Below are 72,089 nucleotides of genomic sequence, written 5' to 3'. Positions count from 1 at the left end.
ATGTTGATATAATTGATGATCATTTATAATCCCAATTATCATTCTTTTATCTCAGCCCATGTACATATGCATCCATATTTTTTTCTTTTTATTTTCCATATAGGAAATAAATTTATTTGCATTTATTTTCCATGTTTCAAATGAAAAACTGTGGATTTTATTAAGATCTGTAATCTATTGACAGTATTGGCAATATGGAGAGGATGCTGAGTGCGAGGGGAAGACTGTTGTGAAGAGTCATTGCCTGAGTAGGTAAAGGTAACATCAAAGAGATCGACACAAAGACTCTGCTCTTGGTTGCTTCCAGTAAGAAGGAAGCAGGAAGTAAGCATTTTAGGGAACAGAGTCACTGAAGGACAGGGGATCAAGAGTATTTCTGAGCAGCAATTACATTTGCTTACTATGTAAAAGATGATAAAATATGCTTAAAGTCCCTTATCAGAATTTGGTACTCCCATCACATCTTGCTGATCAGCTCTCTTTTATATTGTCACTCTATCACATTATCTCTAAAAGTGCTTCTCCCTTTTCTTGGACTTTTCCAATAATAAAGAGTTTGATCATCATTATATTAATAATAAAATCATGAGAACAAAGGGCTGTTCCAGGAATTATGCAGATACATTACATGGAAATTGCTTCTGATTCTTAAAACAACACAATAACTTTGGCAATATTATCACCTTTGTGCAGATGCAGGATCTAAGAATAGGACCCACAACTACTCAGAGTAGATCCAAGTTTTTAATCCACTTCTGTGCTGCTGAAATTGTGTACTCTTGTCCCCACTCTGCACTATTGACATTAACATCGCACAATAGAATAGAACCTTCTCATGGACTTCTTCATAGTTTTTGGGCAGGGGAGACATGAGAGCAATTGGCCATTCGTTCTGAATGAGGACAGATAGGCAATGTCTGGGCACTGGCCAGAGTGCATAGGGCAGAAGGTGAACTTCTCAGTGGTAGACTGGTGCCACCATACATGCATCTCAAAAACTGTAGTCCTCTGTATTATACTACATACTCTCATAGTTTTCTTTTCTTTTTTTCCCCCCAAAAGTGCATCTGTAGGACACTCCACATCTGTACTATCCACACCTGCTTTCTAGTAAGTTTTGATGTTAAACATGAACATTATTTTAAAGCTTTCTGTGAATTGTGCTTCTAATTTCCCTCTTTCCCTGAATTGCTATGGGTTGTCATAATACTATTAGTAATTCTAGCTTTGTTTAGCAAAGCTCACTTCCCCATTTTAATAATTGTATGTGTGGTTTTCAAGTACTCGATCTGCATTGTGTTTTACATATCTGATATTTTGCTTAGTGCCAGGCCCACAATGTCATGAAGATTGTTCTCTGATAGGATTTATTATTCACTTACAAATAATTGAGCAGCAGTGGTGTCTGTCTGCCTTCATTTAAACATCGACTCCATTATTGCTCCTGTGTTATTTCAGGCAAGATATTAAGCCTTACGAGTATCAGTTTTTTTCATATAATTTTAAGAAGGGCCATAGTAGCCCTGGCTGGTGTGGCTCCGTGGATTGAATGCCCGCCTGCAAAACAAAAGGTCTCTGGTTGATTCCCAGTCATAACACATGCCTGGGCTGTGGGCCAGGTCCCCAGTAGGGGGCGCACAAGAGGCAGCCACACATTGATGTTTCCCTCTCTCCCTCCTTTCCCCTCTCTCTAAAAATGAATAAATGAAACCTTAAAAAAAAGGAAGTGCCATAGTAAAAATAGTATGCTCCTCACCAGATTTTTGGAGGATTAAAACAAATACTGTGAGGAAAATATCTACCATTTAACAAATCAGAGGCAGAAGACCTCGTAGTATTTGTATTATTATCAACAACAATGGCACAATGACCATTATGTTTAAAGTTTCACTCATTTATTTTTCCATGTATATTTTTCAGTAAAAATCATAGTTTTAAAAACTATGTTTTGAATGTATTTAGAATTATGCTATACCAATATATTTATTACATCTATATAGTATCTGCTATTTGGAATTATGTAGCAATTAGTCTATAGTATTTAGAGTCTACATATAGTTGTTAGCTTTTGGAATTTTATTAGCCTGTTTATTTACCACTTTTGTATGTATTAATTGGAGGATCCAGGTCCATTTTATGTATGTCAACATATTTACATCTTCTAAATCTCAATAAAGTGTTATCAGTAGCCTCTTTTTTGTTTCTGTGTGAGAACTTTGTTGCTGCTAATGTGAGGTGTGGCTAAGATTTTGCCATCAAATTTGCTCCTGTGATACTTTCTGTTATCATTTGTCTTTTCTTAACGCTCTTTGCTGAAGTACATAGATGTTGGATTGTCTATCATTTACCAGGATTAATTATTAAGTTTTTTTCATTATTACTAGTAGGAATTTATCTGATTCTTTCCCATGGTTTCAGGGTTATCTATAAACAACAGCACTCATCTCTATGACAAGTAGCTCTATTCACTCTTCTACCTGACTTAACAAGAGCCTCTCTAACATTGAACAGCATTGATAGCAGCAGGTAGCCATGTTTGTTACTGAACTGGAAGAAGTTATCACCATCACTTTGCCATTATTATGGTTTTGGGGTATGTGGTTATTACTTAAAGGAATTCTCTTCTTTAAAAGTATTTATTGGGTGATATATTAATTTTTTTCATTCAATAAAAAATACAGCTTAAATTTAATGACCAACAATTTAAATTTTTTATATATTCACATGTTAACATTGTTACCCTGAAGTGTGCTTTAATTTCTATGGTAAATGACACCATTAATTTGTTGTTACATTTTTAATATTCAGTCAACTAATAAGGTTAATCTTTGATTTTATTGGATTTTGGATATGGAATCATAACTAATTCACAAGGAATATTTCTTTTGGTAGGGAGCACATGTCTTTCTGTGTGGTTTTTCCCCTCACGGCATTTATAATGATCAAAAATATTTTCCTACTTCTAATGCTTAAACTGTATATATTTATAACTATACATCTAGTTCATGACAACAAATACTTACCTTTTATTTTTTAACAAAGAGTCATTTCCCAATCTTTATGTAATCAACTTCCAGGTCCAGAGTTCTCTCACTTACTTATTATTTTATGTTATTTTTAACCTCTGCAGAATAAAAGAGGTATCTTTGTGGTAAATTTAATGAGAGTTCACAGGTCTGAAGGTGTGTTCATCTCATCTTCATATGTGAACGACAGCCAGCTTGGGTAGAGCAGAGTTCTTGAATGACAGTTTTTTGTAACTCTGAAGTCATCTATTACCTTCTGATGTTGCTTGTTACTTCAGCGAACCCTGTGAAATAGTGCTTTGCCTTCTTTGAAGTATATTTGCTTTTATTCTTTTAGAGACATAGGGGAAAATTTCCCCTTTCCTTGAAATTTGACAATTTTCTTGGTAATTTTATTGAGGTCATGGTGAATTCAATCTCAATGCTTTTGTAAAGTTCTGGAAAGTTTTCTTTAATTTTGTACTTCCACCTTAAGTTCTCTTGTGAAGAGATATAAACAAAATGAATTGCAATAAGCAACTTATTCTTGAACATTAATTCAATTCTACCTTTTCTGTGTTCTGTACTCTGTCATCTCATGTATTTTTGTCTTGCTATGAAATTGGATTTTATTTTATATGCATTTTCAGCTCAGCATCTGATTTACTAATACATATTTGTCTAACATAAATTCTAATATATGCTCCTCTGAATGACTTTTCAAGTAAATGTATTTTTAAATTACAACAAAAACCTGTAAAACCAGCATTCCAAAACTATTAATGAATATACAACATTCGTAAGTATAAAAGTACATGAAGATGTAACATCTACATTATAATGTCATAGAGTTCTGTATTTATTCATTTTTGACTCAGCATTATGTCACAGACGTTACTTGCAGCATCACAAAAACTGTTGAAATTTTACAAAAGCAAGACGAAAATGTCATATATGATGACATTAAACAAAGACAAAGACTACTATTCAGTTGATAATCACCAATGAGAATATACACACAATTTATATAGTATTCCTATAGTCTGTTGATTTCATTGATCCAACATACTTTATTTTTTATAGTTTTTTACTTTAATCATTTCCATGGCTTTAATAAAACATTGTATTGATCTGAGTGGCTCTGTTAATATAGTGTTTGGTGTGTTAGTATCTCTTTTTACCTATTTCTATATGCATATATAAATGTAGGAATGTATGTGGATGTGGATGAATTTCTGTGTGTGTATAAAATGAATAATGCTGTGAAGGACCTTACTAAACAGAAATCTATGCATGCATTTCTACCCATTCTCTTAGGAAAGCTATTTGGAAATGACAAGTTGTATCTATCCCTTGTATATTTTTTCATAGCTACAGTGTTTCTCTCTCTCTCTCTCTCTCTCTCCCCCTCTCTCTCTGAATCTAGGAGTGGATAATTGTATTTTCTAATAAATTCTACTTCATTTGATTGCTAACAGAGTGAACTATGTGAGTTTATTGTCACATGATAATGGGCAAGCCTATTGCTATACAGCTAACCCAAACTACCTTGCACACTGACCATAGGGGAGAATGAGAACCTACCCTCCTGTGCCTCTGAAAGTCCCAAGCCTGTACTGCTCAGGGATTTGGATGGTGGCAGTATCTTTTGCACGGGGCAAGCAGGCTGGGGTGGTGCCTTTACCCTTTTGTTTCTAAGATCATGACGTCGTTGGTCATTCCATTAACTAGGTCTACAACATGACTTCTAAATGTAACTTGCCCTGAGCCGGTATCGAGGCATGTATTTGTTGTTAACTTCCCATTTCACACCGGAATGGTATTTTATATCAATGCTTATAAGAATCTGGATTTTTGTTTGAAGGACTTTAATCTATTTCAGCGTAGGCTGCATATGTCTGTGTGCATGCTAGTGTATGTGAATTTACTTATATCTCATAGATTTCCGCTGTGTATCAGGGAAGAGGGATGATCAAAAGGAAAAAGAGATGCTATTTTCCATGGCATGCTAGTTTTCACAAACTCTTAATATGTGCTCCTTGGAAAAGTATTCTCTTATTGAATAATTTAGAAATGATGGATTACACAAATTTAAGAAGAATCTATAGAGGCTTTAATACACCCAAATGCATTTTGAACTTCTAGAATTCATTTTAACAGCATTCATTACTTTTCCCAAAACAGCAAAAAAATATTTCCTGTAACTAGTGTTCCTTGAGGCACCGTTTACCCGTATTAACTTTTTCCCCTAGAACCTTGCCCCATCTCCACAAACTACTTACAGATAGCCCACTGCCACTGTTCTGAGGGGGGACTGGCAGAAATAAGGACATCTTATACACATTTTCTAGAGAGACATGTTTCTGATGTCTCATTCCCCCACAGTTTGTCACATACCCTGCTTATATCATATTATGCACTGAGCAGTGTAAGATGCACTGAAGATGAGAGGCTTTCTCGTGAGGCAGACCTAACCCTGTGTCTCTTCTGCCACCCACTAGATGTGTGAGATTTGGTGAATTATTTTGTCTCTCGGGTTCTCATTTTAATCGTTATTAAAGTGGAGATCATAGTGTTTTTTTCAAAAGTCACTAGGATAGAGAAGACTCATTTCTAGATCACACAAAGTAGCCCTACAAACATTTAAAAGAAAGGCTATCTAAATGCCTAATGTTTACATAAAACCTTTTCCAACATCAGTTCTTCAACAGGGAAGTGCAAATTTAAACTATAATGAGATGCCACGACAACATACCCAATAGCATGACTATTTACTGACAATATTAAATTTTGGCAAGATTATACAGAAATTGGAATTTTGATGTTTTTTCTAGTGGGAATGAAAATTGCCCCGACCATTTTGGGAACCTCTCTGGCAGTGTTCACCAAAAGTAACGCGATGCTAACTCGTACTCTAGGAGAACAACCCAGCAATTGTACTCCGAGGGTATTAAGCTTTCATAGAAGTTTTAGCTCTGGATAAAATCAGCAAGAGATGGGTTAACTATGGCACATTTCTAAAGTGGAAAACTACGCTACTGATACATGCAGGAACTTTCAAGGATCTTTCAGAAAGAACCCAGACTTGATAGACTACATGATGTATAACTATATTGATATGAGGTTCATGAGCAAGACCAGCTAATCTGTGGCCGTGGAAGTACAAATAATGGTTCCTTCCTGAAACTGGGTCTACATGGGCATTGAGTGAAAGGCAAAAGGGAACTTTCTGAGGTAACAGAAATATTCAGTATATGAATCCAAGTGACCATTATACTGATGTATATACACATAAAAATGTATTCAGCTATAAATTTAAGATGAGCATGCTTTAATATTTTTCTGACTATGCATTGGTTTAATTAAAAACCAAAACAATGATTAGGTTAACAATGAGATACAATATGTGTAATATACAGTGCTGGTATTTAGTAGATTCTCAGTTAATCAAGCTTTTTGGCTTGTTCAATTAGTCTGAGATGAATATAATATATGCAAAGTCATTCTGAAGAGACAATGTACTTCATATTCCTAGCTACTAATTCAGTTTTGGACTATTAGTTGGAATCCATATATATATATATATATATATATATATATATATATATACTGATACACCTCATGTCCCCCTCACAGTTTCCCATATACCCTGGTTATATTATATTGTACTTAGCAGTGTAAAATGCTCTGAAACCAACAGGCTTTTGAGCGAGAGTCCTAGAGACAGAAATGGGTTATATTCTGTTTCACCTGTAGGCTGTTTGATAAAAATTAAGGTAGAATACAATAGGAAGGCTATAAATTTGTTTTTATGGCCTTGCTTGCCAAAGCTGAGTAGAAGGGAAAGGTGGCAAACAGGCCTCTCTGAAGCTGGGACACATCTGGTGTGTCTGAGTCTGCGTCAAGTCCCATTTCACTACTATGTCAGAATTTATGTCTTTTTTCACAGAAAAGTGCTGACTACTTGCTGACTGTACCATAATAAGTGTTCATGAAAACAACCAAACAAGTAAGAAAAAAGTAAGAATCGATACTTTGTTAAGATATAGCTTGAATCTCTGGATATAATGTATCTAACAAAGATTTCTACCCCTGATCTTACAAGTGTTAATATAAATGAATTTAAGTGCTTCCACACCTGGTAGTGCCAATCCGAGCCGCCAGGCTCGGTGGTTGTATGGTGAGTGCGGCACACATTATGCAGAGGCTTTGATTCACTGTTTTATGGGGCTTTAAAAATGGCTATCAGGTTTTTAAAAATGGCGGCTATGAAATAGTATTTGAAAACAGCACTTCAAAACTACAACCCTCTAGTTTGTTCTATTTTTCTGTTATGTTTTTATAGGTTTCCATTTGTCCTGATGCTGAAGTTGATTAGCTTTATCAAGTTTTATGAATGGAGAAGCAATCTCCAGTAGCTTATTTAATGAGTCCAGCCTATCTGTGCATTTCATCTTTATGTAATAGACAAAATCTACAAGCTATTCATTCTCTCACACGGTTCTAGTGAGCCTGAGGCATAAACAAATTTTAGTGGGCTTATAACAAACAAAGCTACATAATAAGAGTATTCAAAGAAAACGTAGACAGGATCAGAGATTAGAAACAAAATTCTATACATTTTTTATAACTCTGCATTAAATATTCTGTGATTTCCTAGCAGTCCAAGCCAAACACACACACGCGTGCACACACACACAATTAGTATATATTTTTATAATCTATGTTAAATAATCATATTTAATCATATTCATTAGGAATAATAGGTATTTTTTCTTATAAATGAATGCTAGAGAAGAATTCATACCATGGCAATGCTGAACAAAACAGTGAACAAAGCTTTATGGACCCTCAACAAAGATGAATGCTTCCCATGAAGTATCTATTTAAAATGGGTGCTGAAGGGTAGTCAAAAGAAAAGGAGAGAGGGGAGGGAGGGGAGGGGGGAGGGGAGGGGGGAGGGAGGCTGGGTTCACAGGGGGAAGGAAAACTACAGCAAGGTAAAAACATCGCCTAGGTGATTGCAGGGTTACATTGTTGACGTTAATCCTAAGGCATGACGGGGCACTGTGTGAGTATATGAATATATCCAAAGTCCCAGATCTTTGAACAGGCGAGCATGATTTTAAAAGCAAGCTCAGGACATGAAATGTAGAAATAGACGTTTCTGCTTAAGGGGGCAGTTGAGTGTATTAGATTTATAAAGGGGGAATAATAAAAAAAAAATAGAAGTAAACACTGAAGTTAATGATTAAAAAAAAGGTTTCAAGAGTCAAAAGAAAGAGAAAGACTAGTAAACCTGAAGTAGAGAAATAGAAGAATCACAAGAGTTACTTAACCCAAGCTACAGGAGAGAGTTTTAATAAAGCTGTGGTCAGCTATGCTACATTTGTTCTGAGGGAGACTGAAAAAATTAGATTGTCAAGGAGAACATTGGTTAGCTTTGAGTGAGGAGTTTTCTTTCAATGTAGGGAGACTAAACCAATGACAAGGTGATAAAGGTTAGTTGGACAATGAGAAGGCATAGAAAATTTTAAAACAATTTAATAACCTCAGATATACTCTTTTGCCTCTCTGAAAAAAAATGCTTTAAAACAATTTCTGTCTTCCTTTTGACCTCTGTTTTTTACATCGCTGAGTTTTGTTTTATTTAATCCTCTCAACAGCTCTCTCTCTTTCCACATATATATATGGAAGAAAATAAGATCAACATGAAGATTTTTAGAATTAAAAAGCAAACAACCCGCATGCATGCTTTGATCATAGGGAGACAAGTAAATAAACTAAGGCTCCAAAGGAGAAAGTAATAAATTGAGGCAAATTCTGAATGAAGCTAGAAATCAAAACAAAAGACAAAGTCTCATGATGAAGAAATATGCTGAGATAGGAACCTTGGGAGAGAAGAAATTAAGAACAAGGAATATAGTTCGGTGGAGGAAGGAGAGGGTGCTCTATAACAGTTGTATCTTTTCAGCAAAGTAGGCAGCACGGTCTACTGTAACAGTGGTGGGGTGGTAGAAAGGAGTATTGAGAATAATTTCTCTTGGCATAGCTAATTTTTACAATGAAAAAATAAGAAATCAATTTTAGATTAAAAAAAAGTATTTTAGGAGTGTCTAGACCCATGGATCTTTGAGAATATGCATGTTCATGATCAGAATATAAAGTTCTGTGATATTTTCTCCAAAGTCATCCACAGCTAAGGATATGAGGAAGGAACAAAGAGGGGCAGTTATATGTGGCTTGGGAACATGTGGCGGGTAGTCAGGAAAGGGGGGAAATATGTGGCTTTTGTTACTAAATAACTGAAATGATAAAACAGAAATCCAGGTAACTAGATCCTGGATATTGAGGAATGGAATTTTGTTTGATAGATATAGTTTGCTAATTTTTCATAAAAGAAGACTTAAATGACTTTGTGATTTTCAGTATTATAAGGCACTAAAGACTGGTGGGTAAGATCCTGCCTCATGCTACTTTTTGGAAAATACTCATGAGTGGTACTTTAGGGACAAGCGTTCTTTCGGAAAGCATACCTCCTGGAGTGGCTAAATAACTACATATGCAAGTCTAGGGAACTTTCTTAACCATTTTGACTTTGGCTTTCAGAAAACTTATTTCCAAAACCACAACAAGGCCCTGGCTGGTGTGGCTCAGTGGATTGAGTCCTGGCCTGAGAACCAGAAGACATTTCCTTAGGCATCTGCAGCAAACCAATAGAAAGAATGCAAGTTGAGTCAGGAAAGTATGAACAACAAGACAGAAGGGAGGGCTTGAAGATCTGGAAAGTGAACAGAGGACAGAGTTCATTGGGGAATTTGTGATAAATTAGGTTATGCTTACTTATTTCTTCACCACCTTCTCATACTTTTAAATTCAAATCGGTTTTTCCCCAATGCTACAATAAAACTGCTCTTTTGAAGTTCACTAATGACCTTGTTTTCATTTTGTTAATTGAACTTTTAATAATCTTTTGCACTCATTTCTATTTTCCCTTCCCTTTTTGAAACACTACCATCACTGATGTAAACTCGTGCTTTCCTTGAAGTCTTCTTATGTTTGTGAATATTTGAATATTCCCTCTAGATTCTGTGGGGACCTATTCATGTCCTTCTTTGTAAATGTCCTCACTGCAAAAAGCTTTTTTACCAAACTTATGCACTTTCATCCTCTTTTAGTGTTTAAATACCTCTTGGTTGTGGTAAATATATCTGTAAGCAAAAAAGAGAATTTACATTATAGTTTTTGTAGTAGGTATTGCACCTTACCTAATTCTAATATATGAAAACTTCATGTTATTAATAATTTGTAGCATAGAATTTTTAGAGGCATCATACTTGGCAACTTAAATGCAAAGATACCCAACTATTATAAGGTTCAAAGATTGGACAATCAATGAGTAGATGTTAACTAATGGAAAATTTACACCCTATGGATTACAGAGGCTTTTTAGAAATGTGTTCTATTTGAAAATAATAATTTAATAATAAGGGCTTTTCAAATGACTTTAAAAATGCTCTTGAGCTGGTAGTTCCTTGCACTAATCTCACTGATGAAATCTAAATTGTAAATTAGAAAATACATAAAAAGAGATATAAGAAATTTTGAATTCAAAAGCTTATAGGAAAGGACAACTTTACTCTTTGGTATGCTTTTATTTCTGTTTCTCTTTATTCTCAGAGAAGAAATAATTAAGTGTTAATTGTAAAATAATACCTTTAAATGTTACTGTGAAATTCCTATTCTATTCAACACAAAACTAGGGTCAAGTTCAGTTTTGTTTTATTTTAATCAGATGAATGTTCTAATTGCCATTCAAGAGGAGTCTAGAAAGATAATCCTTAAACCTCAAAATAAGTATTAAGAAAGAATTGATACTAAGAATAAGTGATTAAAATGGGCCTAAATTTCAATGGGAAAACACACATAAATCCTTTAAAAGCCATCGTGTTAATGAAAAACTTTTGTGGACTTTAACAATAATAGCGACACACCCGTAATATCACCTACTTTGTGCCACGCACTGATCTGGGTGCTGAACCTGTCAGATTAACTCAGTCCTTTAAACGACACTATGAGGTAGCAGCTGTTTTAGTCACCAGTTCGTAGATGATGCGCTGTGGCAGGGACGAGCTCAAACTCACACAAGTGGGAGCTGGAAAAGCCAAGACTCAGACCCTGGAGATCTGCTGAAAGCTCTCATCATGCTGCTAAACTCTCTTTCAGTTTTTAAAAAGGAAAATCATGGGATTGACTTTATCATGTATTAAAGAATGGTGATGTGTTATAGACCAAGCCACTTCATAAACTAACTATCTAGTAAAGTAGGGAAATAAAAAAATGGAATTAAGCAAACAATGACTTATTTTTCTCCTTGACCCCAGAGCACCTTAAAACAGGTTTTTTTTTTTTTTTTATCAGTAACAGAATCCCAAATTGATATTTATTGAATTAATGCATATTTTGCTCTTTGAGATGTTTAAAGTGTGCAATGAGTCAAATTGACCAGAAAAAATATAAATATGCTTAAATACTTTCAAAACCTATTAAATGTGGTGGATTAAAAACATTAAAAAGCCCTACTTAAATAAAGTGTCAAAATTATTTATTAGGCATTGTTAAGTGGCGTTTATAAAACCCTTTAGGGCAAGAGTATCAAACTCATTGTCACCAGGGGCCACATCGGCCTCACAGTTGCCTGCAAGGGGCTGAGTGTAATTTTAGGTCTGTATAAATGTAACTACTCCTTAACAGTAAAGCAAGAGAGCTCAGCGCTGCCACCGGGTAGAAATAAGGTGCCGGGCCAGATGAAAGAAGGTGGAAGGCCGGAATCAGCCTGGGGGACTTGTGTTTGCACCTGCACTTTGGGGAATTAAATGTGTGTCAAGAATGTGCATCTTAACCTCTCAAACTACTGACAGATTTTTATAAATTAAATGTGTTAACCCATGCAAAAATTTTGGAAACCTAAATAAATAACCACTATTTTCCTATCAAAGAATGTTAAATACTCCCCAAACAATATTAGCCACAATTGAGTAAGACTTAATGGTAAGGCAACTGTCAACATTTAGTGAGATCTTTTAAAACATTCTGAATCAAACATTTTCGTACCAAGTAATGCCAATAAAATGGTTTTAAATACTGATTACAAACTGATCAGTACATGGGCTGAGAAAAGTACAGTAGCCAAAAGACCTGACAGCAAAATATATGATCATCCGTTAATAATACAATTCTTTCCAAGGGCAATAGCTTGATTTGAAATAGAATTGGGTTCCTCTCTTACTTTATGCATACTTAAGAATTCATAAAATATACACTATAGATTAGGGACTATTAATTCTGGAAGGCTTTGAATAAAGCAATAAATATTATGGCGCATATTCTTAAAACCTCTCTGAATTATGGACAAATTGCATGACTCCAAGAATACAGATTGCTCCAGCTCTGAACAGCAAGCCAAGGGGACAATTAGCCGAAGGAGTTAAGCCTGTAGTCTATCATGTGAAAGACATATGAGGCATTTGAAAGTCCTGTTGGTTTTCTTTTAAGTTTAATAAGAGATGAGCGAACAGTTTTTTCATTAAGTAGGAAGATTGCTAAGTTAATGAAACTTTTAGCAAAGATTCTAAATTTAGGAAACCATGCAATATTAGCAAGAGACAGTAATGTGCTTAGAGGATCCCCTCTCCCTTTACTCGGAGAGAATGATCTTCCTTCTGCATGCAGGGTGCCCATGGGTGTGATTTGGTGCCTTGAGCAGAGCATAGGATTGGGAGAGGGGGCAGATATTGGCTCTGCCAGTTATTAGGCTGCTTCCTTGGCCAAGTTAATTAAACTTTCTCAGCTCTAACTTCCTCATATGTGAAACAGAAATAGAAGTAATTCTCATTTTAATAGTTATGAAGAAGAAATCAAAACTGTACACATAAAGCGTGTACTACAATGTGAGGTAGATTTAAGGTGTCCATTAACTTCCTATCTTACTCCCTTCCTTTCATTTATATTATCGATGTTTCCGATAGACCACCATTTACCAAATATTATACTTTTTGCCTACGTGATTTATATGATATCAAGAGAGAACATGACAACACAAGAGTCCTTAGGACCCTTGTGGTATTCGCTGTCACTTTTGTCTGTGCAGAGAAAAGTGAACGGTGCCAAGCTTTCTGTACCCACAGCAACACACATCTGGGTTGTTCTCTAGCTGGCCAGTATCCCAAGGTCCAGGGTATCCCCGATTCTCTAGTTATAGATTATTTGTCATGCAAGCCCAACAATTTCCAGGATTTTGAGACATTAAGGCAGGAATATCTTTACAGTGCTTTGTTAAAATAGAGTATGCAGTATAAGCAATGTGGTTATAGGAGTCAAAAAGACTTGAATTTGTAGCTCCAACTCTGTGCATAATGCCCAGATGAGTTAAAATAGTTCAGCCTCTGTTTATTCACACATACATACATGACTATATATACACACATTATGCGTAATATAAAGTTATGCATGTGTATATTTACAGACTTCCTTATTTCTTTATAAGCTGACATGAAAACTATGAGTGCCACTCTCTGAAATTGCTATGCAGCGTGAACATTCTCGCCATTCTCAGAACCCAGCTTGTGCTTGATCTTAATTTTCCTTGTTAATGTGTCATCTGAATTGCCTAACTGGCCTTTTCCATTGTCTGATGTATGACCAAGCGTGCCACTTAGACTGCTTCACTTAAAGTAATAGAGCAGAAAAGGGTAGTCAGAGAGCAGCACGTCCAACCTTCTCACTGGAGTGCAAAGGCAACTTCTGTCAGGTAGGTCACAAGCTCATGTTACATACTTCTGGTATGAAGCTCTCCTGCTTTCTAGTCCTGTACCTCTGCTTGTACATTCTGTATTCCTCTCTGTCCTTATAAGATAAAACAAGTTAATATTTGTATGTAGTGCGATGTTGTATTGCTGCTTCTCGATGCTCCAAAACATAAAAAGTGAAAAACTATGGAATGAAGCTGGGAATGATGGAAGATCATTTGGAAGATCATTTATAAAGGATTAGATTTCAAAAACCATACTTGATGGCAGAGATACGTGTTTCCCCCAAACCGCACAGAAGTCGAATGTTCAGAGAGAAGTGTAGGTATGTGGAAAATGGAGATTTACAGTGACATATGAGTGCCTACAGTTACCTCCAACCAAAGTTGATAATGGCTCAGGACCTGATAGAGAACACAGTTGGCCTAACTTAGAATTTTCTCATTAATTCCCCTGTAGTTGTTTCTCAGCATACCATGTGCTCATGAAGAGGCAGCTAGATTAGCTAATAAGAGCACTAAATTGTATAGCCACACAAGCTCAGATGGCCCTCTTCTCTTTATCTGCCAGTGAACAGCAAGTACCTTGTTGAGTGGCAGGAAATCTGGAACGGAGACTCTCATTCCTCAAAGCTGCTACCACTACAGGAATCACCCTGCTGGGACCCATGGGATTGAAGTTGTAAAGAATTTTCTCTCTGAACCTCTATTTCTCTACTCCTTTGTAAGCAGATTGTTACTATGTTGTTCTGAAGTGCTTAGATTTAACAAAAAATATATTTAGACAAATGATCTTACTTTGTAATTATGTGAAGAGTTCTTCAAATGAGTCTTTGCTTGTGCATGTACAAATTTCTCCCAATATTCAGTAGAAATGAAAGCATGAAAGTGTGGCCAATGTGTTATGGCATAAACATAGGTCTCATCGTTTCTAAACATTTTTGCCATTATTTTCAAAGTAATCACTCACTTCATGGATTCACAGGATTTCTTTCTAAACACACATAATATGGAAACAATTTGTCTCCTTGATACGCTAGTCTCCTGAGGCTAATGGGCAATTAGGCCAGCAGGTCTTTTTGCAAATAAATCAAACATCAAGTGCAATGGCTTCCTGCCACGTACATGAACTGTCTGAGAACTTCACATAGGCACACTTAGGTCACATTCTATTTAATGATGTCTTGATCCTCAGTTTGAAAGGAAAACTTTTTTTGTGATTTTTTAAAAAATCTGGAGTATAGTACTTTTACTACACTATTTGATTTTCTTGAAGTCTTTGGAAAGAATATTGGGTCCCACAAAAAGAGGACAATTTCAAAATACTTCATCTTTTAGCTTGGTAATGGTTGTCACAGCAAAGGAATTGTTTTAATAAAAAGTTCACCCACACCAGTACCACTGCTCAATAGCACTTACATTAATCTCTTCTTGATGCCCTGGAACATTCCACAAAGCTGCAATGCCAGACCCTTTATAGTTTCTTGAAAACACCATCTCCTCCTGCACCTTGTTACCCTCAACATATGTATTTTTATTGTCGTTCAGCTACAGTGGTCCCCATTTCCCCCCACTGCTCTCCCGCACCCGACCCACCCATATATTAAAAAGATGACATGATGGGCCACACTATCTGGTCAAAGCTGTCAAATGTGACTCTTGGCTCCCTGTATTTCCTTCCTACACATCCTTGCATCTTCACCTCATTCCTCCTCTTTTTATTCCAAAACAAGAAAAAAAAGGACTTTTGTGATTCTAAAGGCTTACCTGGTTGGCTTGGGGTTGGATACCTCACCCTCTAGACATTGTGTCATTAATAATCCTTATTACATCCTTGATATTACTCTCTCTATTTGGCCCTTTTTACGTCTGAGTAAATCCATTTTGAGGTTCCTGCTCCTAACTCAAAAAAATAAACAAGCTGATTCAGACCCTGCACCCAGTTCAAGGATATATTTTATAAAGGATTCAAAATACCTTATTTTTGTTCTTTTCTTTCACACTAAAATTGTGAAAAGTAGACCTCACTTTTACCTCACATTTTTTTTAGCCTTCTCTCACTTCTCATCTTGTCTTGACTATTCCTCTGGGACCTGCACTCATCCTTAGGTGTGATGTTCTTGTTTGTTGTATTAGTACTTTCCAAATCATGTCCCCTGTGCTCAACCCCTGCTCTCAAGCAATCCCTTGCCCCTGATTTACTCTATTTTAATTGCACCATTGTATTTCCAATCACACAAACAAAATCCTAATATATGTCAACTTTTCTCTCCCATCCCATTTCTGTTTACTAAGTTCAGTGTAGATAGATAGTGTATATATTTTTCAAAGGTGTTTCTTTCTTTTTATTTCTGTTGCCACAGCAGTAGTGTAGTCTTCCTTTAATTCGTTGCTCCTCCTGCAGATATCTCTTCATTAGTTTCCTTGTTTCTAGCTCCTCTCCACACCTGCCTCAAAAAAGTAACTCTAAGCATTCCTCTTCCATTCAAGTTCTTCAAAGTGAACAATTGCAACTCGGGTATTGACTCTTCCTCAATGAACACAGCTTTCTGTGATATGGTGTAATTTCTCTTTGTGGGTCTAGCTAATACTGCTTCCATGTAATTAATTCCTGCTTCAACCATAAGAATTTCTTGTGTTCTGATGGTTTTTTTTTCCCTCTATCTTGTTCTCTCTCTCTCTTTTGTTTCTTTTCTTAACAAGAAATGCCTTTCACCAAGACACCTAACGTCTATAACTGGAAATCCGGATGTCTTTTACCCTTTCCTGATATCAACTGAGCTCTACTTTTTACTGCTCCAGGCAAGTAGCAGCTGCTTTGCACTCCTCTTAAGAACATGTTTGCCTTGTATTTTATTCATCTATCTACCATTGCAATTTCTTTTACTCTATTATATTTTCTGTGACAGAAATGGCATTAGAGTTGATGTTTAATATAGGGGAAATATTTATTTAAGGAAAAATCTGTTAATTTGAAACAAACGAAAGTATTTTACTCAGAAAGACTGCCTCAACATTGCACTTCAAAAATCACCAGATAACTTCATTTTACTTAACGGTATTGGATTGAGAAGTTTCTTTTAGTTCATTCTTGTGTTTATCTTTGTTCTTATTTTTCATCATATCATCATCTACTTCACTGCTTTCTCAAACAAACGTTAGCATCAGTCTTTCTTTACATTCCTTGCATTGACCATAGTTGACATGTATCTTGTCTCTAGTAAAATAATCATTTTATACATGCTACCACATGTCCTTGAATGCTGGATATAAAAAAATGATAATATCATGTCCTAAAATATTGATGTAAAGATAATTAACAAAAATCAATTATCTGTTAATATGACCTCAGAAGAGTTGAATAATTCTGACTATATATTTTAAATATTTATACCTATAAAGATTTTTTTAATCTACTAACCATTATGCAACTATGTATTATTCATTTGGCCATATTCCCTTTGGTAAGTTGTTAGATATCTTTATTTTATTATTTAAAATTATCATCTTGTCTATTTTGAAAACATTTAAATTGCATATGAATTCAATCTCACAGAAAATAACATATTTTGGAATAAAATAGAATAGAGGTAAATAAATTATAGATTTACAGTAGATAATACCAGGTACCTACATGAACCGATGACTTTCATTGATTCTTATTTATTTTCTAAGTATACTGGCAAGGGAAGAAAAATATATCAGCATGTTGGGTTAAATGCTCACTGGACAATTGTTGACCCTTGACTTCAATTTATACGATCTAAACTTGGAAGGAATGTGAGTTTCGATTAACTGGTTTAAAGAAAGCCACAATCAGGATGCAATATTGCCGATTAATATAAACAGAGTAAAGCAATGCGTAGGGTATAGCAACACATGAACTGATGAAAAAAGCAGACTCTAGGATTTCTTATAAGAGGCCGAGGAAATATGACTGGTGGGGCTTGTAGTAAACAGTACTGTGTAGTTCTAAGTGTTCTTTAATCTTCTGAAGTCAGGCACTCTATAACATAGCATTGCGTTTAGCAGTAATGCACACATATTGAATAGAAATCTGAAGTGAAAGGCAGGTACACCTCACCGAAAGGCTCTTTAGCAATTAATCTTCTTTGATTTGGAAATATTTATCTGTATTCCAAGTAAAGAAAAATGCATGGATCATCAAGTAATGCAACTTAAAGGTGTAAATAGATACATACTGAAGTAAGGGAATGTGTTTGAAAGAGAATCTCAATAACCTTACTCAGAATATTTGTTTTTCACTATTATTGTGAACTCTTTGTGACCTCATATAAAAGAAAATTTTACAGGGAGTACTAGAATGTCAAATTGAGTTTGATTCAAGAGATAGTTGATGAACACTGCACTGAGTATGGCTTGCAGGCTAAGGAAAGTTAGTTTAGAAGATTTACTACCATAGATTGAATCTTGCATCTCACCATAAACCCAATTTGTCATTATACATCGCTTTATCAGATTGCCCCATGAGGTCGAAGAATTATGCTTCAGGTTTCATTAAGTTTTTGGCACATGCGACTGGATTCTAAGAATATATAGCCTCAACGTGGACATTTTATTGTAAACTGACTTCATTTCCATGAATTCACATAAACACTGGACTATATCACATAAACTCTGGACTATATCTCTAATAAAAAACACAAATATCATCCTGTACAGGATATTATTCTCCTTCTTAAGTTGCTCATATTGGAAGGCAGACTTCAATTACTCTGTCCCTTTTCCTAGTTATCTTAAAGTGTATAATTATGTGCCAAAGGAGGAAATTTTACCTGATGTTTATGTTTTTTTATTTTTAACTTGTATCCCCATAAATTTAATTAGAGGTAACATACCATTTCTCATAAAGACAGAATACTTACTCTGACTTCACTCTTTAGCAAACATGAATGTATTTGAATAGTGGAACTATTATCACAAAATTTCAGACCTGAATTCATAAGTTTTATCCTCCTCTTTCCAAGTAAGACTTTTCTTGACAACAGGGTCAAATTTACTAAGTGCATACTGTTAAACATTATTTTAAGTACCTAACATATATTAAATCACTTAACCCTCAAAAATAAGCCTATGGTGAACGTACCATTATTATTCTCAATTTAAGCAGTTTTCATTTGATTTCTGTTTCTGTGATTCTGTTTCCATTCTAGTTGTTTGCTTTGTTTTTGTTATTATCACATAGAGGGTTACCAGCAGGGATGGGGTGGAAAAGGATCCAGGAAAAGATACAGGGAATAAGAAGAATAATTGGTAGGTACAAAATAGATAGGGAGAGGTAAAGAATAGTATAGAAAATGGAGAAGCCCAAGAACTTATATGTACGACCCATGGACATGAAATAAGGGGCAGGGGGAATGCTGGAGGGAAGGTGGTACAGGGCAGAGGAGAATAAATGGGAGAAAAAAATTGGACAACTGTAATAGTATAATTAATGAAATATACTTAAAAAAAGTTTTCAAAGCATATCCATTACCTCACATAGTTATTTTTTTTTTAACCTGATGCTTGTTATAAATACATCAACACAGATCTGTTGTATCCATTCATTTCTAGCACATACAGCAATTGCATAATATATATCAAGATAGGCTAATTATCAGTTCAACAAAAAGTGTAGGGGAAATGTAGGTGTCTCTCTATGTACTATATACTGATAATTACTATGTAAAATCAAGGTCATAATGCTATTAATTTTACCTCTTATTTAACAATTGTTTTTAGCAGAACTAATGTCTTATTTACATTCACCTTTATTTTTCCCTTTTAAATTTACTTTTACTGCCTTTCGATCCAACAATTCCACTGCTGGGATTATACTCTAATAACCCTGAAACCTATTCAAAACAATTCAAACCCTGAAACAATTCAAAAGAACCTGTGCTCCTCAATGTTCACAGCAGCACAATTTACGATAGCCAAGTGCTGGAAGCAACATAAGTGCCCATCAATAAATGAATGGATTAGAAAACTATAGTACATTTACACAATAGAATACTATGCAGCAGAAGGAAAATAAGAACTACTACCCTTTGCAACAGCATGGATGGGTCTGGAGAGTATTATGCTAAGTAAAATAAGTCAGGTGTTGAAAGACAAATACCATATGATCTCGCCTATAAGTGGGACCTAATCAACAAAACAAACAAGCAGGCAAAATATAACCAGAGACAGTGAAATTAAGAAAAAAAAAATGATAGTAACCAGAGGGTAGGTGGGAGGGGATAAAAGGGGGAAATGGGGGAGGGCTTTTCAGGAACATGTATAAAGGACACATGGGCAACACCAAAGGGGGGTAGGATGGAGGGTGGGAGGTGGGGATGGCTGGGATGGAGGGGAGTGGTGGTGGGGGGAAATGGAGGCAACTGTACTTGAACAACAATTTAAAAAATGTAAAAAGAATAAATTTTTAAAAAGAAAAAAGATGAAAAAGGGTATAAATTTTAAAGTAAATTGATACTTTTTATGAGAATCTTGAAGTGCTACTAATCTCATTTCTCTATTAGCTTCCAACTTCCTTTCTCTATTAATGTTTATTATGCTATATTACCTGTTTGGAAGAAAAACATGAGCCAATTTGAAATGCCTTGCTAAACTTTCTATGTCTTTACAATCATTTTTCAAAACATATTGAATTACCCCTTCCCTATGCTTTCTTGAAAACTGAGACCAGACTAAATTTATCTTTATTGGTCAAACCAATAGTAACAGTCACTTACACATTACATATATATATATAATCCTGTAGTTTAGAACTAATCATATTAAATTAGAAAGCACAGCTCAAATGTACATAACTAGGGCAATCTTTTTGACTCTGTTTAATATCCTTTCTCCTTAGTCCCATTAATAAAAGAATGGTGATTTTGCCAAAGAATAACTAAATTTGATAGAAAAGTAGTTTGAATAAACATTTTTCTTTTTTAAATTTTTGTTCCAATGCAGTTGTCTCCATTTTCTCCCCATTATTCTCCCCTGCCCTACCCACACCCCACATTCTAACCTTCCCCAGTTGTCTTTGTCCATGGGGCCTTTATACATGTTCCTTTTCTTGACCCTTCCCTTTCTTTCCCCAATTATCTCCCTCCTTCCTCCCTTCTAGTCACTGTCAGTTGGTTCTTTATTCCCTGCCTCTGGATCTATTTTGCTTAGTTGTTTGTTTTGTTGATTAGGTTCCACTGATAGGTGAGATCATATGGTATTTGTCTTTCACAGCCTGACTTATTTCACTGAGTGTAATGCTCTCCAGTTGCATCCATGCTGTTGTGAAGGGTAGAAGTCCCTTCTTTCTTTCTGTTGTGTAGTATTCCATTGTGTAAATGTACCACAATTTTTTTTATGGTTTTATTTATTTATTTTTATAGAGAGGGGAAGGGAAAGAGAAAGAGAGGGAGGGAAACATCAACATGTGGTTCCTTCTTGTGTGCTCCCTACTGGGGACATGGCCTGCAACCCAGGCATGTGCCCTGACTGGGAATCGAACTGATGACCCTTTGGTTCACAGGCCAACACTCAATCTACTGACCACACCAACCAGAACTGCACCACATTTTTTTGATCCACTTATTAACATTTCTGATTATATTTACCCCATAATCAATAAATGACTATACATTCAAGGTATTTCAGCTAAGGACACTAACTCAAATCAATTGGATTTCACCAAGCTCAAGAACTGTATATTTTAGAATTCTATTGGAGAATCAGCTAGTGTTAGTGATTTCATTAGTTCCTTGAACATTAATATTTAGCCTATACAAAATAAAGAAAAAAATAACTTTTTTCAATTTTCCTAATTTTTTTCTCAATCAGCAAAACAATTTGTCTTGTGTAAACAGATGGATTCAGCCTTGCCAACTGGAAACCAATGATTGTAATTGGCTAATATATATGGCACTGCATAGGCAAACATTAACAGATAAACTAGAGAATGCATCTTTTTATAATAAATACTCGTTACTAATGTGCTTATTTGCCTATTTGTTTTATGTTTATTCAACTCATACTACTCATATATTTATACATTCTGATTTATTAACTTTCTTTTAAGTGTGGTGGATATGGCCTGGTATTGTAAAGATTTTTAGAATATTATCAGTGCCATTCATTGGCAGTTAACTGGAAATATGAACTCATGAACAGATGATTATGAAGAGTGATAAATATGATAATAAGGATAAATGAAGGCATGATGGGAACACAAAGTAACAAATGCTTTCTTAGAAAGGATGGAAAGTTTCCTGAGAAATGGTGACATTTAAACTGGGACTGGAAATATAATTGCAGTAAGTCTGTTCAATGGCAAATAAAAAAGTTTTCTGAGTAGAAAAAAAAATTCATTTGAAAAGTAGAGTAACCATAGAACCTGGAACTCCTAAGAAAATTCAAAATAATCAGGAAGCCTAGACTGCCTGATGCATAGGAGAGAAAAGAGGGGAGCATTCTGGTCTCATAGTACTTGTACAGAGGTAATCAGAGATCAAATCAAGGTCTTTCACCCTGCACTTGTATGTGTGAAAAACAATGGAATGATTGTAAGGTAACTGATATAAAAGACTTTCATTTAAATGCATTGCTCTAGTAGCATTATGGATGCTGAACTAGTGGAAAGCAAATTTAGAATGCAGAGAAACAAAAACATGGATTGGAAATGCGGACGTCCTGAACTAGATTAATTAGAAAGATGTGGACATGTGCATATTTTTGATTCCTTGAAATATTTTTGGTCTTTCTTTGAATTTAACCCTAAAAATGATTTTCTTAAAATAGAGGTAATAAATGCGTGAACAAAGTGACTCAGAACTCAGGGGTTTCATCTCTCTGAGTCTATATTTTGTGCCTCTGGACCCTTGTAGTTCTAAATTATACTTAGAACCACTCATGGTCCTGGTGATTGAGGATAAAGTAAATAGACCCAGAGAGACTTTCTGTTTTCTGCAACCTTAATATTTGCTTTAGTTTAAGAAATTATCCCCTTTCTCAGAAAGATAATCTATTAAATTTGGTTATTTTTTATATATTATTGGTCTTTTTGGTGAAAAAGCCTACCTGACCTTGATTTCTCATTGTCTATCGCTTTGGAGTTTGTTCTACAATTCTGCAACATCATTGATGAATTTACTACTCTACTCTTTGAATTTTAGCTCTATTCTCACTAATTCATTTGCTACTATCTTGCCCTACCTTTCTTTTTATATTCTCTCCAGGTTTTTTTTTCCCTTTTCATTCAGTTGTACACTCCACTCCGTTTTTACACAAAAATTACCAGCAAGTTTCCAGCCGTTGCTTAAAGTAATTTCTCCTGAGTTTTCATTTCTATACTGACAAAATTTATATGGCAGAACTATATATTTTATAAGAAATTATATTGTGAAGAAATTCTCTTTAAAAATTTATAGCAGTAACTTTAAGACCTAACTCAATTGACAACAAAAGTAAAGCTTATACTGTCTTGGGAAATATCGTTTGAACTTACTGAGTATTTGAGGCAACCTCTGATGCTACAAACCAAAGATATTTGTTTTTTTGTAGTTTTCTATGTTACCCTCAATATTAGTTATTTTAGTAAAAATATATCTATTATATCGCCAAAGTGTAATTGTTGCATTATTGAGAATAATAGCCATAGATTTTCCACCATGTGAGTAAAACCTTGATTATGACATTTTATTTAGTAGAACCAAAATTTATATTTGAAACTATTACATTATCTTTTTAACTTTTTTGCTGAACCTATTCAAACACAAAGTTACACAAACACAGACACACAAAGAGAGGAATACTTTGAAGTTTGCAACCAAATTAATATGGTAAGATAGTTTAAAAATAAACAGTACAGTGTAAGTACACGTGCCAAGCAAGAAACATTATTTGTGACAAAATGTTCATGTCCACCACCACTCCCTTCCCCTGCCCTCTTCTTCACTCCCACAACATCACAGAGTTTGTAAAAGGGGATGAGAGAATAGAAGAGAATAAAGGTAAGAGAAAATAATAGTTGAATTTTTTTCTGAAGTCTGTGGCTTTCGTATTTTTCTTTTTTGTTTGTTTTGTTGTTATTTTGTTCTTTTTCTTTTAATTTTTAAAAGATTTTACTTATTTATTTATTTTTAGAGAGGGAGAAAGACAGGGAAAGAAACATCAATTGGACTGCAACCTGAGCATGTCCCCTGACTGGGAATCAAACTGGCAACCCTTTGGTTCACAGACCAGCATTCAATTTACTGAGCCACACAGCCAGGGCTTGTTCTCCTTTTTCAAACTCAGTTTATAGTTTGCACAAAATACCCCTACCTGGTGGTAGTAAGTTTCTGCAGCTGAAGTAGACATTGAAGTGGCTTTTTGCATTGAAAGTGACAGCATTGAAGTGGCTATTTCGCATCCTATTCTTTACATTTAAATATGCCCAAGTCCACTGCATAGTGAACTAATATTTCATTGAGACTTTCGTGTTAACAGTCCTGTTTTTGTCTTTTTATGATAGCACTTTTTTCTTGAATAAATTATAATTTACTAAGAGTAATCTAGATGTAGGGTTTTGTTTGTTTGTTCACAGCTTATTATAACCAAAACAACAATTGCTCAGTCTTAGTAGTGACAATGCTTGGGACATACTATTTCTCCCTAGTTGGGCCATGAAATCTTCATAGGGAAAGCACTCAAAAATATTACTGTCACAAAACATGCTGAGCCAGGCCAAAGCCTCTATATCAGCTGTTTATTGCTGTGAAATAAATGAAATGGTTTAAAGTGTACTGTGAGCTGAAAACTTGAGTTGGGTGGCAGTCTCCAGCAGCAAGAGGCAGTGAATTACAATAAGCAAGCTCTTTTTAAATCTGTGATTGTGTCATATTTGTTAATGTCCTGTTAAGCGAGCAAGTTACTTGGTCTATGTTGTTGAACCAGAGTCTATGATGGGAGAGACTACAGAATTCACAGATACAGAGAAATAGATCTCATGGGGCCATTCTACCACGGTCTCTCTCCTCCCATCTGTTCTAGCTCAGTTAGGGAGAATGGGGCCATGAAGTAGTGACAACTCTCCAGCAAACACTGAGATGGGAGATAAACCTTTCATACATGTGATGACAATCTGTGTTCTCTATTATATGTAGACTCTGAGTCAATGAGCTTTATAGTGGAAAGATTCTAAAAGCATTTATTTTGGAATCTTTATGCCAACTGCTGTACAAAACTGTGACTATGGAGATCTTCAAAGAGATCCATCCCTGGCTGGTGTGGGCTCAGTGGATTGAGTGCTGGCCAGCGAGCTAAAAGGTCACTGGTTCGATTCCCAGTCTAGGGCACATGCCTGGGTTGCCAGCCAGGTCCCCAGTAGGAAGTGCGAGAAGCAACCACACATTGATGTTTCTCTCCCTCTCTTTTTCCCTCCTTTCTGCTATTTCTAAAATAAATAAATAAATAATCTTAAAAAAAAAGAGATCCACATAGATTGCTGAAATAGGAATTAGTAAATAAGTAGAAATAATAATTGGTAAACAAAGAAGAACAAATATGAACTGTTGCTTTAATGGAATGTGAAATTAACAAGTTTCCAGAAATGATATTGACTTGAGGTCCCAAGTCCCATAAATTTCTTGAGGTTGAGGTCCAACTTGGAGTCCCTTTAGTTTTCTCAATGCCTAGAGTAGTGTCTGTCACAATATAGGCACCTGGTAATTATGAAATGAATTACCAATGAATCATAAAATCAAGTAAAAAAGGATGATTTAAATATGAAATATCTTTGCTGAATGTTGACCCTAATACTTCATAAATATGCTACTTTGAATAAATCATACCTTTTTCCTGAACCTTAGTTTTATATTTAATAAAATAGGCCATGTGTGGATTTACCTGGTAAAATAAAAATGGAATAATCTTTTCCATGGCTGGAAGCTCTCAAAGAGAAACCATGACACTCTTCTTTGAAAATAACTACTGCTCAGCATGATGTCTTGCATTTAGATGCCCTCAAACATAGGTAGAGAGAAATAGATTTAAAAACAGACACACACATATTATGGCATTCATTGGAGTAACCCTCAAACCTTAAAGGAAAATCACAAACCCTGAAGGATAATTAGACATTAGTCACACATAATCTAGTATCCTTGATGTAACTTCTGATACCCAGCTGTGTTAATTTTTGGATTAGAATTTTCACGCTGATTTTGTACTACATGATCTGAAAATAAGACTGGAAATACTGTATTAGTGCTGATCAGATTTAATTGGCAACACCTTAAATAGTATCTGGAAATTCAGAAAAAGAGCTATCAATTTGGCATACTTTGAATATATTTATTTGTTCATTCTAATTTGTGCAAAAATTTTAAATCTGATACATTGATTTTTTAGTTCACACTGTTTTTTGGTGTGTTTTGTTTGTTCAGAGTGACAGACATTTTCTTTTCTCTCTGCTTTTTCTGTGATAGGCTTTCATTCTTAGAGTGCCTGTAGGTGCACAGCAAAACTAATGGAAGGGACTTGCTCTGTTCCCTCTGCCACAGCGCATTCGAAGCTTCCCCCATCCTGGACATCTCTCACTAGGATGGCACATTTGTTACAGCTGAGGAACCTACACTGACACGTGATCGTCATCCAGTCTACCTGAGGGATGACTTTGGTGTTGTGTGTCCTGTTTGTTTGGACAGATACGTAAAGTCACGTATCTACCACTGTACTATCATACAGAGTGGTTTCACCGATCTGAAAATCCTCTGCTCTCTGTTTATTCATCTCCCTCCACCCCAACCAGCCCTGCGAATGACTGATATTTTTACTGTTTCCATAGTTTTGCCTTTTCTGGAATGTCATAAAGTTGGACTCATACAGTCTGTTGCCTTTTCTGATTGGTTTCTATCATTTGGTAATACATATTTAAGGGGTTTTTTTTTCATGTTTTTTCATGGCTTGACAGCGGATTTGTTTTCAGTGCTAAAAAAAATCCCATGGCTTGCATGTACCGCAGGTTATTTATCCATTCACCTATTGGATGACATCTGGGTTGCTTCCAAGTTTTGGCAATTACAAACAAAGCTGCTATAAATATCCAAGTGCAGGTTTTGTTTGAATAGAAGTTTTCAGATCGCTAGAGTTCACCATGTGTATTAAAATGAACTTATGAAAATTCTGTCTTTTAAAAGAGATTGACTGTCTATAATTGAAATGTGGATTTTGAAGTGTATTTCAAATTTCAGAAAGTCTCATAAGGATCACTAATGATGAAAGAAAGCAATTATAGGGATGGTAGGTTCTGGAAGTTTTCTAGTCTTTAGGGAAACACAAGAGCTTATAAAATTAAGTCACAGTGCTGTGCTGAGGGAGTGGTTCCTGCACAGCTACCGATCTCAGCAGTTGAGAAACCGCTTCCAAAATGACTACCCAGTTAAGCTCAGCTGACACATTGGAACTTAACTGACAAGTTGGCACATATGAGTAGACATTTTTCAACCACATTTACTGCATGTTTAGTGCTCTGGGTATATTGGCTCTTAAACTTTATTTTCGGGACTCTCCTGAACAAAGCCTCAGGCAGTGGTAGTTTTCATTCCTGCACAGCGTGCTTGAATGCCGGACAAGCTCATGGACAGGAAGCCTCTCCGTCAGCATTTGTGACAGTGATTCAGCCAAATAAAACAAGACACACAAGAGATAATATGAGAAATAAAAATTTAAATTATTTATTTTTTCTTAAATTATTCATGTGTTAGGCATTGGAAGAGGTTACAGTTAGTCAATTCATAATTGATATATATAAGACAAAATATGTTGAATGTTAATTCCTAATGATTTAGTCTGTTTCCAGAATAGTGCATAATTATTCCTGTCTTATGCATTGTGGCGCAAAGTGGAGTATGATACTTGAATTCAAGGCCATTTGACTGTAAAGGGTAGGAACAGAACACCCTTTCCTTTCATTTATTACATTATATAGGTTTCAAGTGTACAATTTTATAACACCTAATCTGTATATTGAATTATGTGTTTAACACCCATAGTCAAATTGCCTTCCCTCAACATATATTTGACCTCCTGTTTCCATTACTATCCCACTTGTCTTGGTAACCAACATAGTGTTGTCTTTGTCTATATGAGTTTTGTTTGTTTGTCTTGTTCATTTGTTGTTTTCAGTTTTATATCTCACATGGGAGTGAAATGACATGGTTCTGAGATTTTTAACCTAAGTGAGAACACAAAAAATTCATGTGCATGACTTACATGTTTAAACACACACACACTCAGATAGATAGAGATAGGTAAGAATTAATCCTACATTGGACCATAGACTTGCCTTTTCAAGAAAAAAACACTGCATTCATTCTTTTGACATACCGTCACCATCAGAGGTGTCCTGACTGAGCAGTTTATTGAAAGTGTATAACCCTTTCATTATGTTAGAAGGTAGATCATCCAGAAATGGCTTGTTCTCACTATATAGAATATGTGTGTACATACAATTCATAAACAAAATACATGTAATGTTAAAGGTTTGAACATACGGAAACATCCTGTAGGAGTCACACAAAAAAATCAAAGTCACTTTCAAACACCTCATTTATTTTTGTACACTGAATTTCAGAATTCATCTTTTTCTCCCTTTGTTTTGACTGTTAAGTGTGCGAGAGCCAAAATGTGTAACTCTCATCAAGTAATTATACAAGATAATATAATACATTGTATGTATTATAGTCCATTTATGTTCATACACTTATCCACTTTTCCTACTATACTATAAATATTTCTTTAAGCATCTTCAAATATTTTTGGAATGAGCAAAGTAGAATATAAATAAGAATAATTTCAAGGGATTATTTATAATAGGTTCTAATGCAATGATGAAGAACTTGACATAACAAAAAAAGATCAAAGCCGCAGGAACAAGGCAAATTTGGACTGAAAACTTGTCTCTGTCCATCATCAGCCACAAGACCATGGGCAAGTCACTTTCCCTGTCTGTCCTTCAGTTTCTTTCTTGAAAATTGAAGCTACTGGGCAATTGTGAAAATGAGTGTGAAAGTATCTGAGAAACCTAACACGCTACGTGAGTGGTGTAAAGTGCTATTTGGAGACCTTATTACATTGTTTTACAGACAGCACTTTATGGAAGATATGGATTTGCTGCTGGATCCTCTTCATTTGCACTGTTGGCATTGGCTAAAACTGAAGGAACAATCATTAATGTTCGGTTTACATAGCTTGTACTTTTGAACTGTAACTTCACATATTGCAAGTTTTCATTGGCTTCCTTGGATCCTTGAAGCAATAATGCCTCTTATGGAGGAAATAATGAGCAAAGCTGCCCTTCAAAAATATCCTAACTCTACAGTCCAATAAAGTTCAATAATAGACACTTTCCTTTTTTATATTTGCTCTCTAGTTTTCCCTTCTTAAACCCTTGTCCAGCTCTTGGAAGAAAGCCTAGGGTTTATGTATCACTCAAAAACTCAGAGATGGAGTGTAAATATTAAGGTGCACTGAAGTAGTACAAGGACCAGCATGATTTCACTGGGACTCATAATCTAGCCAGATTTACAAAATTCAGAAACATGGAAAATATCAGTGACTTCAACTACATGTATTGATGTTCTGATGCAGAACAAGAATAAAATTTTTCAAAATAAATTGTATGCAGAAAAAAATATTTCTTCACCAATAACAACCATAGGGAAAATGTTGTTTGTATTTCAAATAGCAATTACTTACCCCCTGAAGTGTTAATCAATTACTTTAAGCTTAGGATTTATGATTCTGTTAGCATTTAGTCTGAATGAGGACATATTGTAATAAATAATTCTAATCAGCATATTAAATTGTCAGGGAGCTTTAACACAGCCCCCGGTCCACCACTGATGAAGAATAAGACTACCAAGACATGATCTGCTTGGGGAGGAAAGGTGGCCAATCTCTCAAAGGAGAAGGGCCTTGATCCTTTCCCTCTATGGGCTTTTATTAGGTTCATTTGCATAGGAAGGCAGATAAAGCTCATCAATCATTGTCAGGCAGTAAGGGTTAAACAATACAGGATTTACAGAGAACCTTGAGGGCTTATTCTGAGCTACAGCCAATCAGCTAGAAGGCCATAAAACTTTAGGCGCCTGACTCATCTCAGGTCTCCACCCTTATCTTTTTAGCTGAGGGTACAGATTAAGTAGGTTTCCCAGGATTGTATGCATTCTTTCTTAGGCCTGATTCCCCAGGGAATCCACCCCTCCCAGCACAGGACTGCACCGCCCTCTGTTATGCTTCAGGCTCAAGTCAGACAGGGAAGTAAAGCAGCCAAGAGATTAGGAGACTTCTTGCAGACAGAATGAGGACTCAGGCTATTTCAAAGCCGAGGGGCGAGGGTCCATCACCCCCTTTTGCCACAGCCCCCCGAGTCCTTCCCTGCGAGCTTATCCCTGGTGACCAGAGCCTGTCTTAGGTTGATCCTCCCTTGAGGATTCTTACCCGTCATTGGCTAACTGGCCAAGCTCAGGGCCAAGCAGGGTGAAGTGGGCAGAGGTGGCACTTCTGCCAGGGAGATAAGCTTTGTCTCCTTAGTGGCTTATGGTCCCAACTCTGACTCAGCCTTAACCAAGGGGGGTTACAGCCTCTGAAACCAGGCAGGGCGGTTCCCAGCATTAAATAAAAAGGGTCACCATTTTAAGATAGAGAATGTATGATATATTTCTCTTAAATTCTTGAATTTTAAATTAAAAATGTGCTAAATCTTTTCAATTATTTATTTATAAGTAAAAGGAAATAATTAAGAAAACCAATGATCATTATTCTCCAATTTAGATCATTTAACTTATTATCTTAAAAATGCCTATTAATTGTAGTCATTTTGATTGACTATAGAATTAAAGAGCAGTACTAAATTTTTGTGGCCTAGATGCTATCATATAATATATTGGCATCACACTTTCTAGTTTAAAAAGTACCTTCAGGTACATTTTTATTTTTAAATAATACAAAATTTTGTTACATTTTATGGAAGATTGAGATTAAGAAGGAATTTATTTGAACATATTTTAGGTAGATTGAGGACTAAATACTAAAAGATTCTTACTGAAATATTTTTAATTTACTGTGTAATGTAATGGAGAATCACAATAGCTGGAATACATGATGATTTTATTCATGAAATTTATATATTTTGAAATAAACATGCCAAGAGTCATCTATTTAATGGCATTTCAAAACAATTCCTTAATATTACATCCCAACCCTATATTAGATATTTAGGTAAGTATAGAAAAAGTCAATTAAATTTGACATAAAGGAAGAAATTGTTGTCTAGCATCATTGTAAACATATTTTTTGTGGGCTACGTGATGTAGTTAAGGGCATTAATATGTCTCTTTTCTATCTTGACATCTAAAATGTATTCTTGAGATTAAAAGTTGCATATTAATTATTTTCATCATTTTCTGAATTGCCAAGGCATCTTTGGAATTAAGAACAAATTTTTTAAGTTTAATTTATTTATTAAATTGCCAGTGGAACTCTAAATAAGTATGTAATAGATTAAAAGATTGTATTCTGACCACCTAGCAGCCTAAAATAGCTCATAGTTAATTTTATTTATTCTTCCAATAGTTTTTAATAGATTCTTAAAGAGGTTTCTAACTATCTTATTTTAAAGGTATCTGTTAATGTAAGTGTCATTACTAATATGGCCTGTTATCTCCTAAGCACAGAATTGGAGAGCCAACTTTTAATTTTGCACATTAAGTAACTATAAGGTTATCATCTTTTTTCCTATACTATTTTTTAACATTATTTGTATTTTTGACACTGTAGATGTCCCCATTCCTGCCCCCCCTTTGCCCGCCTCCGCCCAGCCCCCCAACCCCCTTCCCTCTAGCCATCACCACACTGTCGTCTGCGTCTATGAGTTATGCCTGTATGCTCTTTGGCCATTCTCTTCCTTGTAATGTTTTATCCTCTCCCATTATTTTTATCTGCTTCTAGTTAGTCAAGCAATCAGATTCAATTTTCAGATTCTTCCCTTTTGAACTCTCTTCCTTCTCCTTTAATATCGTATGTTACACGTGGCTTTTAAATCTGACAAAAACCCTCCAAATTAAGTTACAGTCATTTTGTATGTGGTAACATTCAACCTGGAACTGAGGAATGCAGTTCGGACTGTTTTACAGTGAGTGATAGCTGGAGCAGTGTCTATAGTCTAGTAGGTGTTTTACCTGCTTTGATAGCAGAACAAGAACCTATCTGTAATAAGGTTCACCAAAGCCATTTCTACGTGGTAATTGCCAGCATATGTCTGGAAAGATATTTTTATATTAATGAAGGCACGGCAAATGGCATGAGAGCCTGTGTATATAAACTTTATGTATGGGAGTATGTATAGGAAAGATAAACAGGTTTCTTTCTATATGGACCTTCAGATGAGTGAATTTCATGCTGCCTGCTTTTGATCAACATCTTCCCTGAAGAAAGGGAACAAAGCACATGCAAAATTGTCTCTGCACACTTTGAAATATAACAATACTTAATGCAATGTCATTATTAAAAATAAAAATAGGAGGAGCTATATTAGTAAGATGGACTTGTACAAAGACCTGGCAAGAAAGTCAAATAAGTGCTTTATTTGTTTATTTATTTATTTACTTACTTAGAATTACACTTATTAGGGTGACATCAGTTAGTAAAATTATATAGGCTTCAGGTGTACAAATCTGTATATTGCATGGTGTGTCCACCACACAAAGTCAAATCTTTTTCTGTCACCACGTATTTGACTTCCTTTCCTCTTTTCTACTCCCCCAGCCACCCCCCCCCCCGTAACAACCCTACTGTTGTCTGTGCCATGAGGGTTTTTTTGTTTTTCTTGATTATTCATTTGTTGCTTTGAGTTTTATATCCCACATATGTGTGAAATCATGTACTTCTTAACTTCTTGTGTTTGACTTATGTCGCTTAGCGTGATATTTTCTATATTCATCCAATGTTGCAAATGGCAGCACGGCGCTTTTCTGTGGCTGAGTAGCGTTCCATCGTGTACCTGCACCAGGTCCTCTTCACACGATCGTCTGTTGAAGGACACTTGGGTTGTTTCCCTGTCTTGGCCACTGTGAATAATGTTGCAAAGAACATAGGGGTGCATATATTTTGTGAAAAAACACTTTCAATATTTTGGGGGTAAATACCCAGCAAAGGGGTAGCTTTGTCATTTGGTAACTCTATTCTTAATTTCTTGAGGAGCCTCCCTATTGTTATGCATGGTGACTGTACCAGTTTACATTCCCAACAGCAGGCATGAGCGTTCCTTTTTCTCCACAACCTCTCCAGCATTTGTTATTGCTTGTCTTGTTGATAATAGACATTCGAACAGTTGTGTGGTGGTATCTCATTGCAGTTTTGATTTGGCAAAGCAATCCTAAGAAAAAAGAATAAAGCCAGAGGCATCATACTCCCTGTCTTCAAATTACACTACATAGCAACAATAATCAAAACAGGAGAAAAACAGACACACAGAGCAACAGAACAGAATTGCTAGACCAGAAATAAACCCACATGTATATGGGCAAATAATTTTGAACAAAGGAGCCAAAGACATACAATGGAGAAAAGAAGCCTCTTCAATGAATGATGTTGAGAGAACTGGAAAGTCACATGCAAAAGAATGAAACTACTGTTTATCCTCATATACAAAAATTAACCTAAAATTGATCAAAGATGACCTGAAACAATGTTAGAGAAAAGAAAACGTAAATAATAAATTTATGGACTTTGGTCTTAGAGATGATTTCATGAACTTGACCCCAGAGGCAAGGGTGGTAAAGGCAAAAATAAATGAATGTGATGATATCAAATTAAAAAGCTTCTGCACAGCAGAAGAAATCACCAACAAAACACAGAGGCAACCAATGAATGGGAGAAGATATTTACAAACAACAATTCTGACAAGGGGTTATTATCAAAAATATATAAAGAATGCATATATCTGAATACGAAACTAACAACTAAAAAATGGGCAGAGGACCTGAACAGACACTTACCCTGAGAGGACATACAGATGACCAACAGATGTATAAAAAGATGCTCAACTTCACTAGCTATTATGGTGACACAAATTAAATAAGTGTTTTCAATCGAGGGACACTTGTATTTATCAGTTTAATAAAATTCTCAGCTTTGAAGTTTAAAGAACTTTCAAGTCACATTATGGAGAATGGATTGAAGAAATGAAAGAGTGGGATCACTGATGGTTTCGTTAGTCCAGTTCTGTTCTGAGAAGTAGTGGGCACAGTGAGGAAAAAGAGAATACAATAGGCATTTAAAGAGCTAGAGATGACAGCAATTGGTAAGGACCGGTGTCAGAGGAAAAGGAGGAAGTCTAGGATAAATTAGTTGAGAAATTGAACTTGGAAAGAAATCTTTCAGACAGTGATTGTGAACTGAGGAAATTTAGGATATAAGGAAAGGGAGAGAAGAGAAATGATAAAAAGGAGGCTTTTAGAGCTCTTTTGGGAGGCTTGTATTTATGGCATTGAGAAATTCATGAACTGTCTATTATTTTAAATATTATTCACTCATACTTTTATATATACTTATAGTTTGTTTAATCTGCAAGAGGCAGTTAAATGACATTGAAGGATTAAGTTTTTTATTTATGTATATATGAGTGTGTATGTATATATATATTCACACACACACAAATATATATATATATACACACACAAATATATATACACACAAATATATATACACACAAATATATATACACACACACTCATATCTTATTTATGTACACATGCACTCATATGTACATATATGTATATGTAAATTTGGGTGACTAACACTAATTTTTCCAAAGCATAAAAATTATGCACATAATCAAAACTTTTTCAACTTCATCAAGTTTTATTAACTTTCAACTAATACTAAGGATAAAGATTGATATGGTGGCTTCTTGTACCTCCTAAAATATAAAACTGCTTTCTGAATTATAAGTATTTACAGGTTATAATTCAAATAAAACTTGCTTATTTATTTTCTGGCAGAATGAATAGTTTTACATGTCATGTCGTGTATCTTTATATACATGTATAGAGTCAGAAACAGAGGCAGAGACAGAGGAAGAGGCATGCACACATATAGAAAATTACATAGCCATTTAAAAATCATAAATGATGGAAAGTATCATTTGTAGGTTTGTATTAACCTGAATTTTATTTTTTTATTTTTATTTTTAAACTAATAAGTGATATTGCAATAAAAGTACCAACATTTGTCTACACTTAGAAATGTTGAAGATATTAAGTTGTGTTCAAAAACATTTTACAAGAATTTTATAATGTTCTGAATTTCTTGTTCTGAACCATAAAATAGTTTGTCCATCCAGTATATCTTTTATGGAGGGAACTACATTGTGAGTATTGTGTTTATTCAGGTGAAGTTACTTATATAGAACTTCACTCCTATTAGGCCATAAACTATTATGTAACTGAAGGTATATAACATATAGATTAATTAGTGTCAGCACAGAGAGCTGATGAGAAGAGAGCAGTAGGGAATAGGATAATCTTTGTGAATTAAGGCAAATTCTTTCACAACTCTGAGCCTGAATTACTTCACTCAAGAAAGGGGAGTAGTGCCCTATTTACTTTGTAGAGTTTTATGGAAAATTTTAGTAAAATGTAATAAAATTTTTATTATAAATTTTAAATGCTCTATCAAGTTAAGCATTATTTTACTGATACAAATTATATATTAAACAAGAATGTTTTATTTCCAGAAAAAATATGAGCCCTGGATGAGCTAGATGTTAATGATGATAATTAGATAATCATACCTAGCACTTACTGAAGACTGATATCCCAGGCATTAGTTTACTTAACCCTGTGAGACAGATGTTATCATCATCCTTATATTATTTTAAAGATTTTATTTATTTATTTTTAGAGGGAGGGAGAGGGAGAAAAAAAGGGAGAGAAAATCAATATGCAATAAATACATTGATAGGTTGCCTCTCGCATAGGTTGCCAACCTGGGACCTGGCCCGCAACCTAGCAACCTAGGCATGTACCCTGATTGGGAATCGAACTGGGGAAGGTTCAGTTTAGAGGCTGGCACCTAATCCACTCAGCCACACCAGCCAGGGCCTAGTATCATCCTTATATTATAAACAAGGACCTAAGGAAGTTGTCCAAGGCCACACCTAGTAGGTGGCAAGGTTACAGATATCTGACTCCAGACCCTTACATAATGTATACCAACGTGCATGTCCTCAAATCAAGAGGAGTGCTATTATCAAGGCACTTCTGGATTTCCCTGTTTCTTTCCCTCTCCCTTACTATGCCAGGAAGTGTGATGTACCATAGACCTGATAGATTCTAAAATCTATAGTTCTATAGATTTTAATAAGTAATGTTTGGACTAACAATTTTTTCCTGACTTATTTCGACCAATCATATGTTGACCATTTAACACTAGTCTGTTAAAAATAAAATCCTTTCAGAGCCTATATTTGTCATGAGGAGACAAGGATCTTAAGAAAGTTGAGTCTTCAAGGCTTGTTCTACACAATTTTCTTACTCTCTGATACTCTCTAATACATAAAAGTAGACAGCTATCAACAGCACTGAAATTTAAAAAAGTAAAAATCACTGTTTGCTATTAAAATTTAAAAAGTAGAAATAGCTGTGACACTTTCTTACCTAGGAATGGACCTCTGTAAGACATTTGGAAGAGGTGGATATATATTGATGACTTTAAAAGTAGCACTGGCCATTTTATAAGAAAACCCCTAACATTTCTGTTTGGGGGGAAAACCACAGAGTTCCTTAGGAAAATGGCACAGAATTATACACACAAGTCCTTTGAAGACTTAAGATTTTAAAGAAAAATGAGTGCCAGCAAGGCAACTGATAGAGCAAGAGTAGGGGCTTCATAAAGGAAAATTGAAATAACTTTGAGCAATGAGGTTACTCATGAAATGCGAATTTATTACCTTAAACTAGGAGTTTATTCAATGACCTTCAGTAAATATTGACTTTACCATTTTTAAAAAAAGCATGTTATTTTAGCAGTAATGCCAAACTAAAATATAGAAAGCAATATCCACATGAAAGGTGAGGTGTATGTGTTGATCTCTTAAGTATCGGCTTTAGCATTGCATTATTTTCTGTTATAAAAATGCACACAGTGGGATAAACCATATCCAGAATATTTATATTTTATATCTAGTAGTATTTATATAGTAGTATTTATAATAGTAGTATTTATATTTTATATCTAGTAGTATTTATAATTATATATAGTAGTATTTATATATAGTATTTATAGTAGTATATATATATACACACACATACGCATGCATTTTATATATGCATGTGTGTATATGCATATATATTGTTCAAATTTATGTACTAAATATCTGCAAAGAGCTAGCACTACTTAATAAGATGAGAAAAAATTCACTAAAAGTGATATATAAATAATTATTGTAATCACATGTACAGCATGTGTTTTAATATACTTTAGAATAATTGAGTCAGACTGCTATTAGTTTAATTAAATTTTTTACACCTTCTTGATTAGACAGCTAGTTTAATGACATCTTCCACACTTTGAGCTGTGAAGTGTGGCTCATTTTAAAGTTCTGTAATGAGAAGGAAAATGTAAATCTGATGAACATCTCAAAGGAATAAAAAAGTTGAATTTTTACTTGTAAAAAAACAACAGAATCCAGAGTTAATTAGTATTTTGGTTAAAACAAGTTTAGTATGAGCATGATGTAATTGGCCATTAATGGGTGAAAACCTCTTTAAGGTATTGTATTGTGCAGGGACATACCTCAGTGCCCAGGGAGCAAAGTAGCACATTACAGATGCAATTTTGTGTTTGTATGTGTGTCTGTTTTGCTGCAGATATAGGCAAATGACATTATCCTAAAGGTGAACAAAGGGAATGTTCTGGTGACTGATAGGTAATACAAGAAGAAAATACTTTCAATGTGTTATGAGCTATATGGGGGTGGGTCAGAAGTAGGTTTACAATCGTTCATATGGAAACTAGTACAATAATTAATAAATATTCTCCATGTTTCACATACAACTGTAAACCTACTTTTGCCCCCCACCCCATATATAACACTCAGAATAAATGAGGTTGGATTTTCCTTAATTTAGCACTTTAATATTTTAGTTTATTTTTTTAAAACAAATACAAGGTGGGACAAAAAGGTTTACACGTATATTATTTTCCATATGAACAACTGTAAACCCACTTTTACCCTACCTCGCATATGGATAATTCTACTGAGTTGACTATAAGTTGCCAGCAACTCAGTAGCCAGTTTATATTTACTAGAAATATAGAACATTTACTAGAAAATGATCGTTGGTTTCTGGAGCTGATTATTTATAATATGTGAAGATACAAACCCTATATATAGGTGCTCTCTTTTCACTTTTATTAAGTGAAAGAAAGTAAAGAAATCACAGTTTGCATTTTAACTTGGAATGCAAGACTAAAGTACTATACTGTGGGGGAGCTTTGCCCACAGAGACCCCGTCTGCCAGGGATGAGAATAAGTCTGCCAAGTAGACATGATCTACTTGGGGAGGAAAGGTGGCCGATCTCTCAAAGGAGAAGGTCCAGGAGCCTGTTCCTCAATGGGCTTTTATTGGGTTTAATTTGCATAGGAATAGTGGGCATACATGTAAAGATCGTCAATCATTGTCAGGCATTATTAATCAAACAATAGATAATATTCAAAGAACTCTGAGGGCTTATTTTGAGTCAGGGTCAGATAGCTAAAGGGCCATAAAACTTTGGGGAAACAAACTCATTTCACGCTTGAACCCTTATCATTTAAATTGAAGGTATTCTTAGCAAAGCAGATTTCACAGAAGTTTATGCATTCTTTCTTAGGCCTGATCTCCCTGGGGAACCCGCCCTTTCCAGCACAGGGCCACACCCACCTCCAGTATTGTTTCAGGCTTAAGTCAGGAAGGGGAAGTAAGGCAGCCAAGAGATTAGGAGACTTCTTGCAGACAGAATGAGGACTCAGGCTATGTCAAAGCCAAGGGGTGAGGGTCCATCACCTCCTTCTTCTATAGCCCCCAAAGTCCTTCCCTGAGGGCCCCTTCATGACCACACTTGTCTTAGGTTGTTCCTCCTTTGAGGAATCTTACCTGTCATTGGCTAACCAGTCATCTGCCCAGGGCCAAGCAGGGTGAGGTGAAAGGGGGCAGAGGCGGCACCCCTGCAAGTAAGATAAGCTTTGTCTCCTTTAATGGCTTATGGTGCCAAGGTCTTTTTACTCAGCCTTAGCCATGAGGGGTTACAGTTTCTAAAACCCGGCAGGGTGGTTCCCAACATTATGTAACACAGAAATCCCTACTATTTTGGATAGGGTAAGACCTTTCAGTTACTTATTCATATTATGTTAGAAGTAATTATTAGGAAAGCAGAACCAGCATGCTACTCAGTATAACTGAAAAAGTATAGTAATACCTCTCACACTTTTATTTATTTCCAACAGAGTGTTTTAGTTTTTAAAAGGAAATGCAGCAGTGATTATTTAGCATACAAAATCTCAAACAGTGGCCACTTACCATTTGTAAACCTTAGAAACTCCGTGACTACAGGTGCCCAGCCCCCTGTGCTCCTCCCTGGTAATAGGAGCCTGTATCATGTTTCCTGACATTATTATTCACTTGCCCTTTGTAAGAGAGGTAACAGTGAGAGCGTCCACGTTGAGACTCTCCCTGTCTGATGGCTGATGTCTTATTTTTGGACAAATTTGCAGTTTAGCCCTCCTGGTCAAATTGCAAATGAAGGTTTCTATGATGGAGCATTGCTACAGAGGCCCATTTATGAATAGTATCATTGTTGTGGGAATAATAGATTAACTAAAAATACAGTAATGGACCTCATAATGCTTAAGAATGAGGGAAAAATGAAAACAATACTATTAAGCTTTATTTATGGCCATTTTTATTTAGATACCCTATTTTGCCAACCCTTGATACTTAATTACAATATGCGATGGCCTTGTAACTTAATTAGTATAGTATATACTACTTTCAACCAATATTAATTATTCTTTATAAAGTCCCTGGTTATGACCATGATGTTGCCGTTAGTTCTTTATTCTGTATTCTTCACTGTAGGCTTTTAACTCAAACAAAATTTTTGAAATACAATCTATTCTTATGCTTCTAAAACAAACAAGACTTTTCCAACAACTGAAGTAGCTTCATTAAATTAATTTATCAAATTATGCAAAAGAACACAGCCTGCACTAGGAAATCTTAATGAGAGGTCCAGACTTGAGAATTCAACCATTTGTTAATATGTAAAGGAAAAGGAAAAAGAGAAGGAAAAGATCTATATAAAACTGTAGGTTCCAACTCCTTTCTGAAATTAAGAAGATGTGTTCCAACCCTAAAATCATACATTACCACTCACCATGTATATATACCCACTGTAGACTAAAAACAGATTTTAAGGATGACTTTAAAATATGAGTACACTTACTTTTAGATATTTTAACATTTAATTTCCATTCCATTTATCTTTTGCCATGACATATCACTCTAAACAATATTATGGCTTTACATTTTGGGGAGAATCTTTGAAAAATGTCTTTCTACCACCACATACAGTGTTACTACTTTTAACACTTGCGATTATAAATTTGCTGTGAACTCTACTAGAGACTTCCTTAGAGGAACCCACTAATAAAGTGAAATAAAAGAAGGAGTGATGTGAGTGTGTCTTTATGTAGGAAGTGTGACCATGGTCTTCTTTAGGACGAGGACTGAGTCATATCCACCTTTCAGTCAGTGTCAGGAGCCTAGTAGGTCCTCCATGAATACACCTGTGATGAATAGATGTTTTGTATTTCCTAACTAACTGCCCATACTAAACTACCATATTGTGTCTGGATCAACCTTTTGGCATTTTCACTGAGTTTTTTTGAACAATGATTAAGGACTTGTTTATTAGCAAGGGGGCGGTAGTTAACCAAAGTAAGAAAAATTAAAATGGACAGATGCTAAGCAAGATTATAGCTAAAATAAAGCAACAACTGGGAATGAAAAGAAACATTAAGTGAAAGAAAATTACAACACTCTCCCAAAGAGGTGAGTGCTGAAGTCTGGCCCAGAAACCGAATCTGTGAATATCGACAGGACGTAAAGTTTCTCGTGAAGGTAATGCATAGAAACTGAAGTAGACTACAGCATGAAGTAAACTGTCCAGGGAGCCCTATTGTTATAATTTACCATCAGCTTCGTCAAATGTCTCTGTAAAAATAGAAGTGGAATTTTCTTCTCTTTGTTAATTGTAGTCAACAGAAATGGCTAAAGAATTTATAAAGAAATATAGGTCATGACTTTTCTTTCTAGATATGGTTGCCACCTCAAAATCTTGCTCTTTATAATTTAAGCTTGCCAATATTATATGCAGGTGTTAGAAGAGAAGCAAAGGTCGACAATGAGGAAGATGAAGGAAGGAAAAGGAAGGGGAATGTAATTCAGTTTGAAATTTAAAAGGCCTGAATACCTTGCTAAGGAATTTCTCCACTAACCTGTGGTGTAGCACTTAGTGCATGAAGTAGTGTGTTTTCTTGTCAATTGTAAATGAAGTTGGCCTCCTAGATAAGGAAGAGATGAAATAAATCCTATAACAGAAAGAAAATGTGAGAACCATAGAAAGGGAGCACTACATCAAATAATATCCATTCAGTATCATAACTGATAAAAAATAAAATGAGGATGGCATTTAACTTGGACCATACTGGAAGCACACTGGGAACTTTTTCTTTTTTGTTTAACTTTATTTGTATTGTTGACACTAGTACAGATGTCCCCATTTTCCCTCCCTTTGCTCATTTCCACCCAGCCCCTACCCCATCTTCCTTCTGTCCATCACCTTACTGTTGACTGTGTCTATGGGCTATGCATGTATGTTCTTTGGCTAATCCCTTCACATTCTTTCACCCAGTGCTAAAAGTATACTTCAGTAATAGGGAACATATAATTAAGAAAAGACTAGAAAGTGTAGCTTAAAATTTTAAGTGCTGTTTGATTAAATTTAAACATGTAATAAGCAAGGATATTTGAATTTATTGAACCTGGAGAATGTAAGTTCATTTATTTCTTCAGAATAAGAAAGTGACCAGAGAACGTGCTCACTTTATGGAGAATACAGTACTTTACTCCTGACCATTTAGCTGGCCCAGCCTATCTATCAGTTATACCTTGAATGACCAATAAAAACAAGACACAAAGCAAAACAGAGTATATTTTCAGTTTATTTCTAATTCACAGTCACTCTCATTCTTAGCTGAGGATCTCTGTATCTTTACTAAGTTAGTTCTACTCTCTAAGTTTAGATGAATTGTATCTCATGGTAATGAAAGAATTTGAAGAATTATTTAGCCTGTGTCAATATTACCTGATAAATCCTAAAAAGTTCCAAAGAGCAAGAAATGACCTGCTTCTCATCTGAATATTAAAGGAGCATAAATTCTGTCTGAGAGTAAACTCAATGTTAATTCATGAAAAAAGTGTGAAATTGGTTATGAACTTGAGTTGTGAAAATTGCAAAATGTATTGGTCTGTAAAATCTGATGTATGTTGATTAAAATGTCATGCAAGTTATTAATATTGTTTTCATTACTCAGAACTGCATTTACAATTACATTAAAGGCTTGTATGTTATATAATGACAAACCTAATTCATATTAAATTGTAATGTTCTAAATTGTTGAATCTTGTTATGTTGAATTGCACCATTATGATGTTAAACTTTTCTCTTTGTTAAGGCTAGGGATTCTACAAGATCCCCGTAATACGGTTCTCAAATTTAGTTCATATGAAAAGCACTAGACTTTTGTTTAAGCTGTAGATTCCCATTTCCTCCTCTAGAGATTTTAATTCAATTTATTTTTCATCAACATTTCAGATTATTAGGATGTACATGATTCTTGAACTTTATTCTGAGAAATACTGACTCTAGCTTGAGTCAGGAAAACAAAAGGCAAAGATCTAAACATTAAGGAATGTTATAATTAGAAAAACAATGTCTAAATTTAGAAACCAACAACTGAAGAAGTATGCAATGCTGTCTATTGGGGTCCAGAAAGATTATATTGGAACTTATATTTATTTTTGTTTCTACCTTAAAAAATAAAAAAATAAATTCTAATAGTAATTACCAACCATGTCATCTCTGCTACTCTTGTTGAATCTCATGCTAGAGAGCCCCACATAGTCTAAGGAGTATAAAAGATACTGCATTTGGTGGCTAAAGGTGTGTACTCTGTGGCTTTGCCTCCTGTATTTGAATCCCAGCTACTGACATTAATGGTCAAGTGTATTCAGCTCCTTATGCCTCATTTTGTCTCATTTATGAAATGGAAATTGTAATATCACCTATTTCATGGGGTTGATGTAAAGACCAAATGGGTTAGTAAACCTAAATTGTTTAGAACAATTTCTGGCATATAATAAATTCAAAAAAAATATTAGCTTCTGATATTTTTATTCCCTCTTCTTCCTCTTTTTAATAATTTTACTTTTCTTATTACTATTATTTTTAGCATCATTTTCATTTTTAGGGGAGAATGGAAATTAAAAAATGCAAAGGTGTTGAGAGTGTTATGATATTTTTGTTCATAATTAGTACATTACAATACATATCAGATTAACTACATCTGGTTAAATTAAGCAATTATGAACTGAATATTCTAGTGTGGGAATGAGAGTAATTGGGAGCAAACCTTAACCAAATAAATAAAACCAATATTAGAAGTAGGTTTAAACCTGAATTATTTAGTCTTAACTAAAATATCCCTTGCTAAATGGACATACAGCTTTAAAATATTAATGCAAATAAACTTCAGGGTATATATAATAATATTAATGTATGTACAGGAAATAACAAGAAAATGGTATAGTAGAACTTTTTATGAATTATAATTATTCCTCTCCATTGACACTTGATAAAAAAAATCAAGAGAGCAGTCTAATTTTTTAAAAATTTATCAAGAAGTCTATTTGAAATTGCCATTTTAATTATCATTAACCATATAGCTTGCCCAAAATGTATATTCTGTCTTTTTGTATTTATTAATGATTAATATAAATATATTACAAGACAGCACTTAAAATAGGCTATTTTTATCTCAATCTTTTCAATTTTATTTTTGTATAGCATTTATAATGTTGGTTATTAGTTATGAAATCACTACAGAAGTCTGCTCAAGTGTTCTTTAGTGGATAGAATATTAGATTTCTTTAAAAAAGTGTGTCTTCCACTAATTTACATCCCTGGTAGTATAGTAAAAATCAATAAAGTTCAGAGAAGAGGAGAGACCAGAAGAGCAGGAACAAAATAGCAGAGTGTCAAAGCTATGGAAGAGGAAATAACAGGGGGCTTAACAGGAAACTAGGTCACCTTTGTTGAGTACTGATGAGATATCACATAATTCAAGGCCTAAAAATTGCCTGCTGAATTTGCAATATGGAAGTCAGGGGTGATTTTTGCACATGTAGCTTCTTTATTGTTGTGAAATTTTGTCCCTAGACCCTTATAGACCCCTCGTTACACCATCTTTTGTGTAGACAAAGCTAAGAAAATTTCATAAATAAAGCCAGACTTAATCTGGTCAAGATGGTAGCAGAGGTAAATGTGGTGCTTGAATCCTCCCACAACCATTTGAAAATTATGACTAAACTATGGAGTGACCACCATTCAGAACCACCTGAAATGTAGCTAAACAGAAGTCCTACCAAAAATCACTGGGGAGAGCAACCTGTTGTTATGCAATTCAAGTGGTACTATCATCCAGAAACAATCTCACAGACACACCCAAAATGTTGTTTACCTAAATATCTCTGAAGTTGCCACGTAAAATTGACCATCACAGTCCTCATGTAAATCATCCTAGGCAATGAGAGCACAGGGGAACGCATGCCAAAGGAAAGTGAGTGAGAGGAGAGGCTGCTCCCAGAAGGGATCCAGCCCAGGTCCTCGTTCATCCTCAGCATGGTGGGACAAAAGTAAAGCAGGAAGTCACTTCCAAGGGCCTTACAAATCGAACAGTGACCTTCTGCCATGTAGCTCTGCTGTCCAATTACTGACTTATCCTTAGAAGTAATTTTTTCCTCTATTCTTCTAGCAATTTCTTTCTTCTCCCTCCTTTCCTACAATTAATATCAATCATTACCTACTCCATGGTGAACACTCTCCTGGGCCCTGGGAATATAACTAGAATAAAATAATGTTCCTGTGATTATGGGGCTGAGCATTCTAGGGTGGGAGTGGGAGGGAGAAGTCCTTAACCAAATAAATAATTATCCTTTAAAATTCACAGATGTGCCAGATAGTGATGACTGTTGTGGAAATACATGAAGCAGAAAAGAGGGATAAGAAGTGAGTGTGTGTGTGTGTGTGTGTGTGTGTGTGTTGAAGAAGGCTGAATTTTAAATAGTGTGATAGAAAAGGCCCCCACTATGGGGGGAAAACCCTCGCAAAGGAATGCTACTTTCTATTTAATTAACCGAGGGCAAAGGGACACACAAATTAATCAAGGGCAAAGCATATATTTTTATTTATAGTGCTTTAAAGTATACGACTGTAGAATATATCATGCTAATATATTTTTAGCACAACCATGCTGCATTCATAGGTTTAATGCTTTTAGACACTGAAGAACTTCAGTGATTTATAATTATACCATTATTATGCTTTCTTCATTTCCAATGTCTCTTAAAACAATAGCAAGCACCTTATATTTTATCCTGCCTTGTAGATTTAATAGAAAACAATTTACATTACTTAATCATTCGTCATCTGTGGTTTATTTCCCATTTCTTCTCCCTTTTCTCTGCTCAAAGAGGTGTCATTAACTAATCTCTGTAACTCCATAAATAAAATGATTTATTCATAGTGTAAATGTTTTAAAACTTGAGAAAAAGAAAAGCATCTAGAGTCATTTAAGGAAGTCCTAAAGATATGTAAAAACGGAAGTGCTGCTGGCACACAGGTTGAAGATTTGAATATTCTACCAGTAAATATTAGAATGTTTCTCTAAATGGGATTCAGTTCATGCTGGCTATACTCAGAGCTGCTTGTCTTAGGTCCCAGTTATGCCCACGTTTCCTCATGACAAAGGGTCTTCCTGGACACGGTTGTTTTCCAATTTTAATTTGAAATCTCTTTTGAAAAATATTAACTAATAGTATGCATTACCAAGTGCTTATAATCTAAATTCATTTTTTCATGCATCGTACTTTTTTCTCATTCATCATTCTTGATATATAGTTATTATAAGGCACATAAATATCATGTTTATTATAACTATAAGTTACTTTTCAGCTAAAATGTTCAAATCTTAATAACTTAGCAAAAGGATAGCATACTTATATATTTACTAGTTGTGCTCACATTCGAAATGTTTCAAGATTGTAAAGAAAGAGTTTAAGGGTAGCCAGCCAAGACAAAGGATCCTACTGGCATCCCTTTACAGCACAGGCGGCAAACACAAGGCCACGGCCCGAACCTGGCCCTCCACCTTGTTTTGTCCAGGCCGGCACCTTGTTTCTACTGGGCAGCAGCGCCGAGCTCCTTGCCCCTAGTTAAGCAGTAGTTACATTTATTCAGTCCTAGAAGTACATTCGGCCCTTTGAAGGCAAGCACAAGGCTGATGTGGGCCCCGGTGAAAATGAGTTTGACACCCCTGCTTTAAAATCTCAAAAATGAGGAAAATAGCAAAATCCAAGTAAAATAACAAGGAATAATTCTTACAATAATTAAAAATATTTCCAATTTATATAAAAAGATAGCTATGCTTACAGATTATCAGATTATAATGTGTTCCAAATATTTCAAATATTTTTCTTAGTAGAACTTGATTGATTAGGGCTGAACTATCCATGTTATAGCAACATGATCTGTTCCTAGGAAAGGGATTAATTCTTGCTATATATGTGAAACATTTCTATTGTAGATTTACATAAAAACAAATATACAAACACAGAAACGTCTACACTTACACAGTTTACTGTCTTCACTAACACAAATTATAATTCTACTTTTTTCATCAACATTACTTTATTATTCAAGGAACATCTTACCCAGGAAGAAAAGGTTGTGATAAACTTAATTGTTTATTTCAGGGACTTCTGGAAAAATGCATTTAAATGAACATCAGGCTGTACAACTTACTGATAGCACCAAATGATTGTTTATTTTTTAAGCTTCTTTGAACCTCCATATCAAACCCTCCTTTTGCTTCGTTCGTGGGTCCGAAACTAGTACACCAGAATCCTTGCCCTGTGTGAATCTAGCCCCTACATGGGAAGACCCACCTAAGCCAGATCCCCAAACTTCATAAATATCCTTACCATGGCTTCCTGCTGAGACATTTCTAAATGTCTGTGAAGGACTATGTAAAAATAAACGCACTTTTGCCATAGGAGCTTGTAATTGACAGGGATAAATTCGAATTATTTGTTTGCTCATTAACATCTTCCTTTAACTTCAGATGTTCTTTCTCTCATCACCCCCCCCCCATTTTAAATGAGATATCATTGACATCTAACATTATGTAAGGTTGAGGTATACAACACAATGGTTTGGTGTATGTATATATTGTGTATGGAGAAAGTGTTGTGACTGATTGAATGTGTCAAAAGTGGTTTGCCAAGTTTTGTGCTGGAGATCTCTCGCTGGATGATACTCCACAATACGGTAGACCAGTTGAAGTTGACAGCAATCAAATTGAGACATTAATTGAGAAAAATCAACTTATATTGCATGGAAGGTAGCCAACACATTCAAAATATCCAAATCAAAGTTATTGGTGGAAATGAAAAATGTGTCTTTTATTTTATGGAAAAAAACACATGAACTTTTTGGCCAGCCCAATATTTATGTATGTCTTTTTGAGAAATGGATTGGTATGGTAAAAATGCTATATAAGATGATTAATGTAACCTTGATATGAAGGATGAATTGGAGAAGGAAGAATCTATAGGAAAGAATAGAAGTTTATTAAAGGTGAACAAGTGGTTACTAAAATTTTTAAATTTTAGAAATGCACTAATTCATGAGACTCATGAAGAAGTTTTCTGATATTTATTTTCTCAAAAGATATTCCTATAATTTTAACTGGTCATATTCTTTAGATTATTTATAACAGGGTTTAACAAACTTTTTTCTGTAAAGGGCTCAATAGTAAATATTTTAGGTCTTGTAGCTCACATATAATATCTATCATGTATTCTTTGTTTTTGTTATAATCCCTTAAAAGTGTAAAAATCATCCTTCCTGGCAGTACAAAACAGGCAACATGGCAGATTTGGACCTATAGCTACAGTTTGCCATTCTCCAATTTATAGTCTTACATTTAATTTAGTTTTATATTAACAATCTGCAGATATTTATTGAGGAGCTGTATGGTCAGAGCATCTTCTAAATGCTAATGTGCATATAAATAACAATAGTAACATATACTGAACACTAAAGTGTACCATGCACCTTTCAAGGAATTTAACATTTCTGTAAGTTCCACAATGGCCTAAATTGTAGGAATTCAAAAGTCTAAATGAGTCTTGGAAAGATTAAGGAACTTCCATAATGGGGGGAGCCGAAGATTAAACCCAGGTCTTTAGGCAATAAATACTGTACCACTAGCCTACAAAAAAGACTAAGAACCACTGCTTTTCTTCATGTGACCTATATGTATTCTGTAAGAGGAAACAGATACCAACAGAACTGCTTTAATTTGTCAAAAAGCTAGGAACACAGTTGTACAGATGCACCTTATACTATGTGGGGAGGATGAAATTCAGTCAGTCTAATAGCTTAGCTTTCTCAGTCTAGCCCCAATTCCTAGCTGGATAAACTTGTGGAATCATTAAAATTTGCTGAGATTGCATTACATCATCTTTAACATGCACACTCTTATTTAAGATACTCTTTATTACAAGTCATCAGCTCTTTACTTCTTCATGGACATAATAAAAGGCAGTGGTCTCATATGGTGGGTTAGCTCCAAAATTCACCTGACATTCTTCTAAGGAAACAGAGTCTGAGACAAGCAGAATTCAGCCCATAACCAAGAGAGAGAGAGAGAGAGAGAGAGAGAGAGAGAGAGAGCGAGAGAGAGAGAGACCAAAACCAAGAGAAAAGCCAGAAAGTGCCTAGCTTTGGAAAGCTTCATTCTGGCCCCAAAATCATTCTCAAAATTTACTCATTTGTTCCAATCCAGCCCATTTGGTTGGATGTCACTTGTTCTTAGAACAGTTGGCATCACAAGAGAGGTACATAAAACCTGGAATGACATCTCCAGGGCAGTGCCTATTTATAAAACTTTAAGTCTTTTTGTAGTAAGGAATGTGGTAGTAGAAAGCAGGAGTAGGACAGAGCTGAAGGTATTCACATTCCATGTATTCCTCCATTTTAGCAAAAACTCCCAGAAAGCCACTTTGATCAAATTAATTAAATACTTTCTTAATACCAGAGGCAATTTTAGAAAAACAGTTCCATTTAACTTCAGACTAAGTGGTGATTTTCTTATTCCTTCTCTTTCAGTGCGTGTGTGTGGTGTGTGTGAGATACAGGTGTGGGCAAAAGTAGGTTTATAGTTGTGAGCACACAAAACAGTTTGTTCTTGTATTATTAATTATCATATTATTTTCCATACAAACAACTATAAACCTACTTTTGACCACCCCATATATGTACACATATAACATGTCCGAGCTATAATATAGCACATGAGATACAACAATCATTTAAGAAACCATCAGCCTCTTCCATAAATCCCCACATCATGAAGGTGTACTATGAATTGATCAGTTATAATTATTCACATGTTACGAACACTTAAAGACATGAATCATTTGCAAGGTATAGCTTTCTAGCATAAACCATGGCTTCCTATCCTGTATAGCAGAGTATTACCGTTTTATAAGAAAAGTTTATATACATGTGAGTGCCATCATTATGAAAATAGGCCATACATGTATACCTACTGGTTTAAAACCCCATCATCAATAAACCAAGTTCACTAAACGGATCTCTGTAGGCAGATCTTTGAGCATTTCTAACATCTTTCTTACAAGGTATAAACGTACTGACCTTAGAGGTGAATTTTTTTTTTTAATCTAAGGAAAAGTCTTTGATGAGCTGAAAGGATTGAAACTGTTTGAAACTGCCAACTACTTGGAATTGTACAAACCTAATAGATGGACTGTATGTTTTAATCCATTTTTGTTTTATTCTCAGTTTTTTTTAATAAGTGAAAGCTTATTTGTAATAAAATGAAGTTCAAGAGCATATGAATTCTGAAGGAAATGGAGACATTCTGTTAGAGAGAGAGACTAGAGGCAGGGCCCCCACCCTTTCCCACCACAGTGCTTGTCTCCCCATAAGAGACAAATTCAATCAGGAGGCGACACGTATGGTGGAAGTGAGACAGCACGTTTATGGAACGCACACAAGCCCAAAGCTGCAAGCAGGCACATGGCTAGTCCAAATGCCCCACGTTTAGAGGAAATAAAGTTGTTAGTTCTGTACACTTGAGCTGAGGATACAGATGGGCACACAGCTAATCTGAGTGCACTGACTATTGGGGTTCAGGGGTTATATACTTTAGTCAACTTCTAGGCACCCCTCCTGCTTCCCCTTCCAACTCTGAGGAATAGTGTACAGCCACAAAGGCTTTCTCTCTCAGTCAGTAAAGGCTCTTTGTCTTAGTGAAATTGTTACAGAGGCCCCCTTTCCTAGCATAGTATTCAAGGAACAACCTCCTCCTGTGCTATTCCTGCTTGTGATGTTCAGGACACCTGGCAGTCTCAGTGAGATTGTGAGAGAAGCTTATAGAAGCATCCCCCCTACCCCCCTTCTCAGCACAGTCTCAAGGACCCCTTCTCCTGTGCTATTTTTGTTTGTGATGCTTAGGACACCTGTCTGTCAATCATATCAAACCAAGCCCAGAACTGCTGAGTTAATTGGTGAGATACGTCTCTCTTTTGCTTCTAGCCTTCTGTACTAAGTTCTTTGTTAGATTGTAATGGCGAGGGCCCTGCTTTATGTCTCCTCTGGCCACTCATTCCTAGTTGATACCCAACAATTCTAACACATATGCTTAGGTCTGTGTGAATGACATTCTTCATATATGCATTTAATATTCATTCAATTATTATACTGTATGCATTTAAAATTTACAATCTAAGTGACCTTATTGGACATAAAAACATATAAAACAATATTTTCATTTTAATTTCATGATTATAAATTAAAATTTCAAACTAGCTCCACTGATGAAGCTTCCCCCTATCTAGATAAGAGATTCTACCATGTGACCAATATTTTTTGTTTGTTTGCTTTGCGAGGAGGGGATGGGTGTTGAAATATTTGCTTTGATGGATATTGTAAGTTAACACCAAGAAATATCTTGATAGATAATAATGGTTATGTTCTGATGATTTTGGCAAAAAGGTAATTGAACATTGTCCATTTATTTTACCTGCTTTCAGGCCATTGGAGATGACCTACTATTTTTCTGGGAAATCAATAGCTAGGGACCACACTTACCTATTGCCATTCCCACTCACCATGGGGAGCCTGTGGACTGTGAGACAGAATGGACTCTATGAACATCTTTAGACTAATAACTTTCAAAATCTTTTTGACATTCCTTTTCTTTGCTCACCCACACTGATGTGTGAAAGCTTGATCTCACCTATGATTTTGTGTTGATTACACTGCAGTCCCCTAAGAGAAAACTGAAACGCACACACTGAGAGTGGAGGATCTCCCGTTGTAGATATTTGCAACTACGGTTGCTGAGTCTGTGCAGACCTCTACACGTCAGCAGTGTGTTGCAGGTCACTGGAAGATGCTTTGTTTTGAATTTCTTTTTTTTTTCTTGTAATAAAATAGTAATGGTGGGAAGGGAATTTCATATAGGATGGTTGGACTTTTCTAGTTTTTAAAATTACAATATTGTTTGGATTTCATACAGGATACATACAGTCTATGACCACTGTATTTACTTCAATGAAGACTATGAAACATATGTAGATATGACATAACCATTTTTACTCTTTCTATAATTTTCCACTTCACTCCACCATAATATTTTATATTTTATATAAATGTGAAGTTATCTAGTTTTATGATTGAATTAAATTATATCATAGCTTAAAGGACCACTAAATTGTTCACAAGCAAGAAAGTATGTAATGAATTTTAATTTTATAAGATTGTACATCTGCCCTGGCCAGTGTGGTGCAGGTGGTTGGAGTGTCTTCCCATGAACCGAAGGGTTGCAGGTTCGATCCCTGGTCAGAGCATATACTTAGGCTGCAGATTCTGTCCTCCAGGTTGGAGCACGTACCAGAAGCATCCAGCTGATCTCTCTCTCTCTCTCTTTCTCACTCTCTCACTTGCCCTCTCACACCCCCCTCCCTCTCTCTATGAAAGCAACTCAGAAGGCAATGAAAAAATGTCCTGAGGTGAAGTCTAAATAATCATCGTACACTTGTAACTTATGCTGTATAATTTTATTAACCAAGGTCACCCCAATATATTTAATCAATTGTTTTTTTAAAAAATCATTATGAGAACTGCTGAGATTACAAATTTCTTTACCACATATAAATACCAATTACGATTCTTATATCAATTTTTATTGTATTCAAGATTTATCAATTAAGGAAAATAGTAACATCAGTAATTCCAGAAGAATGTTTTAGAACATGACATGTGTTAGCAAGAAACATTGATCTGAGATAATGTCATGTAGTAGAGAATTTTTAAAATAATATGGTTTATTATGATAATATTTACATATTAATATAAGTAGATATGTTTAATGGCATTACTATGATGTGGTACACAACAGGTGAGGAAGTGCTATCTTTAATTATGTATTTTATGTTCTTATTTTTTTATATTATCTGTTTCTAATCTCAAGCAATTGTATTAACATTAACTTGAATAAAATCTTAACACCAATCAACTCTATTCTGAATTGCTATAATTAAGTATTACCAAGCCATATTATTGTTGAGTTCATTTTTATCTACCAGTTGAATTTATTCTATTGGGTGAGATTAAAGTATTGAGTTTCTATTTTATTGCATTCATTTGTAGATATATACCTGCTATTGGACAGCTATAAATTTTCTGTTTTATATACTTCCTTAATCTTTAAATATAGTTGTATAAACTAACATAAGTAATTGAGGGGGTTCTGAATGAGATAGGAAAGATGAAAAATTTTAATATTGGTTGCTTTATTTTATTTTCTTATTTAATGAATTAATTATATTTCTATCCTTTGTGCTGTACCAACTGTAATTTTCTCTAATGCCTGCTCTGCTGTTCTGGTTATAATATTATTATCTGTTTATTTTCTCCCTTCCAAGTATTAAAAATTTACTTTTCTTTTTAATAGATTTGTAGAAAGTAAAATTAAAAATCCTAAGGAACTGTCACTTAAACAAGAGGATTATTTTTAATTAAAAAGCTTCTTGTTATAATGCCATCATCAAAAAAAGAGGCATCGCAGATTTTGAAGACTATAGAAGTGAGCCAAGTTCTCACAATTAGAATAGTAATCTGATATCTTAACATGAACACTCTTAGCACTGACCCCAATTTCTTTTTTGGAAGGTTGATTTTATAGTTTCTTCAGCACTTGCCAGACAAGAATATGCCTCTGGCCAGTTAATCACTGGTTAATCCAAGGATGTAATATCATTTATCTTTTGATTGTTCACAAGCAAGGAGAGTGCATAAAGTTAGGTCCGCCTCAGACTGGCTGGTGCCGTAGACTCAGGGTTTGGTAGATTTTACCCCTCGGTGTGGAGGATGAAACTGAAGTGTCATCTCACAATACTGTTCTCTCATTTAGTCCAGCCAACTCTCCTCAGCACCTTAGAGGGCTAAGGAAGAGAGTCGTAACCCAGCTGACTATGTCAAAACACAAAGTAGGCTTCACAGGGACCGACCTGGCAAATGTGTGTCTGGCCAAGGCTATGCATCTGAGATTGGCTTGTGAAATGTGGAGGTTTCCCTGCTTTCTGATATGAGAATATCTTGTTATTGATGTTTAATATTTAATAGTTATCCCAGATATTTATAATATTCCAAATGAAGAGCTAGAACATAAAATAATAATTTGTGCAATTTTAACTCAATATTTAACACTTGTCTTTGATGTTCATTAGTTGATTTTTGATACATAAACCCTTCAAGTTTAAAGTCAAGCTGCATTTGTCAATGAGTATCTTTTGAGTACTATGATTATCTTAACTGTTGAATTACTATAACTAATTAAGCAAAAAGTATATTATTTTGAGAAAATAGATATAGACCAAAAATAAAAATAATCAAAATACAAATTCATGCAATAACTCTTGATTAACTGTTAGTGTGACACTTTACAGTTTTGAAAGAAAAAATCACAAAGTTTGAACTTCCTCTGAAAACGTTAATGCATCAATATCTATATTACACAATTTCACCAAGAACATGCTGGTGTCCACAACCTAAAAAGTATGCTGACATATCTATAAACACCTACCCTCTCTGCCCCTGGTTGATAACAACAGCTCCACCTGCTAAAATTATTCAAAATTTAAAATTAAAAAACATATTTAAAGTCCCTGGCTGCTGTGGCTCAGTGGATTGGGTGCTGGCCTGCGAAGCAAGGGGTCACTATTTCGATTCCCAGTGAGGGCACATGCCTGTTTTGAGGGCCAGGTCCCCACTAGGGGGCAATCGAGAAACAACCACACACTGATGTTTCCCTCTCTCCCTTGAGTCCCCTCTAAAAATAAAATTAAATAAATAAATAAATAAATAAATAAATAATAAAATCTCAAAAAAGACCTTTTAAAACAATATTTAAAGTGACTAAACTTTTAAAGTAGATTATGATTTAACTATTCCTTTCTGTGTGCTTCAATTTTCATTTGATCTTTTCAACTTTTCTACTTAAAACACTAAGATTAACCTTCTTAGCAAATTGGTCTTTCAGCAATTTTTCTGACACACATGTACACACACACATTTTGGCTTAATTTTTGTTTTGTTTTTCTGTTATGAAAAATTGTAAGTTTATCTTCATATATAGGGACATGCATAAAAGTTTTTAGATTGATTGGTGAACTTAGCCTGAGAATTAAGTTTTAGACTGGTTTTCCTCAGTAGTATCTAAGGATTGAATAACTGGCCTGCTATGAGGAAATGGCCCACTAGTATAGTCAAACAAGCACATCAATACAAATAGATCCAATGGCCACATAGAGACATTACAAATGTCTAGACTCCTACTGCTCCTCAGGCTCTAAGGCTGTAAAGTCAGTCTCAGTTTTGAAGGAAAGACAGACCTTGGTGTTCTCCCCACATTAGTTCACTGGAGACCTTAGAAAATTCAGTCTCAATAAAATGAGATAAGTTTAAGGTAGGTTGGAAACCGTCAGAGGTAGACTATATAAGGTTGGAAAAGTGATTTTATTTCAGTTAACAAGCACAGTATTTTATTCATTTGGCTTACTTTCTTTATGTAAATTAAGGGAATGGGATAACTATATCCTTGCCAGAGGTAATATTATTTACAACTTTTGTGTTCGTGTAACCTGAAGTTAATAAAAAGATATTTTAGTGTGACTTTTTACCACAAGGGGCTTTTCCACAATCTTCAGGTACCGGGTAATACTTTGCATCAGCTTATGGATCTGCTGTTTTCTCATCTGAAAAGTTAACATTTTAATCTGATGCCTAATAGATATGAAAACATATCAGTGAATGTGTTCATGTTGTGATCACAGATTCATGTTCAATTTTCCATTTAAAATATACCTCAGGGTTGGTGATAAGCTTTTCCTTAGAATTCCAATGAAATCATTAGAGAAGTGTAAGAGTTGTAAGTGATTTTCATCAGTTTTGCAATGTCAAGATACTTTTATACATCCCCATCCAATTATTTATTTCCTGGGCTTCTCTGTTAGCTAACCTGAATATACCTGTTAGATTTAAGATCTATTGTTTTACAAAACAGTGCTGGTCAATGATGTGTTCTGTAAGGGATAGATATGCCTTTTAAATTTCATACCTTTTGCTTTTGACTTTTTTCTTTCAAACCACAGTCATTCATATCTGTGACTTTATCCTTAAAGAATATTTTGAAATCTCACATTGGATGTATTTCTTAGCGGGTAGTTAATTTCAGTGCTGTGTCTCTGGAATATGCTCAATTTTTAAACTGAATTTTATATTTATGGCAACTAGATACATTTGAAAATATGATTATTAGAGATATATTAGAGTGAGGGTTGGATTTAAACTCAGGGCCCTAGAATAATTGGCAAATGTCCCATATTTACGTATATCCTTATCAAGTTTGGACATATAGAAATTTTATTTCATAAATTACTCTGAGTATCCCTTTATAGGTATACAAAAAATAAATTACTGAGACAACTATAGTTGAACAATGATAAAAATAAAAATAAACAAATAAATAAATAAATTCTGCATGATAAATTATCTAAGATGTGTGTGTCTCAATCTTTTATTTTTATTATTAACCACCAAAGGAATCTTTTTTTAATCATCCCAATACCTGTCAAATTAAAAAACTTAAAAATATACTGCTATATCACAGATATATAGTAATATATCTGTTTATATAATATGGTTCTCTGGACGGCCACAAACCATTTTAATATCTAAGATTTTTTGCCCCAAGAACCAATATGATTCCTTTGTGGATGATATTGTCCTCATTGGGAATACATGTCCTTGACTATCTCTCAAGAGATTTCTTTTCTTAATTAATGTCTGCTTGATAGATTTACCCATTGAGGGATCACTGCAGATAAATTACTGCAGGTAAAATAGAACCTCGCCTTAGACCTTGAGAAATTTATTATTTCTGGACATGATGCTGCTGCATTAAATAAAATAAAGTAGCATGGCCACACTGCAAAGTAAGATGTTTCAGAAAAAATTGAATAAATGAAGAACAAATGACGGTCATTTTAGGTAGAGAGTTAAAGCTTCCTGAAGTATGAGAGTCTGGAGTTGGATTTCAAAGTACGTGATAGCTCAAAATTGTTGACGATAGGAGTCCCCATGGGAGGACGAATAGGAAATGAAATGCCATAATAATTAAGTGGGATATAACATCAAGCACATTGCCAGGAGTGTAAGAGAAATCAGTGTATAGAGTAAGGAATCTAATTGATGGCTAATCTTAAATGCTAAGGAGAGTGTTTTGTATTTACTATTTAAGCTAAATATCTAGGCCTAGTAAATGATCAATGCTAAGTTTTTATTGAGTCTCGACCTAATTGGAAATTGCTTTCGGGGGAAATAATTATAGCTGTGGTGTAAAGACTTGGGTATGTATAAGTATGTATATGGAGTGAAGACAGGTACTGGGGGGAAGGAATGGGAGTACAAAAAAATATACATATCTGCATCACAGAAGAAATATTTAGACCCTAATTAAACTATCAGATCATCATTTATGAGGGACAAAAATACAACTATCTTAAATACAACATTGGTAAAAAAAAAAAAAAAGAACTAGGAAAACCACATTTGCAATTTTCAATTATTTTATTTTATTTTTATTATTGTTTACAGCTCACGCACAGGCATGCTATTGACTTTAGAGATAGGGGAAGGGAGAGGAGAGAGAGGCAGAGAAACACTGATGGATCAGCATCCTCTAGTTCAGGCCCTACCAGGAAACTCCTGTGGGAGCTCCAACATGGAACCAAACCCACTACCTGGGTATGTGCCCTGGCCAGGAGTCAAACCCACAACCTTTCAGTTTATGGGATGACTCTCCAGCCAAGAGAGCCACACCAGCCAGGGCTAATTCTCAATTATTTTAATAAGGGCAAGTTTAAAAATATTTTAATTTAGAAATCCAGTTGAAATTTTAGGGAAGTTTCGAGTATTAATTCAGTACTATTTCATTGATGTCTCTTACTCTGCCTCAAGTGATACAAACTCAAAAGAAGATTTTTTACAGATTTATTTCTTTTTTTTTACTTTGATCCCCCACAAGTACATTTTGAAGTAACTTTTTAACTTATACTGTTGGCATTGGCTTATCTATTATTAATGTATTAAAACAAGGAGTTACATTAGTAAAAAGAAAAAAATAAATTAAATGAGAAATTATGTTTGTTTTAAAATTTCAAATACCCTTAATATTGAATAGAGAAAATATCATAACCACATTAAAAATTAACACTTATTAAAAACTTTCTCTGTTCCAAGTATTTAATATGTGTTATCTCCCTGAATCTTTACAACTGTCCTATTAGTGAGACCTAGTCTTATCCTTCTTTTAGAAATGAGACAACCTAATATCAGGCTTTAATTGACCTGCCCAAGGACACAGCTAGTACATAAGTGGAGGAGACAAGAATTTAATTCATTCCCTCTGGCTTCCTTGAACATACACTTATATTAGAGTTCTGTTTTATAAAATCGAGGATAATTGAGTTTTTTCTCTAAAATGTAATTTCTGAGAGAATTATGTTTTTAAAATAAAAATCTAATGTCACTTTCCTACTTGTAATGATTTAGGGGCATTTATTGCTGACAAGATAAATCTAAGCTCCTTAAACTTTCATACAAGGTCTTGTGTGTTCTAATCCTACCTATTTCTTTAGCTCAGAGAAATTCTCCTGCTCAAACACTCTAAGTCCTCCCACTACCAGTAGGTTTTACCATAGAAACACTGAAGTATTTTCAGTTCCTTGAACATGACATGGTTTTTCTTATATTCTCAGTGCTCAGAATAGCTTTCTCCCACATATTGTCTGTCTAAATATTCCTAATCAGTCTTCAAAACTATTTCAGATATCACTTCTTCTCTAAAATTTTCCCTGAACCAGACCCCACCCAGGCATTTAATCTCTTCTTCTTAGTCCCCATATATCACTTCCTAATGAATTATATCAATAGATACTGTTACATCAGATGCGTATACACTGCATGAACCCTCTTAATGATCGTTTCATGCCATTCTTTCTTTATTTATACTCTCAGTATGTACAGTGCTATCTGAGCACATTGTAGAAACTCAATCATATTGGTTGTATTGAGTATTAATTTTGAAAACATGGTTCTTTTAAAAGCAAAATATATATATATATATACATATATATACTTCTATTTATTTTAATGTCTTAATTTTGCTTAAGATCACTACTATGTTCTTCTGAATAACAACCTACAAATTTCAAACCTTTTGATAAAAGGTGCTTAATAGTAGAATTCAAAAGCACCTATGCACCCCTATGTTCATAGCAGGATTATTTCCAATAGCCTAGTGCTGGAAACAGCCTAAGTGCCCATCAGCAAGTGAGTGGATCAAAAAATGGTGGTACATTTACATAATGGAATACCATGCAGCAGAAAGTAAGACGGAGCTCCTACCCTCCATGACAGCATGGATGCAAATAGAGAGTATTATGCTAAGTGAAATCAGCCAGGCAGCGAAAGACAAATACCATACGTGGAACTAATCTACAAAACAAACAAATGAGCAAAAAAGAACCAGAGACATTGAAATAAAGAACAAAATGACAATGACCAGAGAGGAAGTAGGTAGGGGATTGTGGGGGAAAGAAGCAGAAGGGTCAAGGCAAGGCACATGTACAAAGGACCCGTGGACAAGGACAATGGGGAGGGAAGCCTTTAGGAATGCTGGTTGGATAGGGCAGGGGACAGCAATGGGGGGAAAATGTGGACAACTGTAACTGAATAACAATAAAAAATATTAAAATGGAAAAATACATATCTAACATTTTCCCACAATAAATCCAGGTTTATCAATTGACTCACACTTGCATATTGTTTTCTATTTTACAAATCTCATGTTATTTCAATTTCTTACTGTGCAGGTCTTCATGAGTATATTTGATTTATTTCTTGATATCACATTCTTTGCCAAACATTCTTTACTTTAGATAAAGACATCCCCCCTGCAGGTAGCCATGCCCTTGCAACTGCACTAGACATCATGTTCTGGGGAAGTCCTGCAGAAGAGAAGAAATCGGAAAGCTTTTGAACGTTCTCTTTGTGCCACACACAATGTTAGGATATTGTCATGTGTGAGATAATAAAGACTATGGGTAAAAACACAACATTTGGCTCAGACAGTCTAACTCCCACTTTCATAATTTCCTATCAGCGTTACCTTACACAAGTTACTCCCCTATGCCTCAGTTTCCTCATCACTAAAATGAGGGTAACAGTAGTATCCTCTTCATAAAATTGTTGTGAGAATTACATGATAGCTGTCTGACAAGCTCTTCATAATAAAGGCACAAGATGCATCAGTGACTGCCATTGTGATTGTTACCATCGTCGAGATTATGATCATCGATAATACAAATTACTTTCTCTGGTTTAACTGTGAAGTTGCTTGAAAGTAGGCTATCACATTTGATTCTAAGCATCATCATGGAGGAAATTTTTTTTAACACTCACCGGAGTACATTTTCTCATTGCTTTTAGAGAGAGTGAAAGGGAGAGAAAGAAACATTGATGTGATAGAGAAACATGGATTGGCTAGTTGTCTTCCACACACACCCAGACCAGGGATCAAACACACAACCTACATATGTGCCCTGACAGGGAATTAAACCCACAATCTTTTGGTTATGGGATAACACTCCAACCAACTGAGCCACGCCGGCCAGGGCAAAATATTTTCATTAATCTTTATATCCATTGTGTCAGGCACATGGTGCTCATAACAACCACCCTCACTTCTTATACCATCTGCAAGTTTGGGGGTCCCTAACACCATCTTCATGCTTGCTAATGCACTATAAGGATTGGCAGAATTCACTGAGCTGTTATGCTTATGATTGTGAATTATTGCAGCAAAAGGATATAGACTGAAGTCATCCAAGGGGTGAAGCACTTGGAGCAGAGACCAGGGCAGTCCCAGTTGTAAAGCGGCCAGTTGCCTCTCCCAGTGGAGTTATCTGCCGTGCTATTCTCTCCCAGCAATGGTGCATAACCATATACTTGGAGTATTGCCAACCAAGGAAGTGCACCCAAGCCTTGAGGTCCAGGGCTTTTATCTGGGCCTGATCACATAGATATGGTTGACTGCCTGAAGTTTCTAGCCCCACTAGAATCTGAACGGATGCTGCATGGCTCAAAGCTCCCACCATAAATCTCATTGTTAGCATAGACTATCCAGTGCTGTCCAAAGGTCCCCCATATAAAAAGGTATTCTCCAGGCAGGACATTCCAAGACTTAGAGATTGCCTCATAGGACCTGAGGGCAAAAGCCAGACCTCTCTTTGAGGCAAGGTTAATACTTTACTACACACTGTTGAAAAATAACTTTGAGTTAATGAAACAGACTTTTGAGTCCAGACAAGCAAAAGGGGAAAGAGAGTCAGATCTCCCAAGGCTTAACACTGACTTCAGGCTCCACTGATCTTGATGTTGAGAGATTATAACAGGAAATAGAATAGGGGCGTGAATCCAAGAATCCCTGTTAGTAAGTTATGTTTAACGCTATGATCGATAAAGGACTTTTATACTAATAAGTTGATATAGAAAAATGTTATAAAAATTATTTGTTTTAATTTTGTTTGTTTCATTTTGTTTTTTAAAGCCCTTGCAATGTTTTCTGTCAGTGTCTCTAGGCTGATTGATCAACAGCACAAGAGATAAGGACACAAGCCATGCCTGTGGCCCACTCCTCCTTATCATCTCAGGCTACAAGGAGAGAACTGATGAGAGCAGAAATGGAATTCTGAATTGTGATTAACTATTTCTGAATTTCCCCAGCTTGACTCAAAGGCTGATTCTGTAAGCCATTCCCAAAAGCGAAGTCCGACATCTCAGGGGAGATCACTCTTAGGAACCTCCGTTTGCACCTAATGACCCAGTTCCCCTCCGAACAATCAGAGAGAAGTTGGGAAGTATACATCTTAATTTTCTCACTAGATAGATGCTCACTTTTTTCATGAACCTCTACACATACTTATTTTTACAACTGTAATATGCACAAATGCATAATGGTAATATTTTGTGTATGTTTCTAGGCAAGCAGAGAATGGCCAGAAAAATACTGTTTTGACTTGAGAGATGTTAGAATCATGTAAAATCTGTTCTAGTTCAGTGAACATTTAAAATCTTACCTGCTGCTAATTAATACATATAGTTTCAAAACTGTGTCAGTTATGATTAATTATTTTTTCTTTGTTCCCTCTTCAATAACAAAAGACCTGAGGTCAGAATTATAATAGGCTGTTAACAGCAAAAACAACAATAATAATACCAAATATCAAGTACAGAGCTTTTGCACTCTAGGTACTTGCTGAGACATTTATGGCACAATAAATATGTGACAAATGTCCTGTTGCTGTACCCATTATGCAGCTAAGAATACTGCAATACAGAGAGTAACTTCACTTAAGTTACACAAAATATTAACTGGTAGAGATACAGCAGTTCTTGTCAATCTTTTAATTTGTCTCTATTTATGTTTGTGGCCTTGTAGAGAAAGAGAGCAAGCTTTTATTCCTGTAAAAGAGGAATACACTCTGGACTACCGTTAGCCACTGTAGTGTTGGGACAAGCAGTATATATTTCTAAGCCACTTGCAAGGTTGCCCCATGTCAGCCTGTGGTTTCCCCTGGTACATGCTAGACGTGTGACCTGCAATTGTCAGAGAGATTATTTGGCTGTATGTATCAGCAGCCTGATTCCAGCGTCTCAAGTATGGAGGAGGTGCCTACAGTGTTAGCTATGTAATTTTGTTCTCAGTTCCCTTCAATCTATGCTTGCCTCCCCACTGGGCCAATTTATACTGCAGTGTAAAGTAATGAACAGTTATGGTATCCCTGGGGAAAATCAGCAAGTTTTACTCAGTATTGCATTACAGACAATTGTTATGTAAACTTCTCCATTAGTCAGGTTGATCAGACATAAATGACATCCACAGATATTTCCCGGATCTCATTAAGATATCACTTTATCCTTATTTCCACCAAATCTTTTACTAGGTGGCTAAGAGATAACCATATACATTGATTTTAGTTTTACTGCCTTTGTAATTCTTTTTCCAGAATCTGGCAGGGAGATTAACAGGATTAAAGTTCATTTTGAAAGAATTGGCAGCAGAATAAAACTAGGAGCCAACAAAGAAAGATGATGAATAATTTAAATACTTAGGTATTAAATACTCAATGTTTCACATCCTTCCCCAAAAGTTCAATTCCAGTAACTGAGAGATCTTGAAGAATTCCGTGGATATCACCCAACCATCTTCTCAGCCTTCCCCAGCATCCTCCCTGCTCAAAGCACAGTTAATTTCTCCACCTTACCTGTGGTCATAAGATTTCAGGGAAATTAAAATAATATTGCTATTTCTGGGATAAAGTTTAGAAGTTCCTGTGATTCTTATTAGATCACATTTATTTTCATTGAAACCATTGTTTTTAAGTAAAAGAATAATAATTTGACCTTGAATTATCTGGAGTAAAAAGAGAGGAAGATGTACTAATCTGAAAACTTTTCATGGATAAGGAGGATGCTGTCCTGCTCATAAGGGATTGGAATGCAAGATCTGGGAAGTCTAGAGGGGCCAGAACATTATTTCCTCTTCTCCTTTTCTCCCTCCCTTCATCTCCATGTCCTTTTGCCTCTCTGGAACCGTAGTGTTTCCAGGTCCAGTTCAATACATAGCCAGTTCATTGATTATGGGTTTGGAATAATCATGTTGATGACTAAAATAGTAAACATTACTCAAGTATTTAATTTAATTTTTTAAATCTATATTGGGAGTTTATTTAGCTAACTGGAAAGTCAATAAATTATTCAATTATTTTAAATAATTACATATTTATTTTCAAGAAGGTAAATATAGTTGTGCTTTAGGTGTTACAAAAAGCTATTTTGATGAAGATTATTAATCTCCTGACACTCATTTTTAGGCTGTGCATGTTGCAGGTCCCGGGAACTGTTGGATAGGTGATCTGGTTTCGGAAATATGTTGGCATCATGATTGCTCACAGTGCCCATTGTGGCCCTTCTGCTCTGTGCAGTCTCATTTACTTCATGTGCAAATTAGTTTCATGGATGAGGGAAGTTCCTTTTAGAAGAGTTAGATGCCTTTGACAAGAATATGTAGTTACTAAGTAAGAGTGTTAACCTTGTATGCTCTTAATTAATAAGAAGGAATTATTCATTTGTTTCCCAGTCATTCAGGGTAAGAGGTCAATTCAGTTATTGAAATATTATAAGTAATAAACTAAACCTGGCTTTTAAATTTTCATATGAAGGTAAGTCAAAAGAAAAAAGAATTTTATTCATATAAGACAAATTAATGAATTAACATCTAATCAAGGGTACACTATAGTCAAGTGCAATGATCAGATTTGTATTTGTAATAAATGCTCTGGAAACAGTGAAGAGAATAATGACAAATTCCAAGATTGCAATATTACTGAAAAAAATGGACCGTGATAAAGAGTGCATTAACTGGGAGATGTGGCCAATTTTTTTGAAATCCTTATTTTACATGATTTCTAAAATAGGGTGGGTCGGTCAATCAAACCCATGATAACAGCTTATCCGGTGGTCATGCATTCACCACCAAGGCCCACCACCCTTACTGACGCACATGTGCACGAAAAGCCCGCATCTCTTTTACTACACTTCATATCTTCAAAGAATTCTATTTTTGTGTTTGTAACTAGAAAAAAATGAACTTGAAAACATACTAGTAATCAAGAAAGAAATTGATTATGTAAAAAATAAAAATATCTAAATAAGTGTAGTTTAACATCTACCTAAATTTAAATTTTTAATCCCAGAGAATTCTAGAAGAGCATCAGTTCATTAACTACTTAGGAAGATAAAATGTAAGAAGGAAGGGTTGCTGAATGCAGCAATATTGATTAGGCTTTCTTTAACAATCTCAGCCTGTGCTATGCTTAAAAACACAGAAATAAACACAGAAAATTAGGAAACTGATTTTGTTAGTTTTTATTTTTATACACTTGTCTTTCCCTTCTGCATTTTCTTTGACATCAGAGGGAAAGCAATGTAATGAATACAAATCAGAACCCTGAAGGAAATGGACCTAATTTATTAACCTCATTATGAAATGGATCATAAGAAATATATACATTTCTTTTTATGGTTTGGGAAGGAAGTACAGACATGTGAAGAATTCAGAGAATCCCTCATTGACATATTTTTTTCTGGAATATGTATATATTTCTTATGATCCATTTCATAATGAGGTTAATAAATTAGGTCCATTTCCTTCAGGGTTCTGGGAGAACTTCCCTAATCTGGCAAAGGGAATAGATTTCCAGGAAGTCCAGGAAGCTCAGAGAGTCCCAAAGAAGTTGGACCTAAGGAAGCACACACCAAGGCACATCATAATTACATTACCCAAGATTAAAGATGAAGAGAGCATCTTAAAAGCAGCAACAGAAAAGGAAACAATTATCTACAAAGGAGTTCCCATAAGACTATCAGCTGATTTCTCAAAAGGAACCTTGCAGGCAAGAAGGGACTGGCAAGAAGTATTCCAAGTCATGAAAGGCAAGGACCTATATCCAAGATTGCTCTATCCAGCAAAGCTATCATTTAGAATGGAAGGGCAGATAAAGTGCTTCCCAGATAAGGTCAAGTTAAAGGAGTTCATCACCACCAAGCCCTTATCACATGAAATGATAAAGGGACTTATCTAAGAAAAAGATCAAAACTATGAACAGTAAAATGACAACAAACACAACTATCGACAACAGAACCTAAAAAAACAAAAACATAAACGAACTAAGCAAACAACTAGAACCCGAACAGAATCACAGAAATGGAGATCACATGAAGGGTTATCAGTGGGGAAGGGGAGGGGGAAATGGAGAAAAAGGTACAGGGAATAAGTAACATAAATGGTAGGCACAAAATAGGCAGGGGAGGGTGAAATATAGTATGGGAAATGGAGAAGCCAAGAACTTATATGTACGACCCATGGACATGAACGAAGGTGGGGGAATGTGGGTGGGACAGGGTAGAGTGGAATAAAGGGGAGAAATTGGGGCAACTGTAATAGCATAATCAATAAAATATCTTAGAAAAAGAAATATATGCATATACGTAGCTTCTGCTATCTCTAGTTCTGGACAAAAAAAAAAGACCAGTTATTTCATTTTTAATATATGTTTAACTAATAATTACATCTATTCTCCTAAATACTTCATCACTTGGGATGTTCATCTTCATACTTAAATGTTCTGTAATGAGTATTTTGAGCATAAAGATAGAGTAGCACTTTGCTATTGTGAAGGTAAAAGGTGGGCATCAGGGATCCAGTATGGGAACATTAATACAGCTGGTGTATGACTCAGTGGAAGGCTCAGACGCTTAAAGCTCCAACATTTCTCTGCTACTTGGAGGGCTCAGAATCCAGACCTCACTGTATCACACATCAGGCCCTGGCTCCTCTGCTGTAGGCCTTGGGAATCTGCTCCATTCTTGCTAACCCAGCAAATGTCTGCACTTCCTTCCCAAACAAAATATGCTTCTCGCATAGGCAGGATTTGCCCTTTTACCTGAATGGCACTCTTTCCAGTCCTTTGCTTCTCTGCTGAACTCCTGTTCATTCATAAAGCCTCAAGTTAGACATCACATCCTGGAAGAATTCAGAGAATCCTTCACTGACTGCCATAAAATACTTTCTGTGAATTCATGAGGGCATTTTCTTCCTGTTGCATCTTTTGTGTCTGTGTTCACTCAGTATTTTCTTTGAAGGAAGAATCTTGCCTTACTCATCTTTATATTGACTGTATCTCACAGAGGGCAGAGGTGATAAATTCTAAATAAATGTTAAATAAAAGAGTGAATAAAGGCATTGCTGGGGTACAATTCATATAGTACAGATTTTGTTGCTCAAATTGGTCTGGTTGGAAGTGGGGTTGGCTCCCTTTTACACATAGTAATGAGGAGTTCTTGTCTACTCAGGTGATATGAAATGGTGAATATTAACAGTCTGCACTTGCAAAAACCATTATTTCAAATAGTTCTTATAATACCGCTAATCATAGAATTATCCTGATCCTTATGTGGTTAGTGACCAAACACATGCTGTGGGTATAGATTTAATCATGACTAAGTGTTTACTAATTGCTAGGAAATGTTCTAAGCTCTGGGGAATACAGCTGTGGCCAAATTATTGTAGCTCCAAGTCTTGTTGAATTTGCATTTTAGAAGAGGAGACAGAAAAAAAAAACCAGATACCCAAATAGATAATTTAAATGCAGTAGTGAAAAATGCTATGAAGAAGAAAAAAGCATGATAGGGGAAATAACAGGTGGAAAGAATAGTGTTGGAGAAAGACTTTCCCAACAGGGGAAAGTCTGAACACAGATTTACATGGAGTATGGGGGCGAGCTTTGTGCTGACCTGGAGAAGAAGCACTCTTGATAGAAGATACAGCGATTGCACAAAACCCAAGATGGCTTGTGTGACAGTGCAAAAAAAAAAAAATGTCTGAGAAATAGCCAAGAGGGAGATCATGGTAAGGATTTTGGATAGAGGCCTGAGGGTGGTGGGAAGCCACTGGAGTTTGTGCACAGGAGACTTACATGGTCTGACTTATTTTGGGAGAGATCACTCCAGCTGTTAAGTGGCAAGAAAACATTAGGGGACAGGGAAACCCACTACAAACAGAGATCCAAATTGTAGCAATAAGAAGTTTGAGAAATGGTCAGATTCAGGGTGTATTTTAAAGGCCTTGTTAACAGAGATTTGCTGTTGATTGTACAGGCATTCATATCTGTCTCAGCTGTGGAAGAAAGAAGCAGCTAGTGACAGATGGGAATAGTCCTGGTATTGTCAGCTGTGCCTCAGGGAAACGTGGAGTTTCCCTGCCATTCAAGGCCAGGCAGATGTTTTCATGTTGAGCATAAACAAGGTAACAGAAGACTCGCATCACAATAGGGCATTCTGTGCTCATGATGGATCAAGACAAGTGTAAGACCATTCTTTTCTTATGTCTTGCAAGTATTTATTTTGTATATTCAAGAGTTAGAAACTGTAGAAAAGCATCCAAGTGGCACATTGATATATACAAAGCATTTTGAAGCATATTTTGCATATTTTAAATTGAAAATGGAAGAGAAAATCTTCCTAGTGTGTATAATTTTTATTGGATTTATTGGAGTGACACATCCAAATGCAGATAAATGCAGGATTATTGTCAAACCACTAAAATGACAAAATGTCCCCCAATTCCTCTGTGGTGCTACTTTAACAATCACAGCTTCAGTCGTGTTTTGTTCCTTCTTTCCTGCAGATAAGAATTACTCAGATACCTATGAGTAGAATCACTGCTTTTCTGACTAAATCCAGTTCAGAGAAAAGGCATATACTTTCCCCAAATAATTTGACACCAGCCCCATACTACTGAAAGTGTATTTCCCCAAGCCTCTTATTGAGATCTCCCACAGTTCCACACGCTGAACATTCTGCTCCATTGCAGAGGCAATAAACCAAACTTTGTTCACCTATATTATTTCTGGGGGCCTTTTGGCTGGGAGCTTCAAGGGATATTGATAAGAGGCCCATCATTTTATAACACTTTGGGAAATTTAATTTTCTATTTTTAAGCCTGAAAAATTACAGCAAGATCTATATTCAATCTTGTAGAAAAATATTTAATTCAGCCCTGCCAGATAGTTCAGTTGGTTATAGCATTGTCCCCATACTACAAGGTTGTGGGTTCAAACCCCAGTCAGGGCACCTACAAGAATCAACCATGAATGCAGAAATAGGTGGAACAATAAATTAATGTTTCTCGCTTTCTCAATCAATAAATAAATAAAATTAAAAAAAAACTGATTTCAAGCTTAAGTCTAGATCCTGCAGACATGAATCATATGAATAAATCAGATGGAAACAGGCCTGGGGGACAAATACACTCCAAGGACTTTGCTATATTCCTATAAATGTTCAGTCCTAAGAACCCCACTTTTCACTTATTTTCATACCCTACGTAGAACATTTTTTCTCATCTCAGACATCAGACCCCCAAAATAAATGCTCTTTAATTATTATTTTTCCAAGGATTCCCTTAAACTTCATACTCAAACACTCATTAATTGTTAAGATTACCTTAGGTTTCACACACAGTGTTTGCATTGTCTAGAAAATGACTATTGTTCTGGCAAACAAGGTCCTATGAACAGTCTTCTTTTTAATTTAATTTATTTTTAGAGAGAGAGGAAGGGTGGGACAAAGAGAGGGAGGGACAAAGAGAGGGAGAGAAACATCATTGTGTGAGAGAGAAACAGTGGCCTCTCACACACCCCCAACCAGGGACCTGGCCAGCAACCCAGGCATGTGCCCTGACTGGGAATCAAACTGGCGACCTTTCAGTTCACAGGCCGACACTCCACTCACTGAGACACACCAGCCAGGGCTGAACAGTTTTCTGTAAAGGCTGTTGTTCAATTGCTTTTACCCACCAGGGAACCAAAGTCTTTACAGGGTAATCCAGAGAAGCAGAGATGGAGCTGGTTCTAATGCAGATTTCAACTATGTCAGGATGTTGTACGTGGACTATATTTAAGTGGAGATGATGTGGTAAAAGTCAAGGGCTTGGCAGAGTGTAAGACCACAGCCTATGATTTGGGGTATGTCTTTCAACCATTATAAATGATGATGTCCTTACCTGTAATGCAAGATAATTAAATAAAGTATAGAGCATATAAAATAGTATATGAAATTATGCAGTATTTAAACTGTACTGTATATGTATCCCTTATAGTTAGAACTACACTCAGCTTTCGTGTTTGTTCCTAGAGGTTAATTTATCTAAAATGTAATTGTAATTGTGAACTACGTAAAATTATCTAAAGGAGAAAAGATAATTAACTCAAGCTCATAGAATATTAGCTGTGCATTGCCTGCAAAATGTATGAATCCCCTAAATTAATAACTGCATCATTAAATCAAAATAGACCTTGGGAGCAATGACGGCAAACTGTACCTGTTTTCTTCTTCCACAGGTGTCCTCAAAGAAATGAAATTAGACAAAAAGTGGATCTGAACTTGCCACCAACTTAAAGCTAGATGGGGAAAATGAAAAACTAATATGCACATATGACTTTACAAACTATTTCATGATGCATTGATTAGAAGGAGGTGGAGGTGAAAACAGTGATGTGCAATGCAGAGAAAGTCAGGGGTGCAGAGTCAGAGCAGACTCCAAAGCTGTGTGTTCTGATTTGGACTCATGTGTTTTAACCGTCTGAATGTTGACTTCTTTATCTGTGCTGCAGAGATAGGTAAATGCAGTAAAAAGATTATTAAATGATATATATGAAATATTTTGTCTAGATGTGTTTATAGAAGAGTTCTAGGCTGTGTGATAAAGGGAACAGCTAAGCATGATGCCAAATTGCTCTGTGTGGATTTCGCCAGTGAAAATGTTTAGCTTGAAAAGATTTCAGTTGAATTGGATGTTTTGAAAAATAGTTTGTAATGTTATATTAAAACAGTACTCTGATAGAAAGTAAGAGATCTAATATTCAAAATGTCAGGTCTATTTCTAAGGAGTAACTTACACTGGGAGAATCTCATTGTGCCAATAATACTGAAATGATTCACTGTTATTTGTAAACCTTTAATTGTGATAGCTAGCACAAAACAATATGTGAAAAACATGATTATATGGTTATCACTCTGTTTAATAGGGTTTATAGCCTCTATGTACAAATAGCATCTGCTGGAGTAAGCCTGCAATTAATTTTACATAACAGGAGCAATTTTACACAATTACTTGAAAATCCTTGGCCACATTCCACTTCTGTGACATAAACATATGGGCCAAAATCACAAGAAATGATTACTCCAATGAGATCTCTTTTAATAATTATATTGTGGTTTATATTTTCCCAGGTTAAATCTTTCAACTCCTATGCAATCTCACTTGATGTTGAAAAGTCATATTCATATGGATAATGTTTATTAGTTTTTTATTATTAGAGCTAACTTTTATTGTGTTCTTCCTGAATTCTATACTCTTTGCTAATCAATTCAAATGCAATACCTCCTCTAATCCTCAGACTTCCTAAAGAATTTGTTCCAAAGTTCTACTTTCTGTTAGGAGGAAACAAATCTTTAGCAAGGATAAATAGCCTGCCAAGGTCACGGTGTCAATAAGAAGAATACGTAAGATTCTAACACTATGTTGGCTGATGTCTAAAGCTAATTTCTGTAACCACAAAGCATCTAGTTTCTTTTAGTCACTATTCAATATGCTATTTGTCAAAGTTAAATTCAATACAATTTTTTTCTAATTTGTATAATTACAAATTACTTCAAAATGCACATGTTTATTAGCAGTGACAATTAGTAACATCATTTAGGTACCATCAGCTATTTTTTGCTAATTATCCATTTAGACATTTATTCCACAAGTATTCATTAAGCACCTACTATAGTGAAGCCTCTGTACTTGAATTGACATATTCAGCTGTTCCTCCTGCCAAAAAATGCAGACGTGTATTCTCTAGTCAGGAAGCATGTTTCTATCTAATCATTTTATCTCATAATTCACTTCCTTCCCTTTTGAAAAGAGAATAATTATACTTGAGTACAGATTGTATATATAGCTAAAATCTATGAGTCTTTTAATCATACTTCTTTGTGTTATCTTTCTATTCCCTTACATGAAAAATGCCCATATCATATTACATTGTGATTTCTGCTTATTTACTCATTTGCCCTTTTAATCCATGAATTCCTTGAGGAGAGATATATGTTATTTATTTTTATGCTTTCAGCATGTAGATTATAATCATGTGCTTAATGAATTGCATTGTCTGAAAGAACAAATGAATAAACAAATATATGAGTGAAATTCTAATGTACTCCAGAGAATTTAGGATCAATATCTAAGAGAATTCTAAAAAGAAGATACAATTCTAATATCACTGTATTCAGTAACAACTAGCTCAGCTGGAAATGACAGAAATTGCCCCAAATGTGCTTAAGCTGTCATGCAAGGTGAGTCCTTTTCGAGGCTCCCACCTGCATGTGCCAGGGCTCAGAGTGAATTGCACAGTAACACAAACTGTGGGTAAAGTAATAGGCTTTACTGGGAAAAATCTACCATTCGGGGGTCAGTAAGAGGAGAAAACCTGATTACTCTAATCTTCAATATAATTTTCCTAGGAGGTGAGATGAGG

Source organism: Desmodus rotundus, chromosome 1 (genome assembly GCF_022682495.2).
Source record: "Desmodus rotundus isolate HL8 chromosome 1, HLdesRot8A.1, whole genome shotgun sequence".
Classification (NCBI taxonomy): domain Eukaryota; kingdom Metazoa; phylum Chordata; class Mammalia; order Chiroptera; family Phyllostomidae; genus Desmodus; species Desmodus rotundus.
Note: the sequence above shows the minus strand (reverse complement) of the source record.